General features: G+C 41.8%; 1 protein-coding gene across 1 annotated transcript; it reads left to right on the top strand.

The window, feature by feature from the left end:
* The first annotated feature begins 4,642 nt into the window (after positions 1-4,642).
* Positions 4,643-54,734, top strand: LOC126482065 (uncharacterized). Its single transcript, XM_050106040.1, has 5 exons — positions 4,643-4,678; positions 20,766-20,885; positions 27,445-27,737; positions 37,328-37,510; positions 54,625-54,734. Exons 1-5 carry the CDS (start codon positions 4,643-4,645, stop codon positions 54,665-54,667), a joined length of 675 nt encoding a protein of 224 aa, XP_049961997.1. The 3' UTR covers positions 54,668-54,734.
* Positions 54,735-72,089: the final 17,355 nt, after the last annotated feature.

The raw sequence follows: 72,089 nt of genomic DNA on the forward strand, positions 1-72,089 counted from the left end.
TCCGGAGCGATCTGAAGTGGAATGATCACATAAAACAAATAGTGGGAAAAGCAGGCGCCAGGTTGAGATTCATAGGAAGAATTCTAAGAAAATGTGACTCATCGACGAAAGAAGTAGCTTACAAAACGCTTGTTCGTCCGATTCTTGAGTATTGCTCATCAGTATTGGACCCTTACCAGGTTGGATTAATAGAAGAGATAGACATGATCCACCGAAAAGCAGCGCGATTCGTCATGGGGACATTTAGTCAGCGCGAGAGCGTTACGGAGATGCTGAACAAGCTCCAGTGGCGGACACTTCAAGAAAGGCGTTACGCAATACGGAGAGGTTTATTATCGAAATTACGAGAGAGCACATTCCGGGAAGAGATGGGCAACATATTACTAGCGCCCACATATATCTCGCGTAATGATCACAACGAAAAGATCCGAGAAATTAGAGCAAATACGGAGACTTACAAGCAGTCGTTCTTCCCACGCACAATTCGTAAATGGAACAGGGAAGGGGGGATCAGATAGTGGTACAATAAGTACCCTCCGCCACACACCGTAAGGTGGCTCGCGGAGTATAGATGTAGACGTAGAAACAAGGCCCCCGGAGTAGACAACATTCCACTGGAACTACTGACGGCCTTGGGAGAGCCAGTCCTGACAAAACTCTACCATCTGGTGAGCAAGATGTATGAAACAGGCGAAATACACTCAGACTTCAAGAAGAATATAATAATTCCAATCCCAAAGAAAGCAGGTGTTGACGGATGTGAAAATTACCGAACTATCAGTTTAATAAATCACGGCTGCAAAATACTAACGCGAATTCTTTACAGACGAATGGAAAAACTAGTAGAAGCCGACCTCGGGGACGATCAGTTTGGATTCCGTAGAAATGTTGGAACACGTGAGGCAATACTGACCTTACGACTTATCTTAGAAGAAAGATTAAGGAAAGGGAAACCTACGTTTCTAGCATTTGTAGACTTAGAGAAAGCTTTTGACAATGTTGACTGGAATACTCTCTTTCAAATTATAAAAGTGGCAGGGATGAAATACAGGGAGCGAAAGGCTATTTACAATTTGTACAGAAACCAGATGGCAGTTATAAGAGTCGAGGGGCATGAAAGGGAAGCAGTGGTTGGGAAGGTAGTGAGACTGGGTTGTAGTCTCTCCACGATGTTACTCAATCTGTATATTGAACAAGCAGTAAAGGAAACAAAAGAAAAATTCGCAGTAGGTATTAAAATCCATGGAGAAGAAATATAATCTTTGAGGTTCGCCGATGACATTGTAATTCTGTCAGAGACAGCGAAGGACTTGGAAGATCAGTTGAACGGACTGGACAGTGTCTTGAAAGAAGGCTGTAAGATGAACGTCAACATAAGCAAAACGAGGATAATGGAATGTAGTCGAATGAAGTCGGGTGATGCTGAGTGAATTAGATTAGGAAATGAGACACATAAAGTAGTAAAGGAGTTTTGCTATTTGGGGAGAAAAAAAACTGATGGTGGTCGAAATAGAGAGGATATAAAATGTAGACTGGCAATGGCAAGGAAAGCGTTTCTGAAGAAGAGAAATTTGTTAACATCGAGTATAGATTTAAGTGTCAGGAAGTCGTTTCTGAAAGTATTTGAATGGAGTGTAGAGACGTATGGAAGTGAACCATGGACGATAAATAGTTTGGACAAGAAGAGAATAGAAGCTTTCGAAATGTGGTGCTACAGAGGAATGATGAAGATTAGATGGGTAGATCATGTAACTAATGAGAAGGTATTGAATAGGATTGGGGAGAAGAGAAGTTTGTGGCACAACTTGACTAGAAGAAGGGATCGAGTGGTAGGACATGTTCTTAGGCATCATGGGATCACCAGTTTAGTATTGGAGGGCAGCGTTGAGGGTAAAAATCGTAGAGGGAGACCAACAGATGAATACACCAAGCAGCTTCAGAAGGATGTAGGTTGCTGTAGGTACTGGGAGATGAAGAAGCTTGCACAGGATAGATTAGCATGGAGAGCTGCATCAAACCAGTCTCAGGACTGAAGACCACAACAACAACATTATCGTATGTCCAATACAGATTTTGGCATGCCTCCATTCAGCCCAAAGATCAATAAACAGAAAAAATGATAACATTAATGCGGCTCTCTGCATAGTGACTGGAAACACCAATTTTTTTAGTGTCATAAAAGCATGAGCTAGGTCCCAAATTAAACTACAAGTTTAAAAGTTAGGGACATAACTATAATCTCAAAAAATTTAATTTTCGTATTTGTTTTTAAAGTTATAATTTTTTTCCTTAATTTTGACAATGGTTTATATTCATCCCATTTTAAGGTAATTGTCATGTGTCAGTTCAACAGTATTCTCTGCCTTGGTGACTCCCTATGTTTTCAGCGTTGCGCGTATTCATGTTTTTACTGAATATTTTTGTAGAAACAGTAAAGACTAGAAGTGTATATTCGAACTTACGAATTTGTATTTGTAAATGTGGTGTTCTGCTGTACTTATGTATAATATGGATGTATTATATATATCTTATGTTGAGAAGAACTATGCACCTCAGGATAAAATTAGTATGAATGCTTTTTTTAACCGAAGTAAGAGAAATAGAGAAGATATTTACCGGCCTGTGCGCCTCATATTCAGCTGTATGTGCACCCTTCATGCAGCTATGCAGATCCCATGAATGTATTCGAGATATAATCATTTTAATCCTCTAGCCGATGACACATGGCTTCTTGAATATTTTTTGACGTGTTAAACCCTTCTGACTGAATTGTCTCGAGCTCGTATTTCTCAAGTGGTGATCGCTAGGCTAAGTTATCCCAAAATACTTCTGGAGCAAATCACAACTTCTTCAACTTTTTAATACTTTACAGATAAACAATTATCCTAGAAAAGTAACGATGAGTTTCAGTGCAATAAAGCAAGACTGTTGTACGAGTACATGGGTGTGCATATTGTTTCCAGTCTTCACAGTGATGCTGGAAAAACTCTACATGAGTCCAGCTTCTGGATTACTGCACTCTGATCGTATTGACTCTGCCAGGATTGTGCTTTCATGTTGGTTTTAATCTCGAGAGCAAGACGAAAATCACATAGAGCTTCAGCAAATAGCGGGTTTGATTAAGTATATAAATGTTATTTGGAAAAAAAAAATATTCGTGGAAAAAGTGTAGAACATGGAGCGTCAAAATGTCCACTGTGTTCGATCTGAAGCGATTCAGTGGTTTTCTGTTTCAGGTACTTTTTTTAAAAGAAAATTGCTTGAGAGTTTCTTCTGAAGGCAACAATAAAAAGAAATCAAATATCTCGAGAAACAGTTACATATCGCAAGTGATTCACACAAGTGAAGAAATCTGGATTATTTTTGATTCTGTCGATAATGTCTAGGAACACATTCGTCTCATTATCTTATTATTCAATTGAGCTGTTTAACAGTCTTAAGGTACATCTTTCTTAGCCTTTATTTCCAATCGCGGGAAAATGCTCCAGCGACTGAGCTATTCAGGGATGACTCACGACCCGTGGAAGGCAGAGGTTCCTCATTTGCATCCTGGTCTGGTACAAAGTTTAAATCTGCCCAGAACTTACAGTCAGCGCACACTCCATTACAGAGTGAAACTTCTGTGAGCGAACAATACGTACCATAAGCCGTGGCTAAGTCATTTTCTCCGTAATATACTCCTTCCAGGAGTGCTAGTCCGTAAGGTAGCAGGAGAACCTCTGTGAGCTGGTGGAAGTAAAGCTGTGGTGGTGAGAGTGCAGTCGTTGCTTCAGGAAAGAGACATACAGGACGAAATCATCTGCAACAGTCATCTACGGCGGTACTACACAGATCTGACTAAAAGCGAAACAGTGTATACCGATCTAATTCTTTATTATGCATACGATTAGCGAAGCTGTGCATATCGGTCTGACAATGGTATAATTTGCTGAAAGCTAATTGTAGTCTTAAAAGGGCTTTGAAAAATTATTTTAAACTAAATATACTGTCACATATTATCTGATGTCAAGGAACTTGTGAAAAAAAAAGAAAATACTACTCTCTTTCCGCTACATAACAAACAATAATTTGAATGAATTACATGTTTGCTTATTGCAAGGCCAGTACTGATATTATACAAAAGGAGAACAAACGTTTGTTTGATAAACTAAGTGAAACAGCGAAGAAGTGTCAGTATAATGAACTACTGGAGTAGTATTAATAATACTTCTCCCACAGATATTGTCGTGAAGATGACTTCTGTTATGAAGTAGGGACTGATGACCCCTTCGTTTAGTCTCTTTATACGTTAAACGAACCAACTTTTATGAAGTCTTCGACTCTGCTGTTGCGCAAAAGGCCTACTAGAGATGCATAAAACATTACATATCACTACAGAGTGTGATATACCTGACGGTATACATCACTACTCTAGACTCATCTACTCCATATAATCAAATCCCACTTACGAATCTATGAAAATTCGTAAACCCCTCCAACTTATACGGCATCAAGTGATTCGATAACAGTTATCAGATCTTCAAAAGTGTCAGCAAGTTTTTTTCTGATACCAACACTATCTCGTACATCCCTTGATAAACTCAAGATTAGTCATAAGTATTTAAATAGCTAGTCCAGTACATCCGAAATCATTCAGGTCAACATGGAGCTGCTGACAGGTGTAAAGATAGCGTTTTTGGTAAGTGAGCTTATATGTTTCTAGTTAAGTTGCACGTTCTCATCTACACCGTTAGAGGCGGAAAAATTGTACAATTATTCTAACATGAGAGGAAGAATAGTTCCAAAAGTTTTTAAAACAAATGTCATAATAATTACTTAAAATGATGTTTGGGAATCTATGCTCAGATGACAGAGTGGTCATGTGTCTGTTAACGTCATATTTGTCTAAAATAATAATCCACTTACTGTGTATGTTACTACACAAATCATCAAATCGATTACTTTTGTCATATATATATATATATATATATATATATATATATATATATATATATATATACAATTGTAGTAACTGAATTGGGGAAGGAGTTCGGAATACCTTACATAGAATTATTTTAATTAATACAAATTAATGAAAACACAATATGAAACAATTTATTTCCTTCCAATACACTGTCTACACAAAATTTTATTCTAGAGTCATATTCTGCAGAGCAGATGGTATCGTTTGATATACATGAAAATGAAATAACAGTGAATTTTATTTTGATAATATCCTAGTAACTTTTGTATACTTCTCATCTCAACCCGATTCAGTCGTTATGTTAAAAACGTGGTCCACATGTATATCCAACCAGCACAATATGAAGGCCTGCCTTTTACATTACGAATCAGTGAACTCTAATATAAGTTGGTAATCGCTGTAAATTAAGACTACATTAACTAATAATAGAGATACATGTCAAGGCAGAACTGTGACATATAGATGACAATGCATGCTACACATTCTGTGTGACAGAGATTATACTTTGACAACATATATTTGATCCTTTGAAACTGTAATAGAATATCGGTGCAAGGAACACACACACAGAGTATAGAAGTCCAGTACTTGTTTCTGATAACAGCTAAAACCGTATTGGAACAAAGAGAGTACTTGTGCTAATTTCAATCCGTATATCCATGCCTTATGAGGGTACAGGTGTTTAATCATTCACTCCCGCACTTTTAACTTTTAAGGTCACCCCCTCCACCCTCCGACCTCTTCCCCCTTCTTTTCTACGCCATTTTGATGACAACCATGCGATATTCCTCTATTGCTATTCTCCTATTGCCTGGGATATACTCGTGGAATCGTTTATGATCCACTCCCTCACGTACCATTCTTAATGTCATCCACTTCCCCGTCCACCTATCTTCTAGGCCAATTAGTTATTGTATAATTAGCTGGCTGTTCTGCTGTTAGTTGGTGCAGTGATGAATGACTCATCACTTTCAGCCACATTCTCTCAGAACCACTTGTGCTGTTATTGCTGTAATTTATTACCCAATTAGTATAAATTATGACCCAAAGTCGCTATCAAAACTTCGGATGCGATAAGTGTTGCGTAAGTCCTCATAAGGTCATGCCTATGATGTTACAGGGCAGGCAATTAAAATAATGTGCATGCCAGTTTCACTTTAAAAACTATGCTAAAGAGCGCCTCAGGCGCGGTGGTAATTAAAAATGTTTAGAGATTTAAAATATCAGAACTGCATCAAGTAAAAGTCTGTTAGGCTAAGATAACTAGCTTGTTAAAACTATTGAAAACATGTTTTAATGCACTGCAGCTATTATACTTGGAGCAGGAACGTCTTAATGTGTCGATGTCACATATCGTACCTTTTAAGGACCATAAATCGTGTTTTTAACACTCATTAGTAAATATTTATTGCATGATATATCTATTCGAGGATTATAACACTGAAGAAGGGAAGTTCGGTTTTCTTAACCATCGGGAAATGAATGTTTTCACGTGTCTATTTCCACAAACAAGTTCGTCAAGAGCACACAATACATTGCGTATTTCTGGCGGCTTTGCAGATGTGACTGGATAGCTATGTCCATCAACTCATACAGGTTGCCTAGAGAATTCCTTTGTGTGCATCTTCCACGAGATCAGCCACTGCCAGATATGCCACAGACACAGGGGAGTGCAAGACGCTGCACCCACGTCTCCTGTATGTGTGTGTGTGTCTGCACAGAGGTACAAAGGAAGAAGATGAAGAACGATTGAGAAGGAGGTTGTGGAATTCCCATTAGGTCAGAGCTAAACATCGAATGTTGCATGTTTAATTACTGTCCAATGCAATACGAATTTACAGTATTAATTTTAATAATTTATTCTTCCTTTCCCTATTCCGTGTTACCACGAATAACATATAACTATTTTCATTCGACTGGAAATGCGGGCATGCGAGGGACCTGGGCGTATTGTACCACATCAAATTACAGATTCTGTTATACTCCACTAACCTGAGGTCATCTATAGAAGTCTTTGTTCCAGTGCAAATCTAATTCTGATGTCACACGTTCGTTGTTGTAGGGGTACGGCTGTAAAATAACTGCTGAGATGGCTAAGGTTATCAGATCTACGCAGTGATCTGTGAAGTTCCAGATTTGTTATGCCAGATGCTTCATTTATTCACTCACAACACAGAACACTTTGTTTTGAAGCATCAAACTGCACATAATATACGTTGTAAATATCTACATCTACATCTACATCCATACTCCGCAAGCCACCTGACGGTGTGTGGCGGAGGGTACCCTGAGTACCTCTATCGGTTCTCCCTTCTATTCCAGTCTCGTATTGTTCGTGGAAAGAAGGATTGTCGGTATGCTTCTGTGGGGGCTCTAATCTCTCTGATTTTATCCTCATGGTCTCTTCGCGAGATATACGTAGGAGGGAGCAATATATTGCTTGACTCTTCGGTGAAGGTATGTTCTCGAAACTTTAACAAAAGCCTGTTCCGAGCTACTGAGCGTCTCTCCTGCAGTGTCTTCCACTGGAGTTTGTCTATCATCTCCGTAACGCTTTCGCGATTTCTAAATGATCCTGTAACGAAGCGCGCTGCTCTCCGTTGGATCTTCTCTATCTCTTCTATCAACCCTATCTGGTACGGATCCCACACTGCTGAGCAGTATTCAGGCAGTGGGCGAACAAGCGTACTGTAAACTACTTCCTTTTTTTTCGGATTGCATTTCCTTAGGATTCTTCCAATGAATCTCAGTCTGGCGTCTGCTTTACCGACGATCAACTTTATATGATCATTCCATTTTAAATCACTCCTAATGCGTACTCCCAGATAATTTATGGAATTAACTGCTTCCAGTTGCTAACCTGCTATTTTGTAGCTAAATGATAAGGGATCTGTCTTTCTATGTATTCGCAGCACATTACACTTGTCTACATTGAGATTCAATTGCCATTCCCTGCACCATGCGTCAATTCGCTGCAGATCCTCCTGCATTTCAGTACAATTTTCCATTGTTACGACCTCTTGACACACCACAGCATCATCTGCAAAAAGCCGCAGTGAACTTCCGATGTCATCCACAAGGTCATTTAAGTATATTGTGAATAGAAACGGTCCTATGACACTCCCCTGCGGCACACCTGAAATCACTCTTACTTCGGAAGACTTCTCTCCATTGAAAATGACATGCTGCGTTCTGTTATCTACGAACTATTCAATCCAATCACACAATTGGTCTGATAGTCCATATGCTCTTACTATCATGCCTGTAAGGCACATGATTCACAGATCATGTTAGAAACAATCACAAGTCTATTACATTAAAAATCTTAGAAAAATGAAGTTCACAAAAATAAACACTTCTAATCTATACTTCTCCGTTTGCATGCAGAGTCTCGGTTACTGAATACGACTTAATAAGGCATGCAACCGAAATCTTGATTATCAGGCCTTCAACACAAACCATACTGTGCACCCCTTGTGTCTGGCTGACAAGGCAACCTGAATAACTTCGTGTGGTATCCGGCTTTTGGTGGGAGCAATAGACTCACAAAGTGCTTAATCTTAATATCGTTATGCAAATGTTAACAAGATCTGTTACAAAAATGAGTTCCGACTTAAGTGTATGATAGCGTACTATTGAGAGTGTATTCAGCATGATGTAAAACTAAATCAGAATTTTACTTTATCAAATATTAGTAAATGAACCTTAGAAATTTGGCACACGAGCTCCTGCTGCTGCAAAGTCAGATTATCCTTCCACTAAAGTGGAGCAATTTCTCACGAAATTGATACTCACTTAATCGTCAGTTGCCTGCCTCTAACGCCACTTCTTTCATCGTGCTCAGATACTGCAATCTCAACTAAATTATGGGCTGGTTCTTGGTGTGATATCTTATAGCTCGAAAGCTATAAATGTCGCAGTGTATCTGTGTGTTCTTTTGTACAGATGTTCGAGCGGTTGTCAGCACAATAGGATCTGGAATGCATACATATTACATAAGGGTGAAAGAACTCCTACGGTGTGTTAGTAAATAGGCGGTTACTATTGTCCTTTTATGTGACACACGTGCAGTGAGTATGAGTCACTCTAAAACAATCCTATTTGAAACATTTTAAGCCTTAGTCAAGGAATATTCAAGTAATAGAACACAGTGCGTTATACTGGACGATGGCTTTCTCACATCTCAGTACAGATAAATGATTTAGGAGATTGGACCAGCAGTTCTCTACGATTGCTCGCTGACAATGCTTCTGTTGTGAGAAAGAATCACAATTTTACAGTCGTTAGGAACTGCATAAAACCGAGGAAAAATTTCCACTATGTATAATGAAAGATGCTAAATTTGAATATATGATAATGGTTATAACAAAGAGGAAAGCTATAACAAAGCGGAATCTAATTAGCAGATTAGTGACGAACAAGGAAGAACAATAACCATGTATTGATAGGCTTTTAAATATGAGAATAATAAAATTTATGTTATTTTTAATAAGTTAAAGCATGCGTTTAATTTCTAACTAAGCATGATACTATATTTCCCTGTATTACTTTTAAAGATAAGAGATAATTCCACATCATTATTCCCCCCTGAGAACAGCATGAAAATATTCTTACTTAAGCATGAGAACAGCTACATTCAGGTGACTAGTGAAGAGATAGCGATACACATGTATAGAGATGGCGGCGGTATCGCGTACACAAGGTATAAAAGGAGAGTGCGTTGGCGAAGCTGCGGGTTGAACTCAGGTGATTCATGTGAAAATATTTCCAACGGGATTAAGGTCACACAACGGGAATTAACTGACTCTGAACGCAGAATGGTAGTTGGAGGAAGACGCATGGGACACTACACTTCGGAAATCGTTAGAAAATCCAATATTCCGAGATCCACAGTGTCAAGAGTGTTTCGAGAATGTCAAATGCCAGGCATTACCTCTCGCTATGGACGAGGTGTGACCGACGGTCTTCACTTAACGACCGAGAGCAGCGGGGGTTGCGTGGAGTTGTCAGTGCTAACAGACAAATAACACTGCGTGAAATAACCGCAGGAAACAATGTGGGACGTACGACAAACGTATCCCTTAGGGCAATGTGGTGAAATCTGGCGTTAATGGTCTATGTCAGCAGACGACGGACCCGAGTGCTTTGCTAACAGCAAACTGTTCTGTTGGAACCCGTTGAAAGAACGGCAAAAGAACGTTTGTGACAATATTTTGCACGTACCGAGCGCTGGTTAGCATCCCCTCCAGAAACACCGAAGGTGAGCGAGAGTTGTAGCTTTTCGCACCCCAGACCGTAATGCCTGGGCTGGGGCCAGTGTGTCTTGGACGAATGCACTCTAGGAGACAGAACTCACCAGGTACGTCGCTCGCTGAAGACCACGGCCCGCCACGCCATCTTCCAAGAGATGCTCTAACGGCACCAGTCGAGCAGTGCACATGGATGCTGTGTTGCTCACGTGTGAGAATCTTAACGTGATCACTGTTACCAGCAAATCCAACTTGGGTGGCAATTCTACAAAAGGACCATCCCACCACTCGGAACGCCACAATTTGACACCATGCAAACTCAAGTTGTCTGTAGGAACGACGAGTGGGTCTGCGTTGCATGGTTACCTGTTTGCTTCACACGTTTGCACTCTACTGAGCCTTCTGGCTGTCAAAGTTCCGTATTAAAGGACAGACACAGATGGCTTTCTGGAAGCTATACCACTACGCTATACTTTGGCGGACGACAACGAAAGCATTATCAGTACATGTAGTATCCCCACGGTGGCATGTGCCGTCGTCAGATCAAAATGACAAATTGCACAAACCTAAAGACTGTCGGTTCAACTACATGGTTAAGGTTTACAATTCCAAGTATCTTAAACTGCAACAATTACATAGATAACCTGATGGAGAAAGCTAAACAAAGACTGCGTTTTATTGGCAGAACACTTAGATGATGCAACACGTCTACTAAAGAGACTGCCTAGACTATGCTAGTGTGTCCTCTTCTGGAGTATTGCTGCACGGTATGAGATTGGCTTCAGATGAGACTGGCATCAGATAGGTTTGATGGAGGACATCGAAAAAGTTTAAATAAGGGCAGCTCACTTTTTATTATCGAGAAGTAGGCAAGAGAGTGTCATAGATATGATATGCAAGCTGGGGTGGCAATCATTATAACAAAGGCGCTTTCCGCTGCGGCGGAATCTTTTCCGTGAAATTACAGTCACCAACCTTCTCCCTCAAATGCGAAAAAACATTTGCTCGCACCCACTGACGAAGGGAGAAATGATCATCGTTATGAAACTAGGAAAGGTGCACTGTTCGAGAGTGGAATGCTAGAGAAATAGCTTGAATATCGTACAGGGTATCCTCTGCCAGCCACTCAGTCGTGAACTGAATGGTAGTCACGTAAATCTAGATGTAGAATATATCTGCAGGTATCATAAATAGCTGTGGAAAGTCACCATACCTTACAGTTTCATCCCTAACTAGGAGCTTCCGAATGTGAATAACACTGTGTAAGCTAAAAGCACAGGCTTGTTCCGTATCGTAATACGCAAGTATGATTATAGATCTGTGATACTGAATGAAAAAATTCAGTCACCCATCCAAAAATAAACATTGTCTGCATTATCTATCAAAATGCGCTAATCACGTGTATGAAGACTCTTGTACCTTTATTGTTCTACAGCAATGAAAAAATACCCATGACCCACATTTTGCCACTATTAGTATAACTTACAAGTACATGCAGGTGACAAAAATCATGGTATAGGAATATGCATACATGCAGATGGTGATAGTATCCCTTACACAAGGCATAAAAGAGCAGTTCATTGATGTATCTGTTATTTATGTTCAGACGATCCATGTGAAAAGGCGTCTAACTTCATTATAGCCACACGATTTTGAACATGGAATAGTAGTTGGAGATAGATGCAGGGAGCATTCCATTTCGTAAATCGTCGGGGTATTCAATATTCCAAGCTCCAAAATGTCAAGAACGTGCCGAGAATACCAAATTTCAGGGACTACCTCTCATCACAGACAACGCAGTGGCCGACGGTCTTCACTTAACAACCGAGAGCAGCAGCATTTTCGCAAGAGTTATCAGTGCCAACAGACGAGAAACACTGTGTGAAACAACCACAGAAATCAATGTAGGACATGATGAACGCGTATCCACTAGGACAGTGATGGGCAATTTGGCTTTATGGGCCATGGCAGCAGATGACCGACGCGAGTGCCTTTGCTGACAGCTTGAAAATGGCTTTAGCGCCTTTCCTGGACTCGTGACCATATCGGTTACTTTAGACGACTGGAAAATCGTGGCCTGGTCAGATGAGCTGCAATTTCAGTTGGTGTGAGCTGAAGGTAGAGTTAGGGCGTGGCACAGACCTTGTGTTGTCAACAAGGCACTCTGTAAGTTGGTGGTGCCTCACAGTAGTGTCGGATGTGTTTACATGAAATGGACTGGGTCCTGTGGTCCAACTGAACCGACCATTGACTGACGTGAGTATTTTTGGCTACTTGAGACCATCTACAGCCACACGTAGACTACATGTTAACAATCAAAGATGGAATGTTTATGGATGACAATGCGTCATCCCACTGAGCTACAGTTGTTTGCAGTTGGTTTGAAGAACATTCTGGGCAGTTCGAGCGAATGTTTTGGGCACGAGGTAACCCAACATCAATCCCATCGAACATTTATGGGACATAATGGAGAAGTCAGTGCACAAAACGTTGTACTGACAACACTTTCGCAATTATGGAAGGCTGTAGAGTCAATTTAGCTCAGTGTTTCTGGAGAGCACTTCCAAGGGCTTGTTGAGTCCATGCTACATAGACTTTCTGCACTAACTAGCAGAAGGAAGTCCGACGTGATATTAGGATATATCCCATGATTTTTGTCACCTCAGTGTACAGGTTGGCCATGACTTGTTGACAAGCTTAAGCTTGATCTTTGTGCCACGCATCACTGATAATTGTGACTACAGCTGTTCTGATATTTGATGTAACCTGGAGATTGAAAATACCGCTTCAGTTTTAAATTTCTTTTATTATCGCGACCGGTTTCGGGCTCTCATTAGCCCATCCTCAGGTGTCGCAACTGTACTGTGGTCCCCGAGCGCCGCAGTGGACGTGTACTACGCAGAGTTAGCAAACCGCGCCTGGTACACGTCCATCGCGGCTCTCGGGAGCCACAGCTAAGTTACAATACCTGAGGATGGGCTTATGAGAGCCCGAAACCGGTTGTGATAAAAGAAATTTATAACTGAAGCGGTATTTTCATCCTCTAGTATAATTCTCAGTTGCGGATGTTCGCCCAACATTATTATTTGATTTGAAGTAAGAATGCTTTTATGACTCTCTCAGGTTGTAATAATAACATGAAAATGTGTCTCATCTATAAAAATATTACAGGGAAATGTAGTACTCTGCTTGATTGTAAATTAAACACATGTAATTACTTAAAGACAATGTTAATTTTATCTATCTCATACATATAACATAATCACATGATTATTCTTCAGATACTATCAAGTCCTTCCTATTTGTTACATCTGTTATCACGTATTTGTGGTAGCATATGCCATTACACATAGAGGAAATTTTGTTCTCGGTTTTATGCAATTCCTTGTGATTGTCCAGTGATGATACTTTCCTCTACATAGCAACAACATTAGTTGGCAATCATATAATACTGCTGATCCAGTCTGCTAAATCGTTTGTGTTGAGATGTGGGAGAGCGATCTTGCAGTATAATGCACTGTGTTCCGTCACTTAAGTATTCCTTGCCAAAGACTTACAATGTTTGAAGTAAGATGATGTTATAAAATATTATTCCTGGCAGAGGTATTACATGTTGTTATAAAGTACACCGATCTGTCTATAAAAGGTATAGGTACCTCCTTATCTCAGTCTTTTATGACACATTAAAAGTTGTTAGAAAGTACATCGATCCATCAATAAAGGCTGTAGTTCACATCTCGGTAGATAAAAATGTTTAGATTATTATTTGTGCGATAAGACATTTGCGGAAAACCTCGTTTCGTTATCTTGCACCGGTTTTAACGATGCTGACAACGTTCAGCATGACGTGAATGGTCTTCCATAAACATGAGGCCGATAAAGGCGCTTCCTTTTGATTGCTTCCTTGTGTGAGAAGCGTCAGTGAACATGGAGGAAATAGACCGATATTCAAGAGTGGTTGCAAGATCAGGGACATATTAACGCCATAAAAGATTCTGTAGATGATCTCCACACGGTAGACATCTATGAGATTTGATGTGCATGTGACAAAGTCCACACAGACGAAACAAATAGAGCGATTAGACTTCGAATGGAGTATGAACACAATACAGCAAAAGCTGTAGAGGAATACCACCAGCAATGTGGCTGATACATTAATTTCCAAGAACCCTGCGTGCTTCCTCAGCAGCTGTAGATGTAGCAACAGAAAATAAGAGAATTTATCGAAATAATTGAATGCCACAACAGTACGAACAGGGAGCATGGCTATAGGTTACTGATGGCCTAGCTGCCAGCAATCCCACTCCATCGTGTCTTCGCTGGCCTGCAGCGCCACATGACCTGGGTAGCACAGTATAAATAAGGATTCACAGCAGTAATGGACAATATTTCACTGCAGGAAAGATGAAGCAAATATCTGAATTATGTAGCTGACGTCACCTTACGTCATCTATAAATCACCCTCAGTACATCGATACTTTTATATTTTTTCAAGAGAAAAATGCGAAACAAAACTAATTTACTATGAGAGTGTACAAAGCGTCCACTGTTAATAATATGTATAAACACATTACACTTTGTACGAAATACGTTATTTTATGCTATGAGAAGTCTCATATTGCCCTCGAGGGTGGGGTGGAGGGAGCAGGTGGTGCGTAAAAGAAAGGGCTAGCACATACCTGCATATCAGGATTTAGGGGATCAATTACAGGGGTGGTGGCACTGACGTCATCTTGGATCTCCATGTTTGAGTATGACATCATACAGATAGCCATATTGACCTTGGAAGAGAGGAGCAAGTTGTGGAAGACCTAACATTTCCAGTTGCAGGCCGCTCACATATGTTATGTGTCAACTGCTGTTGCATATCAACCCGCGTCCTGAGTGACTAACTAACATGCAGTGGTCCTGGTCCCACACTAAAATCACTGTTAGTGTGACATAACCAGAAGAAGGTTGAGTGTTAATTATTGTGGCCGAGCGGTTCTAGGCGCTACAGTCTGGAACCGCGCGACTGCTACGGTCTCAGGTTTGAATCCTGCCTCGGGCATGGATGTTGTGATGTCCTTAGGTTGGTTAGGTTTAAGTAGTTCTAAGTTCTAGGGGACTGATGACCTCAGAAGTTAAGTCCCATAGTGCTCAGAGCCATTTGAATCATTTTTGTAAATTATTGAGATTTAGGTGTGTGGAACTGGCTGCAGTGTTCGAGGGGGGCTGCATTAATAGCGTTGTGGGTGGGGAAGTCGAAGGGAGGCACGGTCGGTTGCTGTGAAATAGTCCAGCTGCGAGGGGTGTAGTGTGAGGGGGTCAGGCTGAGACGTAGATACAGCATCCTTTGCTGCCATGTGTCAGGGCACATTTGACCAGCAGCTGTCTTCCACAGAAGACCTGCAGGTGAGAATTAATGCATGAAAACGTCAAATTTTTAACGACACTGAAGCTTAAATAAATGCACCACACACAATATATATATATATATATATATATATATATATATATATATATATATATATATATATATATATATATATAAGTGTTTCGAACAAGTATGGGGGCCCTTAAAAGGTGCGATGTGTGACATTAAGGCATCAGAACGTTCCTGCTTCATGTTTAACAATACAATATAACACATCAATAATAGTTTTAACAAGCAAACTATCTTGGGCTGTTAGATTATTACATACACCATGATATTTTGAATTTCCAGCCATTGTACTTAACACAGTAACAGGGGTGCCTTGAAGTGTGGTTTTGATTGTGGTACTGGTATACGTATGTCGGAAACATTCCTAAAAATTCTGATTTTTTAAAGCAAAACACTATTTTTACAATGTAACATTGTAAGGATGTACTTGGGCGGACTCATACAACACATTTCGTATCCGATGTTTTGACATCCTGACTTGAGTCAGAATTTACACTGGTAAATTGGGTAATAAATTATAGTGTTAATAGTCCAACTTGTCTACAAGGAATATGGCTGAAAGTGACAGGACATGCATTATTGCACCAGTATGCCCCAGCCAGTAACAGATCAGCCTAAAATTTGTAAGGCACTCAGTTGGACTAAAGGGGAGGAGGATGGGGAAGAAGGTGATCTTGAAAGCGACAGCCTCTGTACGTCCGTCTTATCTGAGATGGTTGCGGGACTCGACTATTCGGCCATATCAAACAACTTTCAGCCATCTAACTTCCAAACTGTTATTTTACTGTGCTACTAGTTTTGGCGATATATTATGCCATCTACAGCCCCCTGACCGACGTGTACGAAGATCTCAACCTCGGTTCCGGTCAAAATATGTGCCAGCATTCGAATACTGGTCTCTGTAGATATTTGCTAGATACAGCGATCCCTTGAAATACCATCTGCCGAGTGGGCAGATGTAGCTATGATGTGATCAGGAGAGCTCAAAATCAATAAATGTCACAAGCAACGACAACTGATCCCTAAAGGCACGTGCAAACAAGACCAGAAATGGCAGCTTATTGTAATTGATGAAGAATTGCGTTCCACTATAAGAACAGGCTACACGGGTAAGGAATCTACTGTCGAACTACCAATAGAATCTAGCCTGATTGAGAAACAAATCAGAAGTGGACAAAAGACTGAGTAAGTAGCCCATGGTAAAACAATGTATCAACACTGGGGATCATCCATCAACTAGCCAGTGTTTATACAGGATGTCGTTGGGTGAATGATGTATCATCTGGGAGGAAGTGGAAAAGATGTTGCCATCACTGAACCTTCAGATAGCCGTTGGTCCTCTCCTTTGGTTCTTGTGAAGAAGAAGGACGGCAAAAGGCATTTCTGCATCAAATACCAATGACTGAACGAAATCACGAAGGAAGACATCTGACCATTGACATTCCTTGGTGACATTCTAGACTGCCTGAAGGGAGAGAATTATTTCTCGCTTATGTACATGCGCACAAGCCACTGGCTGTTGAGGATGATGAGGCTGGTCGGGAGAAGGCTGCCTTCATAATTCCTGACTTAAGGTTAGGCCATGTGGACAGTGTAATGCTTTGGCCACCTTCAAACATATGATGGACGACCTGCTTCACCACCTGAAGTGAACTTGGCGTCTTTATTACTTGGAAGACTTATTGTTATTTTGAAGAAATCTGGAGAACATCAAAGCCTTTTGCCATCCGTTTTTTGACTGCAGGTCTGAACTCGAATAATACCTCTTCGTCTCCCAAGAAAGAAAATTCTTGGGGTACCTAGTGAATGATAATTAACTGAAACCCTCAGATGATGGGGACAGCTGAAAATGTGTGCCCCGGTCGAGGCACACATGTTCAGCTGTCCCCATCGAGGTATATCAACAACACCTGTCGGCAGCTGCGGCTTTCAATGAATTATCATTTATTCTAGAGAAGCTGCACGGTCATCAGTGGTATCTGTTCTTTCGAGAACAATTACTATCTTCATATATGATGAAGTCTGTTCCAGTCCGCAGGAAATAACAGCAGTCACAGATTTTACGACTCCGCAGCACATATGTAATGCAGAAAGTTTTCTAGGATTATCTTGTACTACCTACGATTCATATTAAGGAGGGGCTAAAATTTGCTGCTGTTCTAGCATTATGTGACGAGAATGGCAAGACGGAAATTCTCACCGATGCTAGTGGTTTTGGAAAAGAGGCAATTCTAGTACAAATGCAGAAAGGTGCTGCATAGACGGTAGCTTATGTTGCCAAATTAATCTCTTAAGTCGGAGATGAACTACTGTGTAAGCAAGATAGAGTTTCTTGCAATTGTCTGGACCATTAACAAGAGATGGATGTATTTTCTTGGCAAACCATTCTCTGCTGTGACGGACCACCATTCTCTCTGCTGAGTGACTAGCCTAAAGCGTCCATCAGGTCGACTGGCAAAATGGGCACTTTGAGTCTGGGAATACTTCGTCACAGTGGGATACGAAAGTGGACGCAAACACAAGGAAGCTTACTGATTTTTAAGGAATCATTTAGCAGAATACAACAGCACGGATGAAATCTCAGTCATTGCTCCATTATATGGCCATTGAACAAAGATCCAGCACTGTCGAAAACACTGCAGAAAGAACTGACCAAAGGAGAATGCCTATTACTTAATGGAGCATTGTATAAGAGAAACTATGATCCAATGGGGCGTAAACAGTTGCTCATCATCCAAGCTCATCTTTGGCTAGCTACCGTGAAGTTTCTCTATAACATTCCAAGATATGGTCACTAGGGATTCGTGAAGACTCTAGACGAATCAGATGCAGGTTATCAAAGGCGAGGTCGCTACGAAACCGTTAGACATTATGTAAGCCACTATAAGGAATGTCAAAGATGGAAGCATACGCTGAAATTACCTCTGCAATATCGCTTACAAATCCCCATGCAGCAGTGCCCTTCCTTCTCTTGGCCAAGTTGCCAAAGTCGACAAACGTGAATCGATGGGTAGTGTTCTGCAATGACTACCTCACCAGGTATGCTATCACTAAAGCTGAGCTGAGTGCGAAAGCTCTGTAAATTGGATAGTTTCCTGTAGAAGTCATTATTTTGAATCATGGACCATGCTGTGTGATGATCTCTGCTCGCGGGAAAGTTTTCCTGTCGAGACTAGTACCAGAGGTAATTTCGGCTTGTGACATCGACACTCGACGATAACTGCCCACCATCCACAGACGAATGGCCTCACAGAATTCTTTAATAAAATACTGGTAGACATGGTCTTGATGTATGCTGATGTGGAGCAAAGACATAGGGACACAACACTGCCCGTTATGAGATTCTCACAAAACACCGTGAAGCAAGACACTACAGCATCACACCGTTCTTTCTGCACCAAGGCCATAAGGCCAAAACGACAGAGGATGCACTGTTTCCATTTCAATCGGATGATAGTATGGCTACGTGAAACATTCCATCGCCAGCACCGAAGAAGCAAACAGCTGGTTTGCGTACAGACCCTGGACGCAAAGGACGTAGCAGCCAGAGCCTAGCACCGAACAGTGAGACACAGCTCAGGCGACTTGGTTTGAATTTTTACGCTTGTATGGAAATTCGCATAATCGGAAAAGTTACTAACATGACGTATCGCATCATTTTCTCTTGTCAGAAATCAGAAATGAAGTCGAGGATTATGATAATCAATAAGACTAAAGACGTCGTCCATGTCCTCTGTATGAAGCCGTACTACAGTCCAGAGATGCAGATCGACGGTTGGAGGTTCAAGGAAACTGAAGACCTATTCTACAACTGCAAATCTTTGACGGGAGGGGCTACCTTCGATGCTCATCATACTAACAACATAACCAAAACGCAGGATAAGTCATCGCTGCTGGAAGAAGGACTACTAACAATATTAAGTTCCACCAAGGACAATTTTTGAATCAGCAAGTTGCTGTTTCTGCTGAAGAGGGAACAATGCCACAAGCTTTGGCGCACACAAGGTGGCATAGTGGTTAGCATTGCTGGTTATTATATTGCGAGTCGCCACTTCAAACCAGACGTCCAACAATGATTTGTTATTTAGTATTTATCATTTCTGGAATTAACTTCAAATTAAGTAGTTCTAAGTTCTAGGGGACTGATAACCTCAGAAGTTAAGTCCCATAGTGCTCAGACCCATTTGAACCATTTGAACAATATATGTCTGTAATGTTTGTATATTCTGGAATATTCGATACTTGTATAAATACTAGCATCATGGAATATTCCTTGGGTATAAGCTGCACACTCTATCAACGGGTGCGCTTCTGTTCTGGCTTGAATTTTCTCATCTTGAGAATACCGAAGGAGAGATGTGTTTTACTTGCTGAAAACAATCAACAGCTCAGATTGCATCAATATTTATTTAAGACATCCGGTTGCGACAGACTTTGCTGTTTTCTTCAGGTATTAAAAATCTTTTTGTTGTGAAACGTGTTCATTTTACGTTGGACCTCATGCCAAGTTGTCATGTTGGCGTATGGTCCAACGTAAAATGAACACGTTTCACAACAAAAAGGTTTTTATGACCTGAAGATGACAACAAAGTCTGTCGAAACCATCTGTCTTAAATAAAGAAGTATTTATTCGATCTAGGCTGTTGAATGTTTTCAACTTTTTTCAGCCAGACATTTGTGTCAGTGATAAGCTTGCTTTCAGTTCTAAGTTACTGACAAACTAGCTTCGTATTTGGGCTTGATTATTGTTTCAGCGTGACTATATCCACAACAGTCATGCATTTCACGATGTCCGAAGTAACATGCAGCCTTAAGAATAGGAGAGTTAATTAAATCTAACTGCTACTTGTTTTTAATAACTTCAACATTTTGTGTTTGTATAACAAAGAAATTTGAGGCTGTTAAAAATGAAAATGTAATTAGTCTGTGTACAAAGCATGTTAAATATTGCATGATGCATAGTTCATAGGTCTATAAAAGCTATGAATTTTTTTCCCAGTTGACAGTAACAAAAGGTATCGGAACCATACATTGAATATCATTTCAGTGACCGACCTGTCAACGATACTGCAATTGTTGTGGGTTGTTATGATACACAATGTAGACCTCCTACCATTCTTTGTTGCAGCTACTGAGTGCCGCCTATGCCAGCCCGGACGTCACCGACGTGCCGACGTCGTACATATTCAATCCACATGTAGTCTGCACAGCGCCTGGTAAGGTTATCTGCAGCACCGACTGTAAGCAGGTGAGTTTGATTTTTCTGACGGTGTCGCAAGGGGTAAAGTCCGCATAAAATAACTTGGCCCATGTGAAGGGAGAGATTCTCGTCCTGAGCGCTGGGCGAGTCTATTCCGCTGTGTGAAAGGGGCGGCCGCGTCACTTGTAGTCTTCTGCGCTATGGGCCTCACGCGTCAGTTCTTTTTGCGATGACACTACTAATTTGCGAAATCTGTATTTTTCACATTATTAGTCATACTGACATAAACTGGGGTGTAATTCTTACCTGCTGTAGCTCAGTAGCTCAGTTCCGCGAGATAAGCATCTCTGCGATGGTTTTAACTTTCGAATTGCATCTATCTTGCTGCGCGAAGGCCATTAGCAATACCACATGGAACAATATGGAGCAAACGCCATAGAATCCGCCAATTTGGACCAAAGATTTTGTACCGATGCATGGACGACGCATTTGTGGTGTGGCCACATGCAACGAAAAAACTTTACCCGTTCTAATATAAAATTTACGAGGTGACTTGAACAGACTGCCAGCCACATTTCCTCAGCATGTTAATTAACAGAAGAACACTTTGATCCCTGTGTCATAACTTATACAGAAAAATCACAGACGCTGTCCTATGTCTCCACGTTTTCGCGCGGGCACAATCTGTGTATACTCTAAGGAATCTCGTCAAGTGTTACAGTACCAACGAATAGTATTCTGGAGCAATGGGTACCCATAGCGACGAACTGAGTGGGCATTATAGCGAAAATTAACAACGTCTGTGAAAGAAATTACTAAACAAGGAGAAACTAAGAATCGCTTATCTGTTTTATGCCGGCCAGATCTCTGAAAGATCGCTAGACTCCTATGTAAACATGACTCACAATTTACTTCAATCTTGTCAAAAGGAAAAAAACAAAAACAAAATGTCTTCTCTGTAATGTTAAAGACGGTCTAGATCTCCGAAAGCCGGGTGTGTACACTATGATATGTGACGCACCATGTATTACGTGACCCACACTACTAGAACAAAAGAACAGTGGTGCAACGAACATCAGCGATACGCCCAAATAAAAGAACCAAAGAAATCAGTGATCACCGGCCACTATCTGGATATATTCATGAAACGAAATACAAGGAGACGAGTATCGGGATGCAGAAGCCATGGTTCTGGGACAGCGTAAGTGAGGAGTGTATCGAAATGCAAATATCAGAAACCTGATATGCCGAGAGGGAGATTTCCAGTTAAGCAAGGCTTTGGGTCCAGCGCTCCCTTTACAAGGTTCCATCGATCATGTCATCTACTGGAATTGGAAAACGCTGGGAACTCTGAAAGACAAATGAGCACCAAACGGCGTAGCGGGAACCAGGTGTCGTACTAGCGGCGCGATACTAGCAATACATTACAGTGTGGTTGGACCCCAGGCAGCGAGTGAGCACAGCGACGCAGCTCGGAGAAGCTGGGGAAGGCGGCTAGGTCGGTCGTCGAAATATAGTGCTTGAAGTAAAATCAACAATTCGGTTGAACATCCGAAAGCACACGAAGAACCAATATCGCCGAGAAAACAAAAAAGATTACATAGACCAAAAAATATCTGGGAACCATTAGCATTACCCATAGTCGTGAACTTCATGTTTCAGTTGAATTTTTGTGTTCAGACCAGTTTCCAATTTACAGCACCGCTTCTTTACGACCTTATGATGGCGGTAAAGCAGAAACCGGCTATATTCAAATGAACTGTGACCATGATTGCAAATTCCTCAGATTCTTTTTATATCACGGTCAACGGGCTTCTAAAAACATAAGAGTAGCCTCATTTGAAAATAACGCAATACATTTTAACTTTTGTGTTCTTAATAAACCCACAATCCCATATAACTAGGGAAGACTAGGTTAGCTAAAAAAATGGTTCAAATGGCTCTGAGCACTATGGGACTTAACTGCTGAGGTCATCAGTCCCCTAGAACCTAGAACTACTTAAACCTAACTAACCTAAGGACATCACAAACATCCATGCCCAAGGCAGGATTCGAACCTAGCTTAGCACCCTCTGCTTCATGCACGTAGACTGTGTGATCTGCACAGATTTCTTCTTTAATCGGATTCGTGAGTTTTTATGTTGTTCAGAAATTGCAACACCTTCTAAGCTTTTCACGCTGATTAAGGTCTTGAAGCATGGTTGGTTGGTTGGTTGGTTTTGGGGAAGGAGACCAGACAGCGAGGTCATCGGTCTCATCGGATTAGGGAAGGAAGTCGGCCGTGCCCTTTCAAAGGAACCATCCCGGCATTTGCCTGGAGCGATTTAGGGAAATCACGGAAAACCTAAATCAGGATGGCCGGACGCGGGATTGAACCGTCGTCCTCCCGAATGCGAGTCCAGTGTCTAACCACTGCGCCACCTCGCTCGGTTGAAGCATGGTCTTTTCCAACCAAAAAGCGACTGTGGTAACTGGAGACCAAGGGTTTTGTTAATCATGCCTTTTAGATTCTTATGCTGATATTTACATAGAAACTTTCATCCTCTAATACATATTCTTTTATATCTAACACAGAAGTGAAATACGAGTTTTCATAGATTTAGCTTCAAATATTTTTTAATGTAACGAAATATTTTCTCAACATTTTTAATCCTCTATTTCACCCGCTTAGGGGCTGATTTTCCAAAAACAGTGAAACACGCATTTTGTAAAATTTCTGACAGAGAAGGCAAATATAAATTTTCAATATTTAGTTTTGAAAATACTTTCGTAATGAAGTAATTTCAGTCGCTGTCCATTATACCCCCGTTCGCTACTCAGAGTTTCCGGCAGGAGGTCGGATGTATTTGTGTAGAGGGGATCCATTTCTCAGCTAGGCTTATCAGTTATATGAATGTGCGGTGTCTCTCCGTAAGAACAGACACCACGTAGAATCCGCAGCTGTGAAAGATTATATGTAAATTGAGGGGAGATTAGTGCTGTCAGCCGCATCGGGAACCTGAGTTACATTGCCATCATCGACAATGGGATCGGATGGAGTCCTTGAGAAAATTGAACATTTCTCAGCTTTCTTCTTAGCTCGAAAAATCAGTAGGACAGCAAATCAGATAAAGATAGAGCTTCCAAAAAATCACCTAGGTGCACCTTCACTAATTCTCTGATTTTACTTTCACGTTGTAAGTACCAGTGTAATCGAAAAAATAAAACTAATGGAAACCCCCCCCCCCCCCTTGATCTAACTGTTTATATCCTTCATTTGCCTTTGTTAATATTCTATTTTCTGCTGTTCATCCTTTATATGAAAGTTGCAACAAAATCAAGTTCTAACTCAAGTTCCATTGGTGCATATACACGAAATAAAAATACAGGACTAACAATTAATCAGTTCCAGGAGACATCACACCGCTAACAGCTTGTAACACCGACTCTAACTTTGATAATGGCTTCAGCTGGGCTAGGAAGAAAGTCCATAAGTTCCTTCAGTTATGCCATATTCAGCTGAAGACACTCATCGATGAATGGATGCCATAGAGCTACCAAATTACGCGGACGTTGATTCCTGCACTAATCCATTTTACCGTACAGTCTCAGATATATCTGTATGATTGAGTGTCCGCGGTGGAGCCTGGATGTTCGTCAGTCGAGGAACCAAATTGTGCATTCCAGTGAACACGTACGTTGTCGTACTGGAGGGGGCAGTATCCATAGCTTATTCATGTGTGTATGGCACTATTGGACCGAAGTCCCCTTCTTGGCAGTTCGCCGTTCACTGAGACGGCAGCTCCTCTTCATTTTTAAAAAAGTACAGGTCGATTACTCCTCCTTCCTCAGAACTCACACCACACAGCTGTGGATATATCTCATCTTTCACAGTCACTCAAGGATTTTTATTACGCAAAATCCTGCCGTTCTGCTTATTAACTGAGGTGGAAGTGCGCCTCATCTGAGGAAATTATTCTTTCTGTGGAATTCTCGTTCTCCGATTGTCGACCCACAAACCTTAGAGCAAATCTGATGATTCGGCTGGAGCAGCAGTACGTCCCAGTGTCACACGCAATTTCACTGTTTTTGTAATAGCTTTTTATCACTTGGTTAGGTGTTCAGTTGTCATCTGCTCCATGACGAAAATAAACATCAAACAACGATACTCACCACACAAAAGCTATCAGGCTACTAGAGGGAAGGATCGCAGATAACAAACATGAAAAAACCACGGCTACCAGCCGTCATATGACAAAATGAGGCAAAATTCAAATAAGCCCTTACTTCCCAGTCACCTGTTACGTCGATCACCCAAACAGTTTGATCTAGGACTGCTTCCTAATCAGCTGAACAAGAACAGGAGTGACAATCGGCCGCGATTTACTTGAAATTAACAACCGAAAAATCACGTGAAGTGCATTACGGTATCTGTGTATATCTCGTATGGGTAACCGAACGCAGGTTTGAAATACGTCATTCCCAGATTACAATCTCCCACTCTTTTCTTCTTCCCTTTTTTTTTTATTTTTAAGGAGAAAATCAGTTTTGTTGTGCTCGTGTGTTGGAATATGTGCTTGTGCTTGTGCAATTGAGAGATTCATACCTCATAAATTGGTAAGAGATGGAACTGATCCCCCATGGTAGGCAAAACAGGTCCGAAGGCTGTTGCAGAGGCAACGGAAAAAGAATGCGAAGTTCAGAAGAACGCAAAATCCCGAAGATTGGCTAAAATTTACAGATGCGCGAAATTTGGCACTGACTTCAGTGCGAGATGCCTTTAACAGGTTCCACAACGAAACATTGTCTCGAAATTTGGTAGAAAATCCAAACAAATTCTGGTCGTATGTAAAGTACAAAAGCGGCAAGACGCAGTCAATACCTTCGCTGGGCAGTGCCGATGGTGCTGTTACCGACGACTGTGCCGCTAAAGCGGAGTTATTGAACGCAGTTTTCCGAAATTCCTTCACCAGGGAAGACGAATGGAATATTCAAGACTTTGAAACACGAACAGCTGCTAGCATGAGTTACTTAGAAGTAGATACCTTAGGCGTTGCGAAGCATCTCAAATCACTTGATACGGGCAAGTCTTCAGGTCCAGATTGTATACCGATTAGGTTCCTTTCAGATTACGCTGATACAATAGCTCCCTACTTAGCAATCATATACAACCGCTCGCTCACCAATAGATCTCTACCTACAGATTGGAAAACTGTGCAGGTCGCGCCAATGTTTAAGAAGTGTAGTAGGAGTAATCCATCGAACTACAGACCTGTATCATTGACGTCGGTCTGCAGTAGGGTTTTGGAGCATACACTGTATTCAAACATTATGAATCACCTCGAAGGGAACGATCTATTGATACGTTATCAGCATGGTTTCAGAAAACATCGTTCTTGTGCAACGCAGCTAGCTCTTTATTCGCACGAAGTAATGGCCGCTATCGACAGGGGATCTCAAGTTGATTCCGTATTTCTAGATTTCCGGAAAGCTTTTGACACTGTTCCTCACAAGCGACTTCTACTCAAGCTGTGGGCCTATGGGGTATCGTCTCAGTTGTGCGACTGGATTCGTGATTTCCTGTCACGAAGGTCGCAGTTCGTAGTAATAGAGGGCAAATCATCGAGTAAAACTGAAGTGATATCAGGTGTTCCCCAGGGATGCGTCCTGGGACCTCTGCTGTTCCTGATCTATATAAATGACCTGGGTGACATTCTGAGCAGTTCTCTTAGGTTGTTCGCATATGATGCTGTAATTTACCGTCTAGTAAGGTCATCTGAAGACCAGTATCAGTTGCAAAGCGATTTAGAAAAGATTGCTGCATGGTGTGGAAGGTGGCAGTTGACGCTAAGTAACGAAAAGTGTGAGGTGATCCACATGAGTTCCAAAATAAATCCGTTGGAATTCGATTACTCGATAAATAGTATAATTCTCAAGGCTGTCAATTCAACTAAGTACCTGGGTGTAAAAATTACGAACAACTTCAATTGGAAAGACCACATAGATAATATTGTGGGGAAGGCGAGCCAAAGGTTGCGTTTCATTGGCAGGACACTTAGAAGATGCAACAAGTCCACTAAAGAGACAGCTTACACTACACTCGTTCGTCCTCTGTTAGAATATTGCTGCGCGGTGTGGGATCCTTACCAGGTGGGATTGACGGAGGACATCGAAAGGGTGCAAAAAAGGGCAGCTCGTTTTGTATTATCACGTAATAGGGGAGAGAGTGTGGCAGATATGATACGCGAGTTGGGATGGAAGTCATTAAAGCAAAAACGTTTTTCGTCGCGGCGAGATCTATTTACGAAATTTCAGTCACCAACTTTCTCTTCCGAATGCGAAAATATTTTGTTGAGCCCAACCTGCATAGGTAGGAATGATCATCAAAATAAAATAAGAGAAATCAGAGCTCGAACAGAAAGGTTTAGGTGTTCGTTTTTCCCGCGCGCTGTTCGGCAGTGGAATGGTAGAGAGATAGTATGATTGTGTTCGATGAACCCTCTGCCAAACACTTAAATGTGAATTGCAGAGTAATCATGTAGATGTAGATGGGCAAAACTAAGCAATAACTGCTGCCACTTTCTCAATTTGTTACACTTCCTGAATGTTTGTTGCTCTATTCGCGCAGGTGATGGTGTGTTTAGGCAATACTACTGGTGGGTACACTCCTACGGTGGTGGCAACGTGCCCCACCACCGGCACTACGAGGTGCAGCGCAGAGCAGGCCGCCTGCGTTGCAGAAGAGGACTCCGAGTGCCACCCTCCAGTCGCCGCAAGTAGGTTTCCGTGCAACAGCGTCGGATCGTTCCCGGACCCGTACGACTGCCAGACGTACCACATCTGCACTGCGGCCGGCGGAGTTTCTCAAAGTGCTACATGTAGCGGCACTACGGCGTACAACCCTCTGAGAGCAGACTGCAGGTGAGCCACAGCATTTACGTTTAGCTCCAAGAATACGACGTCTTTTCACATTGGGTTCCAGCACTCATTTCGTGATTACGAAGGCTTTTGGTGGCCTGCTTTGATGCAACTCTCCATGCTGGTTTAATGTCTACAAGCCTATTCGTGTCTGCAAAGCTACTGCAAACCACATTCATTTGAATCTATTGAGCCTTCGTCTTCCTCCAAAAATTTTACCCCCAAATTTCTGTCCATTGCCAATTTGGCGATACTTTGAAGTCTTAAGATATGTTCTGCTGATTGATCCATTATTTTAGACCAGTTATGTAAAATATTTCTTATCTCCTCATTTAGATTCAGTACCTCCTTTTCAGTTGTTCGATGTAGCAGGCATTCTTCTGTAGCCTTACATCTTCAAAGGCTGCTCTTCTTCTCTTGTCTGGATTGCTTATCGTCCATTTATACTTCCGTACAACGTTACACTCCAGACCCATTCCTTATTGAGTGTTAACAAATTACTACTTTTCAGAAACGATTTTTTGCAGTTGTTACTTTCCATGGTATACAACAACTACAGTATGACCGAGAACTCTCCGTAACTCTGGGTGAAAAAAGTGTACTGTACGTTGGAGTTCTTACATGTAAAAATTATACACCGAGGTGACAAAAGTCAAGACATATGGCTGCAATATCGCGTACAAGAAGTATAAAAGAGCAGTGTATTGGCGGAGGTGTCATTTGTACTCAAGTGATTGATGTGAAAAGGTTATGGCCGCACTGCGGTAATTAACAGACTCTGAACGCGGAATAGTAGTTGGAGCCAGACGCATAGAACATCCCTTTTCGGAGATCGTCAGGGAGTTCAATACTCCGATATCCACAGTGTCAAGAAAGTGCCGAGATCAGCAAATTGCAGGCATTATCTCTCGCCACGGGCATGGCAGTGGTCGACGGCCTTCGCTAAACGATTGAGAGTAGCGGAATTTGCGTAGAGTTGTTACTGCTAAAAGACAACCCGTAGTGTTTGTAATAACAGCAAAAAAGGGGGATTACGACGAACGTATCCGTTACGACACTGTGGCGTTGTTAATGGACTATGGCAGCAGGCGATCGACACGAATGCCTTTGCTAACAGTACGACATCTCATGGGCGCGTGACCATGTCGGTTGGACAATAGACGACTGGAAAGCCATGGCCTGGTGAGATGAGTCCCGATTTCAACTGGTAAGAACTGACGGTGCAGACCCCATGAAAGCATGGACCCAAGTTGTCAACAAGGCACTGTCAAAGCTGTAGGTGGCTCCATAATGGTGTCGGCTGTGTTTATACCAAATGTGCTGAGTCCTCTGGTCCAACTGAACCAGTCATTGACTACAAGTTGTCATGTTCGTCTACTAAGAGATCATTTGCAGCAAACAACATTGGAATTTTTGTGGATGACAATGCATCATGTCAACGGACCGCGATGGTTGTCGATTGGTTTGAAGAATATTGTTGACAATTCGAGTGAATGGTTTGGTCACCTATATCGCCAGACTTGAATCCCGTAGAATACTTATGGGACATAATCGAGAGGTCCATTTCGTGCATAAAATCCTGTACCGATAATACTTCAGCAATTATGGACGGCTACAGAGGCAGCATGACTGAGTATTTCTGCGGGGGACTTCCAACGACTTGTTGAGGCCATGACATGTCGAGCTGCTGCACCACCCCGGGAGAAAGGATGTCTGAGCAGGCATACCGTGGCTTTAGTCACCTCAGTGTGTATACAGTGAATCTGTACGTGAGTAGTCGTGCTTTACAGAAAGATGTAAATGTCTCTATGTGCTCCTTTACGTCTTGTCTAACATCTCAGGAGTTATGTTTCGAAAGGCTTCCTCAACATTCTCGCGCTATTCATTAGAGTTGTATGAGTGTTAAGACTTACTTATTCCCAGAATGAGTTGTCTCTCGTAGTAAGTCCTGAGTTTCGTGGTGGCCATATTAATGGGACTGGCGATGTTGCTGGACGCAAATCCGAAAAACGGTGGTTCAGACCTCCGACTGCACAGATTTGAGTTTTTTTGTGGCTCGATTCAGGCGAATATTGAATTGTTTTCTTTTAGAAGCACGTGACCGATGTCCTCATCCATCCTTCAGTGCACGGAGCTTGTGGCCTATGACTCCACCGTCGGTGGTACTTTAAACCCTGATTTTTCTTCCTTTAGAGTTCTTGCCAAGCACGTCTGATTGTAAAGGAGAAAGGAATTAGTTGACGCTGGGGTCATGGCAGGTGGGTACATTTCTTAGTAATGTGTGCCAGAGATCAGAGGTGTTCAAGCAGGTTAGATATGAATCTATTCTCGCAAAATCTCATTCAGAATATTTAATGAACTAATATTCGAGAAAGGTTCTGTGACGTTTCTCACCTGGGGATCACGAGAATTAATTACGTCTGTTTAAGTCCTAAGGGGGTGGGGGTGGGGGGGGGGGGAGGACACGCAGGCGTTTATTACGCCTTAAATTTATCCACTTTATAACGAATAGTTTCGGGTTTGTGATTGTATTCGCTGCTTCAGTCAGTTTTTACTAACATTCACTGAGCACGACGGGTTTAGGCAGCATGCTGCAATGATCAGAAGCTTTACAATTACATATACACTAAATTACTCTGATTTGCTTATCGGGTGTGCCAATGAGGTCATTTACTGAAATATAATCCTGAACAGAAACACATATTTATTTTAGCGCATTAGGTGAGGTGCATGTGTAAATCATTTCATTAGTGTATTACTTACATTTTAACCGGGAATTTGTTCGTCTCGCGCAGAGCACAACAATAAGCACATCAGCATCACTTAACACTTTCACATTCAAATGTTAACATCATTCCATGGACTCTTTACTGTGAAGATAAACCTAATTCAGTTGCTAAGATATTATAAACAATGAAGATGCATTATTTAATATACAGGATGTTTATAAATTAGTTATACAAAACTAACCTTTAATTGTGTAAAAGGTAAATAATGTCTGATACAGCACTGAATGCAGTTACATCTTCAAGTTTTATTTACAAATTGTCAGTGTAGCTACCTCTTATAACACGACAAGTGTTCCATCTGTAATCAGTTTCCTGCCAAACCCTATGAAGCAAGTCGTGATGTATGGTGGCAAATGCTTGCGTTGTCCGTTGTCGCAGCTTCGACGTTTCCCTGAAGCAGAGGAATAAACACTCTGTCTTCAACATAACCGCATACACAGAAATCCATTGGGATTATCTGGATTCACGAAACCATAAACAACACTCTGTACACTCTTCACCGTTATATGACCCCATGGTGACTGTTGGAATAACTCATTCGCTGATGCCCCCTAGCGGAACGATCGGGAACTAACAGCGGTTGGCGGGAATAGAACTTGAAGATGTATTGCATTCAGTGCTGCACCAAATGTTTCTTAACTTACTTACCGTTTTCATAATTAAAGGTTACTTTTGTACAACTGATTACTAAGTACCCTATACAAGCATATTTCTGTCACAGAACGTGCTAAATAGGTCGATCGGCAGTCGAAAACATGTGGCCGGATCAGCAGAAAAATTTGGCCAAAGACTGGGAAGATGCCATAGCAAAGGGAAGGAGGGCGAAGCTGTATGGGCATACTTTCGAAAGAAGCTGCAAGTGGACTCTGCCAACGCATCAAGAATCGCTGCCACTGGCATCACAGAAGCACGGAAGCAGATTGAGCCGCGGAGACCTGAATATGGAAAAGCTCCATGCCTAGCGCGGGGCTACTTCTTTATGTGTCGATGGCTGACGGACTGGTCGCCATAAATAATGCTTGCGTCAGCTATGGACCGCCCGAAGCGGTGTACGAGGTACTCCACGCCCGTCGTAGACCTGAAATGAGTCATCTAGCTGCTAATATTAGAAGCCGCCTTCTCTAGCTGCAGTGAGTGACTATGCCCGATGCTGTGTACGCCTAATGGTGGTAGCATGCTCCCTAAAAGTGTCGTGCTAGTAAAATTAGTAAAAAGTGATTGAAGCAAGAGAAATTACTTCATAGAAGTTGTTATTTCCTCTCCCCTATTCTGAATGGAAGAGGGCTGGGAGTACCTAATCTGATAAAAAGTACCTCTCACCATGCACTTTCACTATATTCAGGTGATTCGATTTCCTTGTCGGTAAACATATCTAAAACAAAAGGATATGCTTCAACTTGTATTTTTCAGGGCCATTTAACTTACATATTTCTTTACGCTGTCAAATAGAGATAGTATTCTGGAAGCTATTGATTTATGTCACCATAATGGTAGATGAAATCCCCTAGTTGTATGATCAGAATAAAGTGTATGTTTCGGCGACCTCTGGTTGAAATATCAGTTGTCGACCGCCTTTCTTTCTGATCAGATTTGTCAGTAAATGTTGCCTTAGTCCACTCATAATTCCTACCATTTCAGTGAGAGAGATCCTCAAATATTATGTGTCAGGTATCTCAGCAATTAGATACAGACAATTGCAGGAAGAATTTATTTCCCAACCTTGCCGTACTTCTGTAACTGTAAGCCACAGTTTTAATATGTTGCGTCGCATTCTCTCATGTTGCAGCAGGAAGTAGTACCTCAGTATTTCAGTGTCCCACTTCCTTCCTCACTCATGCTTCGGTACGATTTTCTTAAACTTCAGTTTCCTCTTCATAATTACTAAATTATAATCCGAGTCTATATCTGTTCCTGGACGAATTAGTCTAACACTTGATTTCGGGTCTATGTCTGACTATGGTGTAATCCACCTGGAACATTTCCGTGTCTCCCTGCCATTTCCAAGTAAATCTCCCCCTTAGTGATAAGTAAACAGCAAATTTATTGAATAACCGGGTTAGTTTTCCTCCCCTCTGATTTCTACAACCAAGTCCATATTCTCTCATAACTTTTTCTTCCTTTCTTTCCCGTGCTATCGTGTTCCAGTCCCCATGGTTTCTAGATTATCATCTTCTGTCACATACTGATTTACCTGTTCAGTACCCTCATATACTTTCTGTACCTCTTTAGCCCGTCGGAGTGGCAGAGCAGTTCTAGGCGCTACAGTCTGGAACCACGCGACCGCTACGGTCGCAGGTTCGAATCCTGCCTCGGGCATGGATGTGTGTGATGTCCTTAGGTTAGTTAGGTTTAAGTAGTTTTAAGTTCTAGGGGACTGATGACCTCAGAAGTTAAGTCCCATAGTGCTCAGAGTCATTTTGAACCTCTTTATCATATGCTTATGATGTCGGTACATATGTTTGAATTATTGTTTGGTTTGCTGTCGATTCTGATAAAATTAACCTTGTTCGTGAACCATTTACACTAACTCGCTCTGCCCTACTTTCCTACTCATAACTAATTTTCCTCCCGTTGTACCATTCATTGCTGCTGTTGACATTATCCTATATTCATCGGATCAGAAATCATTATCTTCCTTCCACTCCACTTCAATGACTCCAACTACATCCAGACAGAGCCTTTGAATTTCCCTTTCCAGATTTTCTGTCTTTCATATCACGTTCAGACTTCTCTCATCCAGTGCTCGTCGGTTATTCAGAGTTTCCCTCATGGTATCCGTCCCCTAGGTGGTCTTCTAACGGAACTTCGAATGGAGAACACATCCGTACTCTATGTCTCTCTTTAATGCAGTGGTTTCCGTTGCCTTCTGCACCCTTATGCTACTGATCACTGCTGATTCATCCGGCTTTAAGGTGGAGTTTCCCATCCTAAGGGCAAGGAAGTATTCCGAATCTCTGTCCGCCCGTCTGTCATCTTTGACGAGGCTCGTGGCAGAAACAGGGAGACTCCCTATACCGGGAGTCTTCCGCCACCATATCTGACGATTCTTATTCAAAATTTAAGCAGTGGCTGGGTTAAAAATCTGGATCCATTCCGTTAGTACCGTTGTTACACTCACAGGTGGGCACTTATTCACTAAATTTGTCACCCCATACATCCTAAATCAACTACGAATATAATAATGCTTCCTTCCTAGTGTACCTTATATGAACAATAAGTAAAATTTCGTTATTTGGTGTCGATACGTACTGTGAACATTGTTGCTATAGCCCAAATTGGAATGACGAGTTTTGCGTTGGATGATTGTAGCTGGTTGCAGTTCCAACTAAGATGGATTCAGGGATATACATTCACACTTTAGCAGGCTCAGTAACGTCAAGCATTCGAGGGGGGTCGGTTGCTTTGGTGGAAGATACCTAACAGCGAGGTCATCGGTATCATCAGGTTAGGGAAGGTTGGGGACGGACGTCGGCCGTGCCCTTTCAAAGGAACCATCCCGGCATATGCCTGAAGCGATTTAGGGAAATCACGGAAAACCTAAATCAGGATGACCAGACGCGGGATTGAACTGTCGTCCTCCCGAATGCGAGTCCAGTGTGCTAACCACTGCGCCACCTCACTCGGTAAAGCTTTCGAGCTCAGAAGAGATACCTCTAATCCAATTCATGCACGATAACAATAGCGTGCACACATCGACAATGTATATACAAATTACAGTAGTTATTGTACTAAGAAAACTGACCGGTTCACAAAGTATTTCCGCATTAAAACTCAATAGCAAGCTGCCTAAAATCAAAATCTCTTTCAGAGAAGTTATAAAGCTGATTTTGAATATGCTGCTGCGTTTTCCAAACGCAGTCGATACGATTTTTACTCTTAAGTTCTTTTCCTTTCCATCCAATCTTCGTCTTCAGCTGCCCATCTCATCTGGTCCTATGAGCTACTTGTTAATCTGTACAATTCTTTTTTCGGTAAATTCATTCTACACTATTTAGTTTTACTGTTATTTATTTTCAACTCCACTTTCAAACTTGCTGTATCGAATTTTTCCATTCGTCGTTATTGCCGACTGTAAGCGGACAATGCAGTGTCTTTACCACAGTGAAAGTTGTTCGGATATGTTAATTCGTTTACCTTCTGGTTTTTCGCAGTTAACAATTTTGAAAATTTACACAAAGACTGTTGTGAGTAGTTTCGGTGATATCACTTCCCTTGGCTGACTTCTCGTTCAGTTCTGAATCTTGCACTATTCGGGTCAAGACCAATAGAAGCAATAACATTAAAGTCAACACTGTTGCAGCTTTTGTCTGCAGTCATAATACTGATTTAATGCAACTCTCCATGTTAATCTATTCAGCATAAACCTCTTTATCTTTACGTAACTACTGCAATCTATATCCATTGGAACCTGCTTAATGTAGTGAAGATTTCTATAACCTTTTATCTCCCACATAGCCTTTCATTACCAAATGTCGATCCTTTGATGCCTCAGGTCGTACTCTATCAGTCTCTCTCTCCTTACAGCTAAGATGCGCCATACATTTCATTTCGCCCCATTTCAATTCAGTAGACCCTCATTAGTTATCTGATTTACGCGTCTAATCTCTAACGTTCCTCTGTAGCACCAATGTCTTCTTGCTTGAACTGTTTATCGTCCATGTTTCGCTTCCGTGCAAATGCCTTCAGAAATTACTTACCTACACTTAAATTTATATTCGATGCTAGCAAAACTCTCTTTTACAGATAAGCTTTTCTGAATTTGCACCCTCCATTCGTCGGCCACTGTCAAATTATTTTGCTATTCAAATAGCAGAAACTCATGTACTATCTTTAGTGTCTTATTTCGTAATCTAATTCCTTCAGCATCACCAGACTCGATTCCACTACACTGTCTTACAAAATCTTTCCAAGACACTATACATTCCATTTACTTGCTCTCACAAATCCTTCGCCTTCTTTGACAGAATTAGAGCAAACACCGATAATTTTTATTGGTTCTTCTTGAGCCGTAATGCTTTTTCAAAATTTCTCCTTTGTTTCCGTGGTTGCTCAATTTGGAGACTTTCAACCCTGTCTAACTGCATTCTCAACTGCTGCTTCCCTTACATGTGCAAGCAAATTCCCTCTAGTATACCAATGTAGTTTGGGCCAATGCCTTGTTTCTCAAGCGTTGGTAGTACAGTTTTTGTTCTGAATCAGAATTCTCTCAAAATGTGTAAATTCCAGACACAGATAATTGGTAGTCCGACGGCTTGCCTACAGCCTGCAGTTCTGTATATACTTCTAAATACAGATTGTTCCTTTGCTCTATTGTAATACTGTCCTTGAGGTTATGAGACATGATTTTTTTTAGTGTACATTCTACATTTCGGACATCAGCTGATATATATGTGGTTACTATTTTCATTTTCTCCCCCTTGTAAAACAGAACAATTATAACATTATTTTAGTTCTGATGAATTATTTTGCCGACAATCTATAAAGTATAAATGATCATGCAAGCTCCACTGGCGTTCCCAGACGCCAGTGGTCGAAACGTTTGTTAACTTAATCTGGCACTACTTTCGGAATGTTCTTGTCACTGTGAACTTATGAAATGCATGAAGAATAATTTTTATTTGAATTAAAATGCATATATTCATTAAATCTGAATTGTAATTCATGTGAAAATTTGATTCATATATGCTAACTGCAGAAATGGACAGTTAACTGTGACTTGTCACTTGTCTGCGACATGCAATGTAAGTGAAAGTAAAAACAATCCACACACGAAGAAAGATATTTTATTAATTCTCACGCGAACTGTGCAAAAATTGAAGTGAGTGTCTTCTTAACGAACTGAGGACAAAGCCATGTATCAGCACGGAGATTGTTGACGGTCACTTACAGCAAAGGGCAAAGGCAAAAGAAGCCGGGAGGATAAGGCTATTGAAGGCACAAACGCAAATAAACAAGAGAGATTACGTTTAATTAATAATGAAAGTAAAGACTTTACAGTAGATGTGCTGTGTGATGTAGGTAAAGCCAATCGAGATATGATGAAAGGTGAACGAAAGGAAGATTAGTGTCTAGCGTTCCGTGGACGAGAAGGTACGCTAGTTGGTGTAAATAAAGCCAGTTATACGAAGGAAAGAGAAAAAAAAGGAAGATGAGGGTTAAGACCTTGTGGACGATGGCACCAGAGGTGGAACAGAAGGTCGCTTTTGGGGTAAGATGGGAAAAGAACTCAGCTTTTCAGAGGAACCCTCCTAAAGCGATGTACAGAAACCACGCAAAACGTATAATTGGGTGGATGGTGTGCCACCGAACTCCGGTTCTTCCAAATGCTGACTCATTGTCTTTAACTTTTTTGCGATCTCGCTCAGTATGAAAGAAGGAATGGTGCCGAAGGATGATGAATTACAGTAAAAATGATTCAAGATGAAGGGATAATAACAGAAAACGAACTTAAAAATATTTCTGGGATTTTCACGAAGGACAGCAGCTCAGAAAAAAAAAATTGGATTTTAGTAAGTCAAACGAACAAGCTCCGTTTATAAATTGATATAACAGAACAATTTTACCAACATTTGGGTCACTTCATTATTATGTGACGTAAGTGCTTTGATTTGATATTGATGTAGTGATTCCTCGTTGAATAGCACTACATCTTTTCAGAGTGTAAAATATTTTGTTGTTAATGGTGCGTTTCGAACAACGTTCGGCGTACTTAAAGCGAACTGCTGTCACACAGCTGCTAGCCTGTATTTCTGATGTGAAACGGTCAGTAACTGTTCTAAGTCGAACCCTGTTTTTTGTTGCCAGCCTGTCGACATCCTACCTGGTGTGCACGAGAGGCCCCATCGAGGCTTGTTCTCAGCTGGGGCAGGTGGGCGTCGTCCCAGAGAACCAGGCCATCTACTACATCTGCACTCAGAACGGAGACGAAATCTTTCCAGAAATGTACAGGTGTTCTGGCAACGAGATCTTCGACATTACCGTTGCTGCGTAAGTATCCACAGCAATTAACAATATGCAGTTTGGGGTTAAACAGTATTTTTTTTTTACTGTCGCAGTACTTACAATCTGCTGTGTTATTATTTGAACAGTTACTGTATTTGCTACACTATGTGATCAAAAGTATCCGGACACCCCCAAAACACACTTTTTCATATTTAGTGCACTGTGCTATTACCTACTGCTAGGTACTCCATATCAGCGACCTCAGTAGCCATTAGACATCGTGAGAGAGCAGAATGGGGCGCTCTGTGGAATTCACGGACTTTGAACGTTGTAAGGTGATTGGGTGTCACTTATATCATACATCTGTACGTGAGACTTCCACACTCCTAAACATCCCTAGGTCCACTGTTTCCGATGTTATAGCTTAGTGGAAACGTGAAGGGACACGTAAAGCAGAAAAACGTACAGGCTGACCTCGTCTGTTGACTGACAGACAGCCAACAGTTGAAGAGGGTCGTAATGTGTAATAGGCAGACATCTATCCAGATCATCACACAGGAATTCCAAACTGCATCAGGATCCACTGCAAGTACTGTGACAATTAGGCGAGACGTGAGAAAACTTGTATTTCATGGTCGAGTGACTGCTCATAAGCCACACATCACGCCGGTAAATGCCAAACGACGCCTCGCTTGGTGTAAGGAGCCTAAACATTGGACGATTGAAGAAGGAAAAACGCCGTGTGGAGTGACGAATCGCGGTACACAATGTAGCGATCCGATGGCAGGTTGTGGGTATGGCGAATGCCTGGTGAACGTCATCTGCCAGCGTGCGTAGCCCCAACAGCAAAATTCGGAGGCGGTGGTGTTACTGTGCGATCGTGTTTTTCATGAATGGGGCTTGCACCCCTTTTTGTTTTGCGTGGAACTATCACAACACAGGCCTACATTGATGTTTTAAGCACCTTCTTGCTTCCCACTGTTGAAGAGCAATTCGGGGATGGCGATTGCATCTTTCAACATAATGGCCGGCCAGGCTGGCCGAGCGGTTCTAGGCGCTAAAGTCTAGAACCGCGGGACCGCTACGGTCGCAGGTTCGAATCCTGCCTCGGGCATGGATGTGTGTGATGTCCTTAGGTTAGTTAGGTTTAAGTAGTTCTAAGTTCTAGGGGACTGATGACCTCCGCAGTTAAGTGCCATAGTGATCAGAGCCATTTGATTTGTTCATAATGCACGGCCTGTGGTGGAGTGGTTACACGACAATAACATCCCTGTAATGGACTGGCCTGCACAGAGGCCTGACCTGAACCCAATAGAACAGCTTTGGGATGTTTTGTAACGCCGACTTGATATCGATACCTCTACTCAGTGCAGCACTCTATGAAGAATGGGCCGACATTTCCCGCCACGAACTTGTAAGTCATTTTCATCCAGGTGTCCGGATACTTTTGATCCCAAAGTGTGTGTCACTGTTAAAATGGCTCTCTTTTTCACCTGCCAATAGGAATGTTTTTAGAAGAGGACATTAGCCCCCTGGAATATAACCATTTACTGAGCAAATATCTCAGAATAATGTAGGAAAACTATGCGTGAGTTACGTAAGGAAATAAAATCTTCCTTAAACTTTGCTTTGTAATAATGGCTGTGTGTTTACTGCTCTATATACTTCGCCAATAGCGCGCATTCGCACTTTATTATACGTCCACCAATGATATTAACTTGTACTACCAGTTATTCTCTCCCTCCCTCTCCCTCTCCCTCTCCCTCTCCCTCTCCCTCTCCCTCTCTCTCTCTCTCTCTCTCTCTCTCTCTCTCTCTCTCTCTCTCTCTCTCTCCCCCCCCCCCTCTCTCTCTCTCTCGTGTGTATCCGTTTATTGTTAATTCTCTTGCTCTCTCTCCTCTCCTCCCTTGAGTGTGTGTGTTCGTTTCTTGTTCACCATTATTTACTTTATGTTTTGTATGCTTCCTATTTCAAACGCTTCTGTTGTCAAAATCTGTTGAGGAGGTACTTTAGGAGGTGGTGAAATGCAGCACAATACGAGGGACGTACAAAAAGTAATGAAACACACATTTTTCTTAATGCAGGTTGGTTTTATTCAGGATTCCAACACACCATACTATGTCCCATTCTCCTGCCTACAAAACTCTATTTTTCAGCATAATCTCCGTTCAGTGCGATAGCCTTACGCCACCTTATTGGGAGGACCTGTATGCCCACATGCTACCACTCTGCTGGTCGAAGTCGGAGCCAACGTCTTGCGGCGTCACTAACTTCCCCATTATCCACTTACTGCCTGCTGCTGAGTGCATCCTCCATTAGGCCACACAGTTATAAGTCGGAAGGTGTTGTAGGTTGGATGAGGAAGAATAGTCCAATGAAGATTTGTGAGCTCCTCTCTGGTGCGCAGATTTCTGTGAGGCCTTGCATTGTCATGGTGAAACAGACGTTCGTTTGGATTTTTGTGGCTAGGAACACCCTGAAGTCGTTTATTCAGTTTCCTGAGGGTAGCACAACACACTTAAGAGTTGACCCTTGCACCATGAGGAAGGATATGAAACTGAACGACAACTTCAGAGTCACAGAAGATCGTCGCCATGACTTTAGCGGACGAGGGAACGGCTCTGAGCTTTTTTTCCGGAGGAGAGGCAGTGCGGCGCCATTCCACGGACCGCCGTTTTGTTTCCGGTTCGAAGTGATGAACCCGTATTTCAACACCTGTGATGATGATCGACAGAACTGTCATCATCAGCCTCGTAACGCGCATGCAGTTCCTCACAGATGGTCCTCCGTTGCTCTGTACAGTCTTCTGTTGGGCGGCGAGGAATCCAGCGAGCATGCACCTTTGAGTACCTCAACTGGTGGACAAGTGTGTCAGCACCACCGACAGAGACGTTCAGTTGAGTAGCGAGGTATTTGATTGTGATCCCTCGATCACCTCGAGTGAGAGTGTCCACACGTTCCGACATTGCCGGAGTCACAGTTGTGCGCGACCGGTCGGCACATGGGAGATCTGACAGGTTTGCGCGACCTTGCTGCGATGATGACAGGCGCCTCGCTCAAGGACTTTTGTTCACTGCCAGGTCTCCATAGGCATTCTGCAACAACCTATAATTATCTGCGATGCTCTGGTTATTCGCGAAAAGGAACTTAATGACAGCTGTCTGCTCTGGTTCAAAATGGCTCTGAGCACTATGGGACTTAACATCTATGGTCATCAGTCCCCTAGAACTTAGAACTACTTAAACCTAACTAAGCTAAGGACATCACACACATCCATGCCCGAGGCAGGATTCGAACCTGCGACCGTAGCAGTCGCGCGGCTCCGGACTGTGCGCCTAGAACCGCTAGACCACCGCGGCCGGCTGTCTGCTCTGGAACGCATCTCCGCTACAGACGCCATTTTGAAGGCCAAGTATAACGCCGCCAACTGTCGGAACTTCATTAAACTATCTAAGAGCAATCCGCTGAAATGCAGACCTATATCACTAACGTCGATTGAGTTAGGAATCTGGTACATATGTTCGAATATTATGAATTACCTCGGAAAAAAAGGTTTACTGACAAATAATCAGCGTGGATTCTGAAAATATCGTTCTTGTTAAATACAACCGGCACTTTATTCTCACGAACTAATGAGTGCTATTGACATGGGATGTCAAAGTCATTCCATGTTTTTAGATATCCGGAAGGCTTCTGACACCGTTCGTCACAAGTGACTTCTAAACAGATTGCGGTCCTGTGGATTATTGCCTCAGTTGTGCGACTGGATTCGAGTTCCTGTCGGAAGTGTCACAGTTGGCAGTAACTGACGAAAAGTCAACGAGTACAACAGACTTAATAACTATCGTTCCTCGAGTAAGTTTTATAGATCGACTGCTGATACTGATCTACGTAAACGACATAGGAGGCAATCTGAGCGGCCCTGTTTGCAGGTGCTGCCGTCATTTTCCTGCTTGTAAAATCGTCAGATGATCAAAAACAATTACAAAAGATTTAAAGAAGATATCCGTATGATGCGAAAAGTGGCAGTAGACTGTAAATAATGAAAAATAAGAAGTCATCCACATGAGTACTAAAACTAATTCGCTAAATTTCTGTCACATAATAAATCACAAAATCTAAAGGCTGTAAAACCATCTAAATACTCAGGGATTACAATTACGAATAACTTCGATTGTGACGATCACATAGGTAATGATGTGGGGGAAACCAATCAAAGACTGCTATTTATTCACAGAACAATTAGAAAATGCAACAGGTCTACTAAAGAGACGGCTTACATAACACTCGTACATCCTCTTCTAGAGTACTGCAGTGTGCTGAGGGATCTGCATCAGATGGAACTGACGGAGAACATCGAAAAAGTTCAAAGAAGGGCAACTCGATTCCTATTATCGTGAAAAAGGAGAGAGAGCTACGGACATGAGACCTGCATTGGGATGGCTATTATTAAAACAAATACTTTTTCGTTGCACTAGGACCTTCACATAAAATTTCAGTCACCAAATTTCTCCACCGATTGCGGAAATGTTCTGTTGCCGCCAGCCTACATGGGGAGAAATGACCATCATGATGAAATAACAGAGATCAGAGCTCGCACAGAAACACTGAAGTGCTCGTTTTTCCTGCTGGCTTTTGGAGACTGGAACGGTAGAGAAGTAGCTTGAAGGTGGTGCGATAAAACCTGTGCCAGGCACTTAATTGTGACTTGATGTATAATCATGCAGATGTAGACCCAACCATCATCGGTCAAGGTGACGCTCAACAGTTTTTGGAACTGCCGTTATGTGGCTCTGGGAGATAATGGTGGTAGGGAGCTAACCACCACGGGAGGATACAACCTAAATTTCCTGATGAGATTACGGGATGATATCAACATGAAGCGTCCACTGGGTGTTTTTACTCCACGACTACGTCCAAACTCCTGTACAGAACGCAACCACACTCGTTTGGCCTGACTCTAACTGCACGTTGCAGAAATGCAATTTCAAATATCTGCTGAAACACCATAAAAAATGTGCTGACGACTCATCGGAAGAATCGTTGTACGTGAACACAAATTTTAGAGTTATTTAGGGGTATGGCACACACTAAATACAGTTTAACATCGGCGATTTCCTAAGAGCGTCGACCGAAGATTACGCCCATTTCAGTTTAAAACTTGGAAATCATAGATACCTCAACACTACAGGTTAATGATCAAGTTAGGATTCAAACTGTAACTGGCTCGTTAAAGTAGTACCAGGTAATCACCATTCGCAGTTTAAAAAAGCTTTAAACCGATAAAACGAAAGTAATGGCGTTCTTGGGAATAGATCACATAATCAAAGGTCGTTATCGATGGGATAATACTGCCATAAATATTATACAAATAGTGCCTTTGGTGTGAATTAATTAAGAACCCTGACGACCATCGAATGTTCCGTGGAGCATCTGCAAGACCTGTCAAACGGAAAAGGTGTCAGTAGAGTAGATGAAACGAAAAATAAATGCGCGTAGAGGGAGCCTGATGTGTTCTCAATAATGAAAAATCAAGAAAAGAAATAAAATTTAATGGAATGGATGTGTTCCGCGAATACGGGAGAGCAAGACTGCATAGAAAATCCTGCATTATAACCTATCAGAAAGCAGATTTGTTGGAAGACTGAAGAAATGGTAGTACGCTGAGAAGTCAGATGAAGAATGAAAAGAACAGTTTCAGTCTTTTATACATTTTAACTACAGCAGCTCTCGAGCAATCCAAAAGTAAAACTATGCCAAAGAAAGGGGTGGTTAGAAACTAACTAATTCTCTGTTAAATGCTTAGTTTCCAACAAGAGAAAATTAAATACAACTATACAATCGATTTTTAGTTGCTGCGCGGCTGCATGTTGTTTAATTGTATGAAACGTCCCCTTAGAAAAATTAATGAATTACTGTGCTGAAAAAAACCTCTTACGTTATTTAATTTTCAAACAGCTGATCAGAACTGAACGTACTCAGACATTTCTGTCTTTACTTATTCTGATCAACACTAAACTGACACACAATATTTTTAGCGCAACGCAATCTGACCTTCAACAATCCCTACAAAAGAATGGCCCTGACTGACAATAACCTACACCTTTCATGAATCACTTACCTCACAAAAATCTTCGTTACTCGAGCTACTGCAATACAGTGAGCGCCAACACTGCCAGCTAAATAAAAGATTTTAACTACTGAAGGCACACTTAGCAAATGAAAGATTTTGATAGAGAACAAACAATGTATTTACCTTAATAGTGTTCAAAAGTCATTATATATATATATATATATATATATATATATATATATATATATACGAGGGGCGTTCAGAAAGTAAGCTCCGATCGGTCGCGAAATGGAAACGACTATGAAAATCCGATAAAGCTTTGCACAGATGTGTTGGGTAGTGTCTCTAGTACAACCCCAGTTAGCATCACGTCGCTCTTCTCATTTCTGAGCTCGCAGTGAGTGCGTAAAGATGTCTAGAAAATAGTGTCTGCCGCCAAGTACGAGGGCCTGGTGAGAAATTTCGCCTGAAGCTATGCAGCTAACATTTCATAACTGTCGTGCTGTTTCTTCTTCAAGACAATTCTCAGCCGCATTCTGCAGGGGCAATGAAGATGCTCCTGCATCGTTTTCAAATGGAAATGTGAGATTACCCACAATACAGTCCGCAATTGTCTCCCCCTGAGTTTCATCTCTGGTCACATAAACCGCTGTCTTTGAAGACAACATTTTGACACAGACAACGAGGTTTAGGCCGGCGTGGAGAATTGGCGGAAAGCACTGGCGGCTGCCTTCTATGACGAGGCTATTGAAAAGTTGGTACAACGCTATGACGAAAGTCTAAGTCAGAACGGCGACTACGTAGAGAAGTAGCTGAAAGGTGTAGCTAATTGTTACAAGTAAAACATTTCAATTTGGCAATCAATCGGAGCTTACTTTCGGAACAGGCCTCGTATATATATATATATATATATATATATATATATATATATATATATATATATATATCAGTTCATGACATCCAGTCTTACAAATTTACTCTCTCTGATGGACACACGTCCAGATCATCTGCTCTCAAAACTCCGCCATCTCACTCCCCACATCCACCACTGGTGGCGGCTCACCTCCAACTGCGCAACGTTACGCGCTGTTCACATCCAACTGCCCAACACTACAATAGCGAATATTCCAACAATGCCAACCAACCACAGACTTCACACAGCACAGTCAGTGATTTTCATATAGAGTCCTACGTGGCGTTACCAACATAAAAACCTAAACAGCCTATTTACAGTTGTTAAGTCAGTGTAGTCGCAGAATATGTGTATAGTATGTTGAGGTAGATGTAATTTATCAATGGATGAATATATTTGACTAAACTTTTTTATAAACTGATAAATACAGGAAAAATTTCTTTCGCGCTTACACTGTATCTGAAGGCTATCTAAATATGCCTCTTTCCTACGTTTTTCTTTCATGGCACTGTCCAAACCAATTAGAATCTGTCATTATATCGTATGCATTCAAAAAATATGGTTATGTCTGGGTTGCTTTGGCAGTACAATGGCTCAGTATTACAGCGGGACAAGAAGAGCCATTGTAATCACTGAGATAATTTAAGTGGCCCACTGCTTAACCAATTATACTCGAAGAGCAATCGGTGTTCTGCTTTACCGAACAACAAAAATGAGTTAAAATAGTGTGATGCCTCGAGAACGTGATATATCTAAATTTGTGATACGGGTGGTACCATTGGAGCTTCCCACAATCAGAGTTTAGGGGAGGGAGTGGCTTTGGAACAACAGGAAACATACGAGGTGGCTTAGTATGAGATCATCGGAGATCTTGAACGAGGGACGGTAGCTGATCACTTGCTCACAGCCCACCGGAATAGACTGCAGGCTACAGATCAACGGCAGTGAGCCTTGCGAATATCAATGGCAACGCCAGCCCAAAATTTCGTTTATCTTTCTAAGGAAGTATTTATACACATACGTCCACAACTTTGGCTCTCATTAAGAAGACGCTGCAGTAATGGAGTAACAGTCTCGGTGACGACAAACCCAGAGCAGTCGCGCTTTGAACTGTGAACGAGTTTCTGACGTGACAGTCTTTACTTGTATGTCTACATGCGATATGTAATGCGGAATGGTATCATAACTGAGAGTGAAGCATCCCAGGGCTCCTGATCACGCTCCTAGAACCAACTCAGGCCAATGGTTGTATCCTCAAGTTCTATAAAACAAGCCAATATTTGTATCCCCACCTCATACAAAGCAGTTGTTTGATGGCTCGAATCTCTAGAGACAAAATCCATTGAGCTTTCTGTTCCGCTGTATTGTGGTACCACTACGAATTTTTATCTTTACATAGTCGATAACTGTAGCCCCATAGAGGTCAATTTAGTAATGATATATTAGAAACTGAGATTACCACTGGAGCGTTGACACAGGCAAACGCCCTGTACCTCAATTCTGTTGAAATCTGATTATTCACTTGGACGACATATAACAGCATTTTTCGTAGTTGTCCCTCAATGGAAGATTGCTATTCTTCACTGGTGACAAAATTTTTGTCTTGATTCTCATCAAGTAGTGTTGGCCAGTAGCAATGTTTGCACACTGTTATAGTGGACTGTGATCGCTCGTTTCGGTGCTATTACAGCAGCAAAAAAATTATTCCACCTGGATTTGATCCCTGTATGTAAGATTTATGGAGCACTTTCGTCGTTATACTGGGTGTAACAGGCATAAGCGCAGACATTTTTATATGTGGTACCTTAATATGTACACATATCAGAGTGTAGGTTGTTATTTACTATGTATCGAACACTCTTCCCACAAACACGTCACAGATTTTACGACTGATGTTTTTCACATGGTCGTACTGCACCTCTAAGTGGACTCCACCCGTCACTATAAAATAAACGTTCCGTGTCAACGTGGCCACATTTCAGTACCTGACCTGCTACTTAGGAAAAATACGAATTATTGGCTCGCTCTTGCCACATGTATTTCGTGGAACTAACCAACCCAAACAAATATGACTTATAATGTGTTCAATTATTAGTCTGAAAACGACTGATATTGATGTAATGTTGTTCAGCACCCGGTCCTCAGTCACCAAAAGAAATATTTGCACTTATATCCCTTAAACTCATAATAAGACATAATAAGACATTTGGTATCCACTTCTGGAAAAAAGCCACCTTCAGATTTTTACATGCAGTCTTAAGGAATATATCCATGTTGCTCTTGCATGTTTTCTAATGTCACCTACCGGCCTCCCATTCAATCATCTTCTCTTGTACACTTGATTCAATAGAAGACCTTACTCGATTCATCTATGACCCACTTATTTGGCAACGTGTTCCGCATTCTTCCATTTTCAATAGAGTGATAATTACGTTTTCTACCTCACTCCACTTCGTCATAGATTTTTTTTTTGCCTCTTGTTGTAATTCTCATTACGCATCTCACCCTTCGTTTTTCATTGCCGCAAGCCAAGACTGGTAATAGGCACTGACTGTAAGCTTGTCCTAACACAGCAAGTTTAAATTTGAAAACTATTCACTTAACGAAAAGCACTCCAGGCTGCGACGCTACCAAATGGTTTTCTGCTCCTGAGTAGCCGCTCTCTAACCAGAAGTCCATGAGAAAAAAACTAGTTTTGACCTTACTTGATGTTGCTCGCACTTTAGGTAGTTGAGCTCTGCAAGACCCTGTTTAGAAAAGAATAGCTCGATGGGGTCATAGGGTTGTGCTGCGCGCGTCTGCTTTCGCGCCCGGCAGCTTACTCACTGCAAAAAACAATCTGCACCCGTGATCTCGCAGTCAAATAATCTACGCATTGGCTGGAATTGCGAAATTAATAAAATACACAGAAATATTTTTAAAATAAAAGACAAATCCGTCATTTAATAAAAAAGAGTTTTCCTCTAACTTTTGTAACTGATGAAGATGACAAAGAATAATGCTGAAAACTGTTTATTGAAGAAAGGACATCTCAAATAACAGAAAGTGGTCCTACGATGTCCAGTTGAATTACAGACAGAACATACTCTTATCAAATGCAGTAAAGTTAGGTTGAGAGAGTTACGAGAATGGTAGCAAAAACGCCAAAACAAATACTCATCAAAGGCACGCGAAAACTAAGTCCATTTCGTGATCACAGTACACGAAATATTCACAGCTCAAAACAATTGAGAGGCCAACATGATTATTTACAAATTAACACTTGCGATACAAAGAATAGTAGCTCATACGCTGTCTATTCTCAATTCTGTAATGCAAGCGGAAAACGTTAAGAGTTCTACAGTGGAGCACATTCAGAAGCTAAAGTATAGTATCAGCCGTTCACCATCCAGAATCAATCAGCTACACGATCGAATAACAACCGTTACTACAAGAAAGTCCACCTTCTTCCAGAACTTACGTAAAACTGTCCCCTTCAACCTCTCAATGAAAAGTGTCAAGAATCGCTCCTTTAATCGTACCACCCAAAAAGTTTGTCTCAACTTGACTCAAATGGTGTTCTAGCACTGCCTGGTTGAAAGAAGCGTCTTTTGGCACTCTTTTAATAGTGGTGTCAGCTTGCACAAGAGCCTGACCACTTCTTAAATTGCTATGATGTTGTGTTAGTAATCTTAATTAATACGACTGCCTGCTTGTCCACTGGCTGAAGGCCATCCCCACCAAAATAAATCGTTCTTAAGTTTTAATTACATGATTTGACTGAACTTGACCGTTTCACGCACTGAACAAATATATTATAACAATATTTAAATAAAGAAATATTTTAAACATTCAGTCACGCCGGCCACGGTGACCGAGCGGTTCTAGGCGCTCAGTCCGGAACTGCGCGACTGCTGCGGTCGCAGGTTCGAATCCTGCCTCGGGCATGGATGTGTGTGATGTCCTTAGATTAGTTAGGTTTAAGTAGTTCTAAGTTCTAGGGGACTGATGACCACAGATGTTAAGTCCCATAGTGCTCAGAGCCATTTGAACCATTTGAACCGTTCAGTCATACTCTGATCATTTACAATAAATTATAAATAAAAATTTGTCGATAAGTAAATAACCTAATATTGTTGCACAAGTGCACTCACATTAAATGACAACTAATTGTTGTTAAATATTGTTTAAACATTTATTTTTGCCTGCTTGAGATAAGCGTTTTTTGAGCCTATTTTAATGGTGGTGTCTGCTAACACAAGTGATTGACCACTGCTTAAATTAAAATGATTTTGTGTTAGTAATCTCAGTTAATAACTATTATAGTTATATTATAGTTATAGTAAAATATTCATTAAGTAAATTAAATATTCATTAAGTAAATAGACAAGTATGACCAGGCAAGAGGCATTGGTGGTGCATTCATTCGCTTTGTTATTGTGAAGAGTGCGATGTTCTGACAAACATCTGCGTCATAAAGCAGGTATAAGAGACGTTGTAAGGCAATAAATTCCCTTAAGGATTATAGCTAAAGTGCAAAGCTGTCATTTGAGACACCGCTTGTTGAAATGGATGAAGCGTTTAAAAGTTGTTAATTCAGACGTTGGTTGTGAAAATGTTGAGTAAATATTGACTCCTGTTGTTTTATTATTATTTTCGTACTGACGAACTAGGATCACGTAACAACCCCAATTCCTCTTTATTCCTTGTTGTTTTTTATTTCTTCGGTACCGCTTCATCTTCTCCCCATTTCTTATTTCTTTTGAACTGGAACCCTTCTAAATTTAATATTGTAGTCTTAAAAGGATTTCGATCTGGAATTTCCGATCCTTTTATACTCTTTCTTTCTAGATCTTCCCTTATTTCTGTATTCCATGCTATTATCAGTTTCTGCTTCCAGAAATACAGGAATATTTGTTTCGTGAGCCTGTTCTCATTTGCACGATAAAGGTGTCCAAGGAAAAAAAAAGGAAAGAATAATCTTCTTTTATCCATTACTTCTGATACCTCCTCTATATTTTTGTAGATATCCTCATTACTTCTCATATTGCAGTCATCTCTAGTTTCTATTGTTGTACTGCAGTCATTATTTTTCTAACCATCGGCCTTTCAAATATCTCTATTCCGTTAATCTTGTAGTTCATTATTAAGCATTCACGTCCATATAAACATTCTCTTCGTACCACTGTCGTATATGTCAAACTATATGCTCTCTCCATTTCGTTAAAGATACTGCAAATATTGTTGCGTTATTGGATGCACCCCATTTATCTGAGATCGCCAATGTATTCATATTCAGATTTGCTTTATTATTTTACTGTTAATTTTTGTCGAATTTCTGACACCTATACAGGGTGTTACAAAAAGGTACGGCCAAACTTTCAGGAAACATTCCTCACACACAAAGAAAGAAAATATGTTATGTGGACATGTGTCCGGAAACGCTTGCTTTCCATGTTACAGCTCATTTTATTACTTCTCTTCAAATCACATTAATCATGGAATGGAAACACACAGCAACAGAACGTACCAGCGTGACTTCAAACACTTTGTTACAGGATATGTTCAAAATGTCCTCCGTTAGCGAGGATACATGCATCCCTGATGCGCTGATGCAGCTCTGGAGAATGGCGTATTGTATCACAGCCGTCCACAATACGAGCACGAAGAGTCTCTACATTTGGTACCGGGGTTGCGTAGATACGAGCTTTCAAATGCCCCCATAAATGAAAGTCACGAGGGTTGAGGTCAGGAGAGCGTGGAGACCATGGAATTGGTCTGCCTCTACCAATCCATCGGTCGCCGAATCTGTTGTTGAGAAGCGAGCGAACACTTCGACTGAAATGTGCAGGAGCTCCATCGTGCATGAACCACATGTTGTGTCGTACTTGTACAGGCACATGTTCTAGCAGCACAGGTAGAGTATCCCGTATGAAATCATGATAACGTGCTCCATTGAGCGTAGGTGGAAGAACATGGGGCCCAATCAAGACATCACCAACAATGCTTGCCCAAACGTTCACAGAAAATCTGTGTTGATGACGTGATTGCACAATTGCGTGCGCATTCTCGTCAGCCCACACATGTTGATTGTGAAAATTTACAATTTGATCACGTTGGAATGAAGCCTCATCCGTAAAGAGAACATTTGCACTGAAATGAGGATTGACACATTGTCGGAAGAACCATTCGCAGAAGTGTACCCGTGGAGGCCAATCAGCTGCTGATAGTGCCTGCACACGCTGTACATAGTACGGAAACAACTGGTTCTCCCGTAGCACTCTCCCTCGGGCATGGGTGTGTGTGTTGTCCTTAGCGTAAGTTAGTTTAAGTTAGATTAAGTAGTGCGTAAGCCTAGGGACGGACGACCTCACCAGTTTCGTCCCATAGCCCTTACCAAAAATTTCCAAATCAAACATCCGACATCGCTGCGACTGTAAAAATATTGTGCACGAACGGGACCAACGACGACTAAAGAGAACCGCTCAATGTGACAGAAGTGCAACCCTTCCTCAAATTACTGCAGATTTCGATACTGGGACATCAATAAGTGTTAGCGTGCGAACAGTTCGACAAAACATCATCGATATGGGCTTTCGGAGCAGAAGGCCCACTCATGTACCCTTGATGACTGCACGACACAAAGCCTTACGCCTCGCCTGCGCCCCGTCAACACCGACATTGGACTGTTGATGACTGGACGTATATTGCCTGGTCGGACGAGTCTCGTTTCAAATTGTATCAAGTGGATGGACGTGCAGGGGTATGGAGGCAACTTCATGAAGCCATGGACCCTGATGTCAGCAGGGGACTGTTCAAGCTGGTGGAGGCTCTGTTATGGTGTGGGGCGTGTGCAGTTGGAGTGGTACTGGACCCCTGATACATCCAGATACGTCTCTGATAGGTGACACGTACGTAAGCATCCTGTCTGGTAACCTGCATCCGTTCAAGTCATCCTACACGTCCAGAATTGCTACAGAGTGGCTCCAGGAAATCTCTCCTGAGTTTAAACACCTCCACTGGCCAAAAATGAACATTATTGAGTATATTTGGGATGCCTTGCAGCGTGCTGTTCAGAAGAGACCTCCACTTTCTCGTACTCTTACGGGTTTATGGACAGCCCTGCAAGGTTCATGGCGTCAATTGCCTCCAGCACTACTCCAGACATTAGTCGAGTTCATACCACGTCGTGTTGCGCACTTCTGCGTGCTCGTGGAGTCCCTACATGATACTAGGCAGGTATACCGGTTTCCTTGGCTCTTCTGTATATAAAGACTCGTTTCTATGTGTTGATTACTCATTAGTTTAGTCTCATTTTAACTGTTTTTTCAGCCCTGATTTCAAAATAACCGTCATTTGTCAACCCTCAATTTTATTTAGTGTTCGAATCTCGCCAGACCATTCAGCTAACTAACGTAAATTGTGTGAAAGCCTAGTGCCACATCTGTCACTACACTGGGAAACATCATAAGTACGACGTTGGTTATCTCCAATATAAAGACCAAACTACAGTAAATGGACTCAGTATTTATATAGAGACGAAGAGACACGCTTATGACAGAGTCGCGTGGCCGACGGCATCTACCAGCCTTCATAACAAAACGCTTACATTTTCAATAACAGGGCATCCCCATTGGCTAAGAATGTTCTAATTAGGCCGTCGTGATAAGTTATGTCGCCTAACATCACGTATACACAAAATGCGCCTTATAGGGTTCAGAGCAATATGACGTTACAGAAATTTACATTTTCTACTGTTTCCCGCCATTGCTTAATGCGAACAGTGGGACGATTCTCTGACGAAGCACGATCGATTCTGTTTCGCTCTTTTCTCCATCTGAGGTCATTTGTTTCCCTTTTTTTAATGATCTCGAACAAATAAAAGTCAAGATTCTGCATTCATTCCCATTACTGCTAGCAAAGTTATCATGTCACTCGACACCGATTTCGCAGAAACACTAGCTTTTAGAATCGAGGAGTAGTATAATATCGCTTCCTGAAAACAGTCAATTTCTCAAGCCTGTTTTGTTCATAATTACATCGCAGACTTAACGTCTGCCTATGTGGCGTTTCTGTTCATTCAGTCTTACAAAATTTTATATTGTATTGTATCAGTCACCTCAGTCACTACAGGCATAATCCTTCATTATTAATTCAGGATGTCAATACGAACTTCTAGGAAAATCGTGGTACACGAAGAGGTGAATACTATGTCGTTAAAACTTGGCACTTCTCTACGGAGACGTATAAGTAATTGTATCTTTGTCTTGAGTAAAGAATTAACCAATTACTTACTCGTCTTTTGCAACAATTTTATTTTTATTTCTTGAGAAAGAATGTTTCATGTAATTATTTTCTGCACCTGCAGTGGTCTGCAATGGGAATAATTATTGTAATAATTATTTTGAGTAGTTTGGTTTACATATGAAGTGTTTTGTATGAACTCCTTAGAAGCAATACACCGAGATGACAAATTTCATGGGACAGCGATATACACATATACAGACGGCGGTAGTATTGTCTAAACAAGGTAGAAAAGGACAATACATTTGTACTCAGGTGATATATGTGAAAAGGTTTCCGGTGTGATTATGGCTGCACGATGGGAATTAACAGACTTTGAGCTCGGAATGGTAGTTGCATCTAGACGCGTGGGACATTACATTTCGGAAATCCTTACGGAATTTAATATTCCGACATCCACAGTGTAAACCGTGGGCTGAGAATACCGAATTTCGGGCATTACCTCTCACCACGGACAACGCAGTGGCCGACGGCCATCACTTAACGACCGACAGCAGTCGCGTTTGAGCAGAGTTGTCAGTGCTAACAGACAAGCAATACTGCGTGAAATAACCTCAGAAATCAATGTGGGACGTACGACGAACGTATCCGTCGGGACAGGGCTGCGAAATCTGTCGTTCATGGGCCATGGAAGAAGGCGTGTCTTTGCTAACAGCGCGACGTCGCCTGCAGCGCCTCACCTAAGCTCGGAACCATATCGGTTGGATCTTAGACGACTGGAAAGCCGCGCTCTGGTCAGATGTGTCCCGATTTCAATTCGTAAGAGGCGATAGTAGGGTTCGAGTGCGACGCAGACCCCATGAAACCATGAACCCAAGTTTGTCGACAAGGCACTGTGTTAGCTGATGTTGGCTGAATAATGGTCTGGGTTGTGTTTACAAGAAATGGATTGGGACCTCGGTTATGTTGGCTGCCTGGGAAACATTTGCAGTCGTTCATGGAAATTTTACGGATGACAATGCGCCATGCCACAGTTATTCGCTATTGCTTTGAAGAACGTTCTGTACAATTCGAGCGAACGGTTTGGCCACCCAGATGGCCCGACGTGAATCAAAGACATCGGACATGCATGGGACATACTCAAGAGATCAGTTCATGCACAAACTCGTTCACCGGCAATACTTCCTCAATTATAGTCGGCTACAGAGAATGACTGGATATTTCTGCATGGGAATTCCAAATACTTATTGAGTCCATGTCACGTCGAATTGTTGCACTACGCGGGGAAAAAGAAGGTCTGGCACGATATTAGGAGGTATCCTATGGCTTTTGTCACCTCAGTGGATTATAATTATACTATGTAGCTGAGAATTTACTTTTATTCCTCGTATCTTCTATTTATATCCGTTCCCTCGTCTGTTACCACTTCTGGATCCTAACTTCGTCGTATTAACGTTCCTTTTGAATTTAACTATACCTCGCTTTTAATACTGAAGTTGACACTGCTGTAGCCACGAAGTGGAGCTCAAAGTGATCCATGCTAGCACACTTCGGCGTTATATTTGGGATAAGTATACATAAATCTTACTTTTTGGGATCCTATTCATGTTGTACACCGGGAAGTTTTGTATCACTACATATCTTTTATGAGCTACTGAATGCTGTAAAGAAATACCTCGTTCCAATGAAAATTGTATTTTTCCTTTTATTTCAGAACATCACTTTGATATACTGAATCAGTTATGAATCTTTGGGGGTGTTATACTTGCGTACCCATGTAAATAGCATATATGTTAAGCTTTGTGCTGTGTAACAAGGTGACATTCAGTTGAAGCTAGCATTTCGTGCAGTAATAGATATGAGCACCGCTCCGCATGCTTATGCTCCGACGCACGGGATTTTAAATTTTCTGTGTCACCACTCAAGTTTTTTTCTTTCTTTTTCTTGCAGCTGTGTTGACCAATCCACAACTTTGAAGAAGATGCAACCTTAACCATTAATGCAGACATGTGCAAGCAACTACGACACTGACGCAGAGCAGTAAACATGGTGTCGTGGTCAGTTACGTCGGACGAGTGGATTAGCACCACGTACAGTGTTGTTCACGTCCCATATCCGCTGCGAGAGCGGCTTCACTCATATGAAGCTTTTTTCCCGAACTACCGGTGTTTTTATTTACGTCTTTTTACCTTCCTGTAGCTGAAGTTACTAATTTAATGAAGGTGTACTATTTAAAATTTACAGAATAAAGTTTTTCTTGCTGTTTATATCTGTATTGGTTGTGTTTATAAATGTTTCTAGCAAATTTCAGAAATTAAAACTATTCTGTCGTAGTTTATTTCATCCTACTAGAAACTGCCATTAAAATAATCAAAGATAATAAAATAAAAGGTAATCTAACGCCATATGAAATAGCTGAGCAATAGAACACAAAGAACCTAGTAAAGAATAATATGAATAGCAGTTAATCAATTTAAAAAATTAAGTTTGAATAGCGATCGAGTTTAAGCAGAAATTGTTGCAGCTGAATACAAGGAAATACGATAGACACTTGAAAAATTAAACTACTGCCCACTAAAGTTGCATCAGTACAATGGTGGCATGCAATATACGCCAGAACAGCGTGAAGAGGTCTATATCCTTGATACGGGAATGATTAGCATTTCAACAGAATCGTACACACTAACTGGGCCTAATGTCATCTACATTCTGCATGCAAGGAAAGATTATGCAGTCGATTTATCATACAGAAAACGCATTTTAATGTTGGATGATTGGGAGCAAATCGTGTTAAGCCCCTTGTAAGAAGGAGGAATGCCTACCAGCAAAGTTTGGAATCGACAGTGACCTATCGAGGCAATCGTTCAGCGATATTTCTGCTCGCTTTGGTAGGCAACTCATGACTATCAATCGAGTATAGAATCAATTGGTTCAAGTGGACCATACTTAACTTCATGCAGGATCTCAATATCCTTACGTGATTAGCGCCTGAGAGGACAGACATGATGTTCACTCGGGCGTTGGGGTCGAACAGCCACGGAACGTACCTTGAATCAGCGAATGGACATGTTTACAGCTAGATAAGTATCCTCATTGACAGCTCGGGGACATTTAACGCGTAACGGATTGCCAGCGTGGCGAAATTTGAAGACTTAACATTCCAAACGTCCTGAGAACCAAAAGTAATATCTAGAGATAAAAAAGAAAAAGAAAAAAAATTGTGTGCATAAGAAATTAGCACACAGCTTTTTGTAGTACTTTTTTCTTATCAGCCAAGAAATATAAACTGTACTATAGACCAACAGAAAAATTGTTTTGAATTGTCCAAAAAAAGAAAATTTAAAACATTAGACAAGTGTCTCACACATCACTTTCTTCAGACTTAATCTGCTAAGTCCAACAGAGATACACTGATCAGCCAGGAAGTTAAGATCTGTTATCGACATAAACCCGTCCAAACAATAGCAACGTCACATGGCGAGGAATGACTGCTAGTCAGACACACTCACGATACATGTAGTAGCAGTGAGTTTGCTGTCCGTTTGTAGAATAGTGAAGGCACGCGATGTATCTGTGGTATCTGTGTTTGACCGAGAGCGGATAGTGATTAAAAAATGTAGTGTGACGAGGGCCTCTCAGCGGGTAGACCTGATCACCTGGTACAAGTCTTTTGAGGTGACGCTACTTCGGCAGGGACACCCAGTCCTTGAGAGGAGAAAGTCTCCAACCTAGCCGGGAACCGAACCCGCCCCCCCCTCCCCACCCACGCATGACAGGTCGGCGAGCTGTCCACTCAGCTACGGTGGCGGACGGCGGATTGTAATGGCCCGGAGGCTCGGCACAAGCATTTTGGAGATTGCATGACGTGCCGAGTATTCGGTGGGAACTATGGTGAGAGTCTATATCAGGTGGCCAAACCATGGTGAAACCACGTGCAGAAATCGTGGGGATGGGCTGCCACCGTCATACAGATGTCGGACGTCGTAGGCTGGCCAGTCTGTTGAAACAGGACAGGCGGTGATTTGTGGTGGAACTAATATCAGACTTTAATGCTGGGCAGCGTACAAGTATGTCCGAAAACACAGTGCGCCGAAAATTCCTGACGATGTGCCTCCGCAGCCGATGACCCAAGCATGTACCACAGTTATCTCCACGACATCGGCAACTAAGATTTAAACAGGCACGTGACCATCGGACTGGACACTGCCGCCATGGCAAAGCTTTATATTGTCTGATGACTCCCAATACCTCCTTCATCATACCGATTGGAGGGTGCGAATACGTCGTCTTTCAGGGGAACAGCTACTTTACACCTGTACTGTGGGTGGAAGACAAGCTAGTGGTGGCTCCATTATGCTATGGGGAACATTCACGTTGGCATCCAAGGATCCAGTGGAGCTCGTGCAAGGCACTATGACGGCCAAGGAGTATCGTACACTGGTTGCTGACCACGTACTCTCCTTCATGACTATTTTGTTTCCCGACGGCACAGCATTTTTCAACAAGATAAGGCTCCATGTCACAAGACCAGGAGCGTGATGGAGTGGTTGGAGGAACAGAGTGGCGAGTTCCAGTTGATGTACTAACCCCCCCCCCCCCCAACTCCGCAGATCAGAACCCGGTCGAACACATCTGGGAAGTGACTGAATGTGGCGTCAGAGCTCATCGCCCCTCCGCCCCCCTCCACCCCCCTCCTCCCGGAATTTGCGGGAATTAGGTGACTCGAGTGTGCAGAAGTTTCTTCAACCCCTTCCAGCGGTCTTACGAGTCCTCATTGTTTCCATGCCATGATGCGTCGCTGTTCTTACCCTTTAGTCAGTGTACCATTCTATAATGGTTGATAAAACATACATAACCAGTGTATGATACTCCTTGGTCACTGTGGTAGGTTGCACGGGCTCCACTGAACCCATGAATGCTTACGTGAATGTTTCCAGAGCATAATGGAGCCGCCGGCTTGTCTCCGTCCCAGAGCACGGGTGTCAAAGAGGCGTTTCTCCAGAAGAGGATGGATTTGCGTCCTCCCATCTGCATGATGAAGAATGTACCAGGAGTCATCAGATCACGAAACACTACTTCACTGCGCCAACGTCGAGTGCCGACGGTCACGTGCCCATTTCAGTTCGTAGTTGCTGATGTGGTGTTAACATTGGTACAAGCTTGGTTCGTCAGCTGCGGAGGCCCATTGTTAGGAGTTTTCGACGCACTGTGTGTACAGACAGACTTGCACTCTGCCCAGCGTTAACATCTGATGTTTATTCCGCCACAGTTCACCGCCTGTCCTGTTTACCAGTATGGCGAACCCACGACGTCCGGTGTCTGTAATGAGGGGTGGCCGCCCAGTCGCACGACGTCTGGACGTGGCTTCGCCTTGAAGACACTCAACACAACACTCCTCGAACACAGTGCAGTTTCCGAAATGCTCGTGCTGAGCCTCTGGGCCATCACAATCTGTCCTCGGTCGAAGTCAGATAGATAAAGCTCCTACCCCATGATACACACGTACAGCACGCTCATTGATATAACTTGCACCAGCCGGCCGGAGTGGCCGAGCGGTTCTAGGCGCTATAGTCTGGAGCCGCGCGACCGCTACGGTCGCAGATTCGAATCCTGCCTCGGGCATGGATGTGTGTGATGTCCTTAGGTTGGTTAGGTTTAAGTAGTTCTAAGTTCTAGGGGACTGATAACCTCAGAAATGAAGTCACACAGTGCTCAGAGCCATTTGAACCATTTAATTTGCACTGTGCGTGTGTCTCACTAGCAGTCATGTCTTGCCAGGTGACGTTGCAATCGGCTGGACTGGTGTATACCGATAGTAGGTCGGTGGTCATAATGTTCTGGCTGATCACTGTAACTGTTTTAAGGCTAGTAAACGATACGAAACAAAATTCACAGAAAACAAGTCCCTTTTTTCAGCAGATAATCGTGGAATATTTTGGGCTACTGAAAGTTGTATGTGAAGGAAATCGTCAAAAGTTTTGCCTTTCTTTAGGATGTTACCACTTCCATTCAATGTCAATGAATGTCCTTTTGATGTGTACTTTTCCAAGTGAAGTGATTTTGTGCCACAGAACTGATGATGTTTTGTTGATGGCTTAATCAGCGGCAGCTGGGAGGTCAATAAAGTATTTTTCCTCCATTCTGAATGTGTTTAACGGTAAAAAATAGCGTGCTGGAGGGATTACAAAGTAAATAAATCATCAGATACATTACACTTAGCGACCGTGGCGAGCTTTCTTTTAAGAAAAAGTTTCTATCATAAGATAGATACCCGAAATCATATACTTATGCTATATACAGTAAGAACATACACATATGTATAAGGTTGTTTTGGCCCACCGCAGTTTTCTACTCCAAGTCACACATTTGCTTTTGATATATGTTGTACTGACAGTATTTTTAGTGCAACTGTTAGGTCCAGGAGACCCTTCATGGCACAAATACATTATTGCCTCAGTGTTGTCAAGAGAAGGAATACAGAAGTTGTGATACGAAAGCTGCCGTAACTAGAATGTATATGGAATGAGGGAGGCTACGACGCTGGGATTACAGATTTACTTCAAACTTTGTACAACACTAGTAGGTCATTAAAACAACGTACTGTGCAAGTAGTAGGGTGCACTACTCTGGCAGTTGCGAGAAAATCCCAAGTGAAGTTTTGTGCGTCTGTTATGTAGCTGATGTATATGAGCATAGGTACGACACGTTAGAGTTCATGATGGTAAAGTGGTTAGCGTTCGAGCTTCGTAAGACGAACGTTTATAAGGCGACGTTTCGACTACCGCTCATCCGTTCATATTTGTAGTACATATGTAAATTCTGTGATATTTGAAGAATTTTTACCTAAACTATTCGTTCTTGCTACCTAAGTAATGTCTGACCGATATGCAGGTTCACTGCGAAATGGGGCGTGCCTCTTTGTTTGCAGCTTGAAGCAAAGTAGTTCCGGGTACCTTACAGATTGCACGCATAAGATATTTCGAAAATCAGGACAGGCACACATTTTCACGAAAATTCTATGCGTTTGTTCAATTACGTGTCGGTAGCTATAAAAATGTTTCTTCTAATAATTAAATTTCATTAAAAATAGTAAGTAGTAAAATAACATGAAGTTCACTAAAACTTCATGCAAATTAACTTTTTTTTTTAGTTATATTACCCCTCAAATGTCATATAAATTAAATACCATAACCAGTGATGAAAGAAAAAGGGATTAAAAATTAAAATTATTCCCGAGTCGAACCATTGACTATACAAGTCTCCTTTCATTTTTTTCGGATTTGTTCGTTACGTTTGGTCTGGGCGGACATCACATGACATACACTCCTGGAAATTGAAATAAGAACACCGTGAATTCATTGTCCCAGGAAGGGGAAACTTTATTGACACATGATCACACTGACAGAACCACAGGCACATAGACACAGGCAACAGAGCATGCACAATGTCGGCACTAGTACAGTGTATATCCACCTTTCGCAGCAATTCAGGCTGCTATTCTCCCATGGAGACGATCGTAGAGATGCTGGATGTAGTCCTGTGGAACGGCTTGCCATGCCATTTCCACCTGGCGCCTCAGTTGGACCAGCGTTCGTGCTGGACGTGGAGACCGCGTGAGACGACGCTTCATCCAGTCCCAAACATGCTCAATGGGGGACAGATCCGGAGATCTTGCTGGCCAGGGTAGTTGACTTACACCTTCTAGAGCACGTTAGGTGGCACGGGATACATGCGGACGTGCATTGTCCTGTTGGAACAGCAAGTTCCCTTGCCGGTCTAGGAATGGTAGAACGATGGGTTCTATGACGGTTTGGATGTACCGTGCACTATTCAGTGTCCCCTCGACGATCACCAGTGGTGTATGGCCAGTGTAGGAGATCGCTCCCCACACCATGATGCCGGGTGTTGGCCCTGTGTGCCTCGGTCGTATGCAGTCCTGATTGTGGCGCTCACCTGCACGGTGCCAAACACGCATACGACCATCATTGGCACCAAGGCAGAAGCGACTCTCATCGCTGAAGACGACACGTCTCCATTCGTCCCTCCATTCACGCCTGTCGCGACACCACTGGAGGCGGGCTGCACGATGTTGGGGCGTGAGCGGAAGACGGCCTAACGGTGTGCGGGACCGTAGCCCAGCTTCATGGAGACGGTTGCGAATGGTCCTCGCCGATACCCCAGGAGCAACAGTGTCCCTAATTTGCTGGGAAGTGGCGGTGCGGTCCCCTACGGCACTGCGTAGGATCCTACGGTCTTGGCGTGCATCCGTGCGTCGCTGCGGTCCGGTCCCAGGTCGACGGGCACGTGCACCTTCCGCCGACCACTGGCGACAACATCGATGTACTGTGGAGACCTCACGCCCCACGTGTTGAGCAATTCGGCGGTACGTCCACCCGGCCTCCCGCATGCCCACTATACGCCCTCGCTGAAAGTCCGTCAACTGCACATACGGTTCACGTCCACGCTGTCGCGGCATGCTACCAGTGTTAAAGACTGCGATGGAGCTCCGTATGCCACGGCAAACTGGCTGACACTGACGGCGGCGGTGCACAAATGCTGCGCAGCTAGCGCCATTCGACGGCCAACACCGCTGTTCCTGGTGTGTCCGCTGTGCCGTGCGTGTGATCATTGCTTGTACAGCCCTCTCGCAGTGTCCGGAGCAAGTATGGTGGGTCTGACACACCGGTGTCAATGTGTTCTTTTTTCCATTTCCAGGAGTGTATGTTCAATTTGATGGTTGCTTCCTTTACTCGCTGAGTAACCTTGCCTGCTTCCAGTTGACTACCACAAACTCTGACAGGTAGCATCTACGCACAGCTACATGAGTTACATAATAGACGCGTAAAACTTCTATTGCTATTTTCTCGGAATTTCCAGAGTAGAGCATCTTACTATTTGCACATTATGTTCTTTTAATGGCCTACTAAAGGTGTACAAAGTCTCAAGTAAATCAGTGACCTTAATGTCGTGACCTTCCCTTGTGAGTGTGTAAGAGTATGAACATAAAATACTTATTGTAGATCTATTGCTAATGTACAAGTGTTACTTTCAGTCATAGTTGAATCAGTTGCATCATTCCTCCTGTTTTTCATTACACTTTCTGCCTTCCTGTTATGCAGCTCTAGTGCTTTCTGAGATTTTCTGCTATCTGCTGTGTGTCCTTTCACCTCGAGGTGGAACGGGTCACGATTCTTTCAAGTATCTAACCGTGGTCTCTCAAATGATAGACTTTGGAAAGTATTTTACAAAATATCCTTCTATATTGCATTTATTTGGTCTCTGGAAATTTGACTTTAAATGCTTTGGATGTGCGACTAACATTAAGTTCACAGATGGGGTATTCTTTAGAAGTCTTTCATCTACTTTAGTGACCTTTTTATCTCGGTACAGATATTATACATTACCGGAAAAATTAATACACCCTTTCAGAGGTTTCAAATTCACTCATGATTTATTGCTGCACCGCTACATATGAATTACATGAAATGATTACATTTACAGATCAATAGCACGAGCAGTTCTTAAGTACCTAGATCAGCCCATGCTGAAACACCCATATTAGTATGTGGTGTAGCATCCACAGACAGCAATGCAGGCACTGACTCTGGGGTCCAGTCGATCGTACAGATGGCGAATACTGTCCTGTGATACGCTACGACTCTCCTGCTCGAACTGTTCACAAAGTTTTTGGTTTGACAAGTCGCATCATGTCGCACGCGTGCTCGATTGGAGACAAGATAGGAGATCGCCTGCTGGCCAGGGAATTTGCTGCATATCTTCTAGAGCAAGTTAAGTTTTACGGGCAGTGTGTGGGCCAGTACTATCCTTTAGGAACAACATATCACCTTTCTGTAAGAAGAACGGCTAAAGAAATGGTCTAACAACATTGTACACGTACAGAGCGCTCGTTAACGTTCACTCTAGAAACACCAAAGGTGAACTAGATTGTAGCTTGTCGCAACCCAGACCATTAGGCTTGGAGCGAGGCCAGCGTGTCATGGACGAATGCTCTCCACTAGACAGCGCTACGTCGTACGCGCAAACAAACATCACTTACGTGCAGGCAGAATCTTCTCTCATCGCTGAAAACCAAACCACGGTGTGCCATTCCATCTTCCAAGTGATTCTCTGACAGTGCTAGTCGAGCCGTGCACGTCGGTGCTGTGGCTTGAGTGGAAGACGGGATAGAGTTGTGCGTGCCCTATAGTCCCACTGCTTATAGCCGTTTCAGAGTGGTTCGTGTTAACACGTCTGGGCTCACAAGCCCTCTTATGACAATACGACGATCCTGGCGAGCGTCTGTGCTGCGTGAACATCCGGAACCTCATCTACGGGTGTGAGAACGTGTGTTGCAATTCTCTGACAGCAGCATTCCACCACTCGGAAGGCCACAGTTTCATCCCTTTCAAACTCGCCCAGTTAGCTATAGGAAGCACGACTATGCCCTGGTTGCCAGCTTGCTTTACACCACACTGAGGCTTTTGGCTGAGAGCATTCCATTTTAAAGGGTAGACACAGATGGCGCTATGCTAGCTACACAAGTGTTTAGAACTGGAAGATGCTGGAATACTGAGCTCATAAAGATAAGTGGTTAATTTTCTAACAATTTTGATTATGTTAATATTACGCCGTAAATCAGTTAATGAGTACCTACTGTAGCGTATCTCTTTTCATTTTTCGATGAAACAAAACATTTCATTATTGATGATTTCAGGCTTCCCAGACGTAAATTTACACAAACTTGCGGCGTTTTCGTAAGTACTAAGTGCAGAATTTGAGTCGTTTTCGTTCCACACATATAAAATAGATCTTTAACTACTCGAGGAATTAAACGTTTAAATTTCTGTCATTTATTTCTTTTGAAAATGCAAAAGGTCCGTATCGCGATTGCACAATTTTAGGCTTAATTTTTTGAGATTGCAAGTTCAACTTTTTAACGTAAGTTTAAGTGCATTAAGCTTCTATATTAGCGTACATCCATATACTAGTATCCTACATAACTTCAATGTTTCCTGGGATCTGCAGATAACAGAAATTTACCTTTTTTTTAGCTGAATTTCATAAATAAGTGTGAACAACCATGAGTGCGAAGAGTTTGAGCTGCCGGAGGAAAGTCAGTCCTGGGGTTCTAAGCAGCTGTCGTGACAGATTGTTTCATTGGGGGGAATGTAGTAGCGTGGGAATTACGGAAGTAAATGAGACTCTTCCACGGTATTGCGAAGTATGTCCAAGGGACAGGAAGGGATCTTGCGGTTGAACCATATAGTGTAAGGGTGGCGCTGATGAGGTTAAGGGAGGAGAAGAGTGAAGACAAGTGGGAAGTGGTAGAGGGAACAGGGGTCACAGAAAGAGAACGGTATCTGATCATCATTGACATAAAAACAGATTTGCCTTGATACCTCAGTTAAGTAAGGGAGAGACTCAAGTAAACGTATGTGTAGTGAATAACCAAGAGTCTCTCACCAGGAAACCAACTGTTTAAAAAAAGTAAAAGACAGGAGGAAAGAACTGTTGTTAGTAACAGACGTGGGCTACATTTTGCAGGAAAAATTAGATGACTGGTACTGGGTCACCAAGTTTTTCAAGCCCAATGCATGCCCAGCTAAGTGATAGAGTTTGTATGAGCCTTGTGCAAGGACTTTACAAAACAGGATCATGTTGCGGTAGGAGGTCGAGCAGGAAACAGTACTGATAGGGATCTGGCCTATAATACTGCGTGTAACCTGGTAAAAATGGCTTCTGCAACGAACCATACAAATCTTGTGTTCGTTCCGGTTTTCATGCACTATGATTCAGCTGGATAGCTCTGTGAGGAGACTCAATATGGAGTTTGATTGACTGCTTCGAGCGGCTGCTGGGTCAGACATGGGTTTGGTTCCTGTGGCCGCTATTGGCAGGTGGGATTTTTCACTAAGCATGGCCTGCGTCTCAGTAGGAAAAGGAAGGGTAAGTTGGCTGCGTTGATAGCAAAATCCTTAAAGGCAGGCACTGAAACTTATGGGACTACCTCTTTTTTAGGCTAAGGTCAGTGTCCAGTGATACAACACTGAAAGGAATCAAGCATAATGAGAAGCTCAGACAGAGGTGTACTAAAAAAGTTAAAATCACATGATTCTTATAAAAATACAGTGAAAAATAATGTTAGTATATTGCATATGAATACCAGAGGATTAAAAAACAAATTAGATGAACCTTTTGTTTGTTTGGAAGATTTAGAAACAGAGAATGAAACAGATGTACTATGCCTGTCTGAACATCATATAGTCACAGATAGGGTAAAGGAAAATGTAAGCAGATATAAGCTTTCAGAATATGTGTAGGAGTTTCCATACATGTTGAAGTGTGCAGAGTAACATATGAGAGCATTTGTCTATAAGCTTAAACGAAATTGTGGTAATTTGCAAGTCGTAAATGTGTATGAGTCCCAATTGGGAAATTTTCAGCTACATCTGAAAATTGTAATAACACAGTTTGAGAGACTTTACTGGTATGATATAGATATGATTTAATGTATACAGACTGAAGCAGTGAGTGAACATTCATCCTAAGGCTGGGAATCAAACGCAGATCTACTGCATACTAGACAGATACGTTAGCCACTAAACAACTTTGGCACAGTAGTTCACACAAGTGAAAGGATTGTTTCATTGGGGGGAATGTAGTAGCGTGGGAATTACGGAAGTAAATGAGACTCTTCCACGGTATTGCGAAGTATGTCCAAGGGACAGGAAGGGATCTTGCGGTTGAACCATATAGTGTAAGGGTGGCGCTGATGAGGTTAAGGGAGGAGAAGAGTGAAGACAAGTGGGAAGTGGTAGAGGGAACAGGGGTCACAGAAAGATTAAAATTCTCGCAGCCACCCCCCCCCCCTTACCCCAGACTACTTTAAATACCCTCTTACACACGAACAGAAAGGAGGAATTTAAAGTAAACTGGGGCAGCTGTGAGAATTTGAGTCGAGGGGGGAGGTATGACAGGGTAATCCGTGCACTTGTGTGAACTACTGTGCCAGAGTGGTTTAGTGGCTAACGTATCTGCCTAGTAAGCAGTAGATCTGAGTTTGATTCCTGGACTTAGTACAAATTTTCACTCGCTGCTTCAGTCTATATTCATAATTTCTTAAAAACTTGGATTCCTTGTTGTGCTAGAGGGAAGAAAGTTATTGTTTATGGCGATTTCAATGTAGATTTTCTGAAGGTCTGGTAGGGAGAATGATCTTGAAGTACTACTCGGTTCTTTCAATATGACATCAGTAACTGACTTTCCTGCTTGGGCAGTGCAGGAAAGCGCACACCAATAGATAATATAAAGATAAATTTAATCTAATGAACATTCATCCCATTAAGAATGGTCTTCCTGATCATGATGCACAGCTGGTTGCGGTATGCGACATAGCTCCTTAAAGTAATGCAAAACAGACCTCCAAAATTGTGCATTCAGTTAATGATTTAACGACAGGATATTTTAGGGAAAGATTACAGCAGTTAGTCTGAGACGAGATGTACTGGGAACCAGATGTTAATGTAAAACATAACTTCTTTCACGTTATGTTTCTGAGTGTTTTGAAAACAGTTTCCCTAAAAAAAACAGTGAAATATAATCGTAATAAACAATGTAAGAAAACCATGACATACTAAATGTATAAAAACGTCTTGTAACTGGAAAAGGGAAGTGTATCTAATACAGAGAAAGAATAACGATCCAGAATCATTGAATATTATAAAAACTACTGTGCTGCATTCAGGAAAGTTATTATAAAGTCCGAGATTTGCAACTCTGATAATACAAGAATACAATTTGGAATATTGTTGAAAGAGGAACAGGGCAACCAAGAGCACAGGAAGATTGTATTAACATCAAATTGAATGAACAGTTTAGCAACAAAAAGTCACAGGTTGAAAATACTTTTAATAATAATATTTTAAATGTTGTGGAGAAAATAGGATCCAAATGTTGATTGCGAAAGGCAAAACCAGTACATGAAAGAGGCAATGTCTACCCAATTTGATATGAATGAAATTCTTCCTACCTCTCATTCTGAATTTAGGAAAATATTAAACTCATTCAAAAGTAGTACCTCGTGTGGAATTGATGGCATCTCCAACAAATCACTAAATACTTGTTCACAACAGATAAGTAGGATTCTCAGCCATGTATGTAATAGCTCACCGAAATAGGGCATTTGTCCTCATAGACTTAAATATGCTATTGTTAAACCATTGCATGAGAAAGGGGATAGGTCTGAAGCTATCAACTACCAATCAATCTCACTTCTCATAGCTTCATCCAAAACGCTTGAGAAAGTAATGTATTCAAGACTAGATTCACACAACTGCAAAAATTAAGTACTGACAAAATGCCAGTGTGGTTTTCAGAAAGATTTTCCAACAGAAAATGCTACAAATGTTTTCACTGATCGAATATTAAATGCTCTGAATAACCAAACATCACCAGCTGGTATTTACTGCGATCTCTCATAGGCTTTTTTTTGAGTAAGTCATTGAATTCTTCTAGATAAGCTTAAATATTATGGTATGAAGGGGACGGTGCACAAATGGTTAGTTCATATTTAACTGGTAGAGAACAGAAACTTGAAATTAATAATTCACATAATGTGTAAAAATCAGCAGATTCCTCAAACAGGGGAGATGTCAAGAATGAGGTCCCACAAGGTTCAATCTTGGATACCTTATTGCTCTTAAGATATATTAATGACTTGCCACTCTATATTCACTAAGATGCAAAGCTAGTCCATTTTGTTGACGATACAAGTATATTAGTCAACCCAAAAAACAAGAATTAGCTGAGGAAATTATAAATAAATCCTTTCAGCAAATTATTAAGTGGTTTCTACAAATGGACCATCATTACATTTTGATAAAATAAATTATATACTCCTATGAACAGTAAATGACACAAAACCATTAATAAATACAGAGTTTGAACAGAAGTCCATAGCTAAGGCAGAACGTTGCATATTTTTGCGAGTGTGTATTGATGAGAGATTGAATTGGAAGGAAAACATTGAGGATTGGCTGAAAGCTTTGAGGGCAGCTACTTACACTGTTAGGATTATTTCAGGTTTTGGCGATAAACATATAAGTAATTAGCTCACTATACCTATTTTCATACACTAGCATCATATTTTGGAGTAACTCATCAATATGGGAAAAAATATTCATTGCACAAAAGTGTGTAATCAGAATAATACTAGAGCCCAGGCGAGATCTCCTTGCAGACATTTATTTATGGAACTAGGGGCACTCACAGTAGCTTCGCAATATATGTATACATATTCACTTATGAAATTTGTAATTAATAACCCTTCCCAATTCATTACTTTGAATTAAATCTAACTTCAGCTCAGGAAGGGGTGAATTATGCTGCCACAAAGATCTTGGATCACTTATCAACTAACATCAAATGTCTGACCAACTTTTAAAAACGAATTTAAAGAAAAATAACATGAACTGTCTGACAGACAGCCAACCAAAATTTATAAACGATCTAAAAGAACTTCTGAATAACAACATGACAAATCCCTCTACTCAATAGGTGAATTTTTAGATATAAATTAGTAATCTAACAGGTAAAAAGACTTGAATTATGGCCAGTAAAGAAACCTTTTGTTAAATTAATACATTCGACGTCGTTACTAAGTGTCATGTTCGTGATATATGGGACATATATTAATCTAATCTAACCTACGCTACCTGTTGGTGGACGACGTTGAAATCATTATCAGTACATCTACCGGTACTATCTCACACATGACATCTTCCATCATCAGACCAAAAACAATCTTCATTTTTCCCAGTGTATTGATTTTTTCCGGCAATGTATGTTGCTTTATCAGTAGAATATTTTCCTCAGTACATTTACAGTTGTATGAACCACTTTTGTTATCATGGTACGATACTTGGTTCTACTTTCAGTTTACTGATTAATGTCACAATCCTCACTCTTGAAACACAAAATCTGTCCATGAATGTTCTATTTCAGTCTCCATAATGATCATTATTTCCACGAGGAAACACATACACCACACTTGATTGATGAAGTCTGTCCTCAGGATCGTCATGTTTGCCAAAGCGCAGCTTGGAGACTGGTAGTACTTTCATTAAACCCATTAGAAATCTGTTTTGGATAGCTTCATTTTGCTTTTAGAAGTCGTGAAATATAATGTTTTTAATTCATTTGACAAGGGCTTGCACGATAAGCTAAATCTGGAGTTCAACTGATGCAAGAAATATTATTACTTTAGTTTCGTACACTCAAAAACAGTTTTTTATAACGCTGGATATTTCTACATTTTATGTGTTTCACTAAAATAAATACCTTAACGCATACATTTTGCAATATTTCCTAGTCACGTTAGAATCAAACCTAGTTCTGACAAGAATGGAACGATACAATATATAAATAAAATTGCTAAGTGTGTTGTATTTTTATTAAAACTGCTAGATATGTTGTAAATGGATAGGTTAAAGTTAGATACAGTGGGAATTAGTTAAGTTCGGTGGCAGGAGGAACAAGACATCTGGTCTGGCGAATACAGGGTTATAAATACAAAATCAAATAGGAGTAATGCAGGAGTAGGTTTAATAATGAATAAAAAAATAGTAGTGCGGGTAAGCTGCTACGAACAGCATAGTGAACGCATTATTGTAGCCAAGATAGCCACGAAGCCCACGCCTACCACAGTAGTACAAGTTTATATGCCAACTAGTTCCGCAGATGACGAAGAGATTGTAGAAATGTATGATGAGATAAAAGAATTATTTAGATAGTGAAGGGTGTCGAAAATTTAATAGTCATGGGTGACTGGAATTCGATAGTAGGAAAAGGAATAAAAGGAAAAGTAGTAGGTGAATATGGAATTGTGATAAGGAATGAAAGAGGAGGTCAACTGGTAGAATTTTGCACAGAGCATAACTTAATCATAGCTAACACTTGGTTTAAGAATCATGAAAGAAGGTTATATACGTGGAAGAGGCCTGGAGACACTGGAAGGTTTCAGATAGATTTTATAATGGTGAGACAGAGATTTGGGAACCAGGTTTTAAATTGTAAGACATTTCCAGGGGCACATATGGATTCTGACCACAATCTATTGGTTAGGAACTGTAGATTAAAAATGAAGAAACTGCAAAAAGGTGGTAATTTAAGGAGATGGGACCTGGATAAACTGAAAGTATCAGAGGTTATAGAGAGTTTCAAAGAGAGCATTATGGAAGGATTCACAAGAACAGGGGAAAGAAATACGGTAGAAGAAGAATGGGTAGCTTTGAGAGATGAAATAATGAAGGCAGCAGAGGCTGCAGTACGTAAAAAGACGAGGGCTAGTAGAAATCCTTGGGTAACAGAAGAGATATTGAATAGAACTGATGAAAGGAGAAAATATATAAATGCAGTAAATGAAGCAGGCAAAAAGGAATAAAAACGTCTCAGGAATGAGATCGACAGGAAGTGCAAAATGACTAAGCAGGGGTGGCTAGAGGACAAATGTAAGGATATAGAGGCTTATCTCACTAGGGGTAAGATAGATACTGCCTACAGGAAAATTGAAGAGACTTTTGGAGAAAAACGAACCACTTGTGATGAATAAACTAAGCAGATTCGGAAGGATGTAGGGTGCAGTAGTTACTTGTAGATGAAGAAGCTTGCACAGGATGGAGTAGCATGGAGACCTGCATCAAACCAGTCTCTGGACTGAAGACCACAACAAGTGTGTTGTTTCAGAGTTTGCTTGAACCGTTTTCCAAAAGCTCGCAGTATGTTCTGTCCCTTTAAGTCGTGCATTATGCAGTCTGTCTTTCACAGATAAGCAAAGTTTTGAAACATTAGTAGCATCGTTTTGTTTTTCCATAGCGGAAACAAGGGCAGTGGCAACTATTATGTTCGCGCGTCAAACTGACTTAATTCAATGATTACTGTTAACCACATTTGATATGAATCAGGCAGTAGAGCTAGCACCAGCGCTATGCGTAGGTCACCGTAACTATTCCTTACCTTCATCACACGATGTAGCACTTTCAGTAAACACTGAGGTGACAAAAGTCTTGGGGTACCTCCTAATATCGTGTAGGACCTCTTTTTGCTCCGCTTTGTGGAGCAACTCGATGTGCCACTTGCGGAAATACTGAGCCATGCTGCCTCTACAGTGGAATTGCGGTGCCGAATTTTGTGCACGAACTAACTTTTCGATTATGTTCCATAAGTGTGCGATAGGATTCGCGTCGGGCGATTTGGGTGGCCAACCTATTCGTTTGAAATGACCAGAATGTTCTTTAAGCCAATCGCGATCAATTGTAGCCCGACGACATGGTGCATTGTCGTCTACAAAAATTCCATCGCAAATGGCAGCAAATGCTTTCCAAGAAGCTGAACGTAACCATCTCCAGTCAACGATCGGTTCAGTTGGATCAGAGGATACAGTCCATTCATGTAAACACAGTCCACAGCATTGTGAAGCCACTAGCAGCTTGCAGTGTGTCTTGTTGACAACTTGGGTTAATGGCTTCGTGAGATCTGCGCCTCACTAACCCTGCCATCCGCTCTTACCAGCCGAAATCTGGGTTTATCTGACCAGGCCACTGTTTTCCAGTCGTTTAGGGTCCATCCTACATGGTCACGATCCCAGCAGAACCACTGCAGGCGATGTTATTCTTTTTGCGAAGGCACTCACATCAGTCGTCTGCTGCCGCAGGTCGTTAACGTCAAATTTTGCCGCACTGTTGTAACGAATAGGTTCGTCGTACGTCCCCCATCGATTTCTGCGGCTATTTCTGCTGCTTGTCTTTGAGAACTGACAACTGTACGCAGACGCCGCTCTCTCAGTGAAGTAATGGCCTTCGGTCATTGCGTTGTCCGTGGTGGGAGGTAATACCTGAAATGTAGTGTTCGCGACACACTCTTGACTCCGTAGGTTTCGGAATACTGAATCTCCCAACGATTTGCAATATGGAATGTCCCATGGGTCTAGCTGCAACCACCATCCCGAGTTTAACGTCTGTTAATTCCCGTCATGCGCCCATAATCATGTCGGAAAACTTTTCACACGAATCGTGTGAGTATAAACGGCAGGTCTGCCAATGAACTTCCCTTTATACCTTGTGTACGCGATACTACCATCTGTATGTGTGCATATAGCTATCCCGTGACTTTTGTCACCACCGTGTAACGTACTCGGATGAACGTATCGCCTTTAGAGCGAATGAAATAAATTTTAAGAGAAATGTTGCTTATCACGTTTAGAATGTTCGGTCTTCAATTGTTGCAACTTTCCTTGACGTGGTGGCAGAGGCTGGTGCGCTCAGAGTGTTGCTCCTAACTGCAGCATTAGAAACAGGAGTGGCACCACTTCTTTTCAGTCGACTCCCAATGTTGCATACAGCAAAACGATGGAGGTATCC

The sequence above is a fragment of the Schistocerca serialis genome, chromosome 5, assembly GCF_023864345.2.
Source record: "Schistocerca serialis cubense isolate TAMUIC-IGC-003099 chromosome 5, iqSchSeri2.2, whole genome shotgun sequence".
Taxonomy (NCBI): Eukaryota; Metazoa; Arthropoda; class Insecta; order Orthoptera; family Acrididae; genus Schistocerca; species Schistocerca serialis.

Excerpts from the sequence above, each read along its gene's own strand:
- LOC126482065 (XM_050106040.1), top strand. The coding sequence starts at position 4,643 with ATGGAGCTGCTGACAGGTGTAAAGATAGCGTTTTTG. Across the intron at positions 20,886-27,444 it reads GCAGCACCGACTGTAAGCAG|GTGATGGTGTGTTTAGGCAA; the intron begins GTGAGTTTGATT and ends CTATTCGCGCAG. Across the intron at positions 37,511-54,624 it reads TTCGACATTACCGTTGCTGC|CTGTGTTGACCAATCCACAA; the intron begins GTAAGTATCCAC and ends TTTTTCTTGCAG.